The 72,089-nt window shown below is 43.5% G+C and overlaps 5 protein-coding genes across 5 annotated transcripts; all 5 read right to left on the bottom strand.

Moving 5' to 3' along the window:
- Positions 1–30,187: 30,187 nt before the first annotated feature.
- LOC105828857 (vegetative cell wall protein gp1-like) lies at positions 30,188–31,924 on the bottom strand. The gene is made up of 2 exons (XM_036291610.1): positions 31,519–31,924; positions 30,188–31,179 (listed from the first exon to the last, which is right to left on the bottom strand). Exons 1-2 carry the CDS (start codon positions 31,922–31,924, stop codon positions 30,188–30,190), a joined length of 1,398 nt encoding a protein of 465 aa, XP_036147503.1.
- Positions 31,925–33,042: 1,118 nt separating this feature from the next.
- On the bottom strand, positions 33,043–33,711 carry LOC118647200. The gene has a single exon (XM_036291604.1). It carries the CDS (start codon positions 33,709–33,711, stop codon positions 33,043–33,045), a length of 669 nt encoding a protein of 222 aa, XP_036147497.1.
- Positions 33,712–34,130: 419 nt separating this feature from the next.
- Positions 34,131–35,537, bottom strand: LOC118647198. Its single transcript, XM_036291599.1, has one exon. It carries the CDS (start codon positions 35,535–35,537, stop codon positions 34,131–34,133), a length of 1,407 nt encoding a protein of 468 aa, XP_036147492.1.
- Positions 35,538–35,593: 56 nt separating this feature from the next.
- Positions 35,594–38,188, bottom strand: LOC118647197. The gene has a single exon (XM_036291598.1). It carries the CDS (start codon positions 38,186–38,188, stop codon positions 35,594–35,596), a length of 2,595 nt encoding a protein of 864 aa, XP_036147491.1.
- A 25,976-nt stretch (positions 38,189–64,164) lies between these two features.
- On the bottom strand, positions 64,165–67,775 carry LOC118647373 (zinc finger BED domain-containing protein 4-like). Its single transcript, XM_036292172.1, has 3 exons — positions 66,921–67,775; positions 66,500–66,858; positions 64,165–66,416 (listed from the first exon to the last, which is right to left on the bottom strand). Exons 2-3 carry the CDS (start codon positions 66,510–66,512, stop codon positions 64,870–64,872), a joined length of 1,560 nt encoding a protein of 519 aa, XP_036148065.1. The 5' UTR covers positions 66,513–66,858; positions 66,921–67,775; the 3' UTR covers positions 64,165–64,869.
- Positions 67,776–72,089: the final 4,314 nt, after the last annotated feature.

Raw genomic sequence — 72,089 nt, 5'->3', positions numbered from 1 at the left:
CGAGGGAGATAGCGCGAGTGTTGTGTACATAGTGAGAAAAGCGAAAATAAAGGTGTCGAAGAATTTCCGAGCCTACGCAGAGTTGTTCAGTTATTTCGAGCGCGACATACCCGCCCCTGCCACGCGAGACGCGTAGCGACCTGCACACGCGTCAGACGCAGCCGAGCGGCCCGGACGAGGCCAAGCGACCTTGACGGTTGGAGGTTAAACCGATCTGGCGACCGTGAGCAGCGCCGAACTTGAGAGGCGCGACTACGAGAGCAAAGAGAAGGAGAGGAAGGACGGACGAGGCGAGCCGGGGGGGGGGGGGCGTGTGAAGACACCAAACGGTAAGTCGTTGTTAATAACGGTGCGACGCGTCGGTCCCCGAGCTGACCCGCGAGTGACCGTAATTTCCCGGCATTTCGCGACCAGGCGAGAACCGTCCGGCTACAAAGGAAACCCCAGTCGGAGCGATCGCCACGGCCTCACGGAATAAGCCGGACGGGGCCTGATCAACCCCAAGCCGGCCCAGCAGTCGCCGATACGGCGAGGAAGGACATCGAGGCGTGCAATCCGCATTTTTCAAATGGCGCGGCGTCACGACCGGAGGCGCCCTCGGACGCTGAGATCCTGCAGGACTGGCGAAAGATCCCTCATCGACTAGCGATCGGTGTGCGCGAATCGAAGCGCGATCGATGCGCGGGCCATTGCCGGCGTCCGCGGCGCCCCCGACCGCTCACGGTTCGTCACTGTTCCGCGGTTCCACGGCCCTCGACGACGCCAACTCCTGTGTACCACTTCGACCACGCGGTAAGGGCGGAGACGGCCGGCCCGGCATTTCGTAAGACGTAATTACCCTACCGAGCGTTCGGTGGGCGAAATAATTGTATTCGAGATACCGAGATTCGAGTCACCGCGTAGCAGGGCCGTGTCGTTCTCCGCCTCGTATAGATTACTTATTGCGCCTATTGTCTCCTCCCTCGGGGAATATGTCGAGCCGACAGTCGATCTCTGTATCTGTGTAAGAATTAAAGTCTTGCGACGGGATAGTGCGTAAATTGATATCACCGGGATTCATCTGCCACATACCGAGAGTGCGAGCCAGGTGCTTCCGTAGATGAGAATATCTGCACGGAATGCGCACGTTACGTCGCAGCCTATCCCGTCCATCGTCTATTGTCAACGTCGCGTGTCGTATTGTTGAATGTAGAGTGTAGCCTATACAGTTTAATTTTCGAGCTATTGTAAATACCAAGTTAAGTACGGTACAGCCGTACCAGAGAGTCATGTCAAACGAGTAAATTGTATTCGATGACAACGTTGTTGCCATCCTAATTTCAATACACGCTTATTATATTTATTAATTCGATCTAGTTATTCACGCGAGACCTCTCCTCTCCTATTCCGCGTACCGAGAAAGAACCTCGCCCCTCTGCCACTTCGTGTAGAGGCGGGCTAGCCGGCATTTGGCCGTTGTGCGAAGTACCGGGAGTTTTGCAATTTTTGTGCGGCGCGGATTCCGCGCCTGGCGCCCAACTTATAGTAAAGGAAGTGACGAGCACGACGAAGTTGTAGACGCGAAAAAAAAGTAACGTCGCAATATATACACATAGGTTATTTTAAGGACAAAATCTTATATACTCAAAATAATATAAAAATACAAAAATACAAAATAATACAAATAATACAAAAATAAGAAATTAAGTTATACAGACTATCTATACATATTTTTTCTTTACTTTTTATTATAAATATTTTTTACCATATATATAAAACAAAATAAATAATACAAGTTCTATTAATATCGGCCAATGAAAGGTCTTTTGACGGTGTTTCAACGACGATTCTGCGGAGTTACGGAATTTGTGTATCAAATTAAATCTACATTAAACGTATCGTAGATTGTAAACCATAAGAAATTAACTAATTATGATTTAAATGAATAATTGATGTCAAAAAAAATAATCAAATATGATTAAATATAATATAAAATATAATAATTTCAATATTATATACATTATTATATTAACTATATTACCTATATTATTATATTATATGTATAAATTATATAATTTTGTTTACAATGTAAACATTTCATTTTAATTAATAAGGAAGCAGTTATTTTTAAATGTAAACAATAATCGTTTTTTTATAGCATTTTCAAAAAATCTGTATCTTCGAACGAATTAATTTTATAAAATTAATCGACGTTAATAAAATACGTAAAGTTCTGTATCGATACGGATAAAGTAAAAACTTGGGGAATGAACGTAACAAAAATCGAATTAATTATGAGCGTTCCGCCAATTTCGCAATATTCCGTTTACATTATTTTTTTTTAAATAAATAGATACATAATTATCTGATAGGTAAGTTATTCAAAAAGTCGGAACAATTCCTTAATCACGCGCCCGGTATCGCCGTTATAGCATGTTAGTAAATTTATTAGTAAGTTGTAACGGTGAATTTTTAATTGTAATGTGCTGCGGATAGCCACGGTTAATTCAGGGTTCGGGCGGCGGGCTGGTTGAATGAATGATGAAGGCAAGCGGTATACGTTTAACAATTAATATTTATTCTAAAATATCCTAGCTAATATATACAAAGTCCCTACTCTAACAACTTACGACTAAGATCTCGCTATGCGAGTCGCGGGCGATTGGTTCTGGCGACGTGTGTCGCGGAGCGCATGTGCGCGTTGGTTATTCGGTGCCGGATTGGCTGCGGCGGGCGTACGGCCCGTGTATCGGTCGGTGCGTCGATCGGCGTTAGCGGTCGGTCTTACGGATTACAATACTCGTGGCGGTGTAATGCGTGGCGGCGTTCGTGTCGGTCGCGGTGGTAGCCGGATTGGCTGCGGCGTTACGGTCGCGGCTGCGCGGTACGGTGCGGCGTTCGCATTCGCCGAGTCGGTCGGTGCGGCGTCACGATTGGCCGCGGCGGTGCGCGACTGCGCGGTACGGCGCGGAGCTCGGCTCGACAGCCACGGTGATCAGCTGTTCGACGATCAGCTGTTATTATCGTCGAGGATCATCCCGCGTGGATGATCCTCCGCGTCGGCGGTTTCCCCTCAATACGGGGTCCCCGTGTGCGGTCGGGATCGGTAGCTCAATACGCGTACCGGGATCCGGGTGACGAGCGGGGCGGTGTTCTGCCACTCACTGCGTGGCGCGAGGAAGCGCTCAATGCGCGCTAGTGCAGGAGGCCGGGTTTGCGGTTATGTTTGGCACTCAGTGCGTGCTCTGGATGCTCAGCTCAATTCGCTGAGTGGATCGGTCGGCTCAGTACGCTAGACCGGGGAGATCTGATTCCTTATCACCAGCGGAGGGCTTTTATAGCCCCCGTTTGGTGACAAGAGGAGCGGAGATGTGCGGGGAGACCGAGATAAGCGGAGGGGACTACACGAGGTAGGAGGGTAACGGCCTCGTATCTATATGCCTTAACGTGGCGGAGGAACGACTCGTTACAAAGTTAAGTATATGTTTTGCTCGTGCAGCTAATTTATTGAATAAATATTCACACATCCCCCTTCCCCCTCCACACACATTAAGATTTATTAAATATAAATATTATTTTTAGAAAAAGGAAAAAACTATTTTACTTCTTAATAAAGAGAAATTATAATTGTGTGAGCATAAAAAAAAAACAAGTAAGACCGATATTAGCTAAACGTGGTACTTTACTTTAAATGCAATAATTTTTATATAATTTTTATGTTTTTGTAAGTCAGAAAATACATATATTACCATATTTCCACTTTTTTAGAACACCGAATTATACTTTTGAAAATATTGCAAGAAACTTAAATATGAGAGTACTTTACGTAAATGTAAAAAGCTTAACAAGGAAACAGGTAAAAAAAAGAATGTATATATGTACATATATATATTCAAAATATGATTTAAAAAATAATAATTTGTTATAATAGATGCAGATTATTGTGTACAATTATGTACAATTAATTATATACACATATTTATCATTTATATTTATTTTCATGCATAAAAAAGGTCAATAACTTTAATACTGCGAATTAATGATTAATGTAGGAAACACACTTTTAAATAATTAATTAAATTGTTTTTGTTGAAACAAATAATTATTAAGAATATTTTTAGTTTTTTGAAAATTATGTCAAATGAATGTTATCAAATATTTTTAATTATTATGTAATTCTGATTGTTTAGATAAAATGCATTTTAAAAAGCGGCAGTGTTTAATGATAATAGAAGAAAAAGTATTAAGCAAAAATTTTAAGATAAAAAGTATTCTTTAAAATAATTTTAATGTAAAATTCTCACATTACGTGAAGTATCATACCTTATGTATAGTATCGTATTTTACGTAAGGTATCATTAAGTACCATATTTTCCGTTATATAAAAAATTACACAGAAATGAATAAGAAACAAAAGAACGTGTAAGAAAGAGTTAATAAAATATATTAGAAATATAATGATTATTTGATTTATCAAATGTAGCTTAAAGATCTTTTTTATGTTGATCCCTGTAATGAATTTGACACAAAAATCAATGACTAATGTTACAAATTACAGTTTAAAGTTTTTTGGAAGTTTCTAAGAATTATAAATTTTATACTTTTATTTTATTTCCAATATACACGTATATATATACAGGGTCATTCAGAATAACATTAGGTCCGTAAAATGACGTATTCCTGACGCAATTCTAAAACGATTTTTCCTTTACCAAAATTTTATTTGAAGCGTAGTTTTAGAGTTATAAGTCAAAATAGTTAACGAATTACACGTCGAGTACAGAAGGTAGGCAGGGGCGGCGCGTCACGAGCGTAACGCGGGCGCGGCTGACTATCCGCGGCAGCTGACGGGTGATTACCACCGCGTAAGTCGCTATTCTATCTTATAACATAAAATTATGCTTTAAATAAAATTTTGGTAAAGAAAAGATTGCCTCGGAATTATGTTAGGAATACGTGTTTCTTAAAATCATTGTAATAATTCAAAGTTGTTCCGGATCGCCGGCCGTTGAACGCTGCAACCAGCTGATTGCTACGCGATGTGTGTGTATGCCGTGTTTCTGTAAGAGAGAGCGTGAGAGAGTGAGAGAGAGAGAAAGAGAGAGAGAGAGAGAGAGAGAGAGAAAGAGGAGAGGGGGGAGAAAAGACGTTTATACACACGCTCGCACACACTTTCTCTCTCTCTCTCTTTCTCTCTTTTTTACACAAACACGGCATACATACACACATCGCGTGTAGCAATCAGCTGGTTGCAGCGTCTGACGCACAAACACTCATACACTCTCTCATTTAATTACTCACACACCTGTTCACTCACCTTGTAGCAGCGTAGCCAATCTTCATGCTTATAAACAATCATCAGAGATGATTGTTAAAGATGCGCGACACATCCAAACTTTCTCGCTTTTACTAATTACACTCAATTGATAATTACACAATAAAAATTACGAGTTTCCTGTTTATTCACTCACTACAATTTCCAAAAATTAATTTACTCACCGTTTTCAAAAATTACTTTAAAAGAAACGCGAATGCAAATAGCGCAGGACTCGACGCGAAGCGACGGACCGCAGAGACTGCACGACGACGACCACGAGGGTTAAGGCCATCACACAATGCCAGGCAACAGGCAATAGGAACAGGAAATAAGGAAAGAGAGAAAGAGAGAAGATGATCCTTTCTCTCTTTCAATATTTCTGTTCCTATTGCCTGTTGCCTGGCATTGTGTTTAGGCCCTTATGTTTACAACGTGCTGCGACTGGGACCAAGAATGCCGGCGCGGCGCCGTAAACAGAGGGAGCGAGCGCGTCATTGCGACGGCGTGGTAGGAGTCGCTGTCGCGACTGTTGCCGTCTGCGGCACCGCATCCTTGGCTGCGTGGCGCGTGATTGACGCGAGCGGCGAGATAAAACAAACGATCGGCTAAAACCTTTGCATTGCGAATGCGGTAGAAAACATGAAACGTACTTAAAAAAATTCATTATTTATTATAATTAATAATTTATATATTTCTAATTGTAATAAATAATTATTATTTTAAAAAGCATGTGTTATACGTTACTACGTTTTCAAAACTATTGCAGTTACGATACAAAAGTGTCAGTCATCGCAAGAATAATGTAATTAATAAATTACATTTGAGAAAATTTATTTTTATTCTGCTCGTGAGAGATGTTCCACTGTCGAAATGTATTGGTCGCTATGAAAAGAGCGGATTGTTAAAAAATTTTTTTAAAGTAAATGCTCGAAATGCCCGCCGTCCATCCTAACGCAAGCTCTCATGCGTTTTAATAAATTTCTTTCGACGTTCTCCATTACTTCTTCGTCGATATCCCAAACGGCAAATCGTAATCTTGTCTCTAGGTCTTCGATATCTTCGGGAAGCGTTTTATAAATTACTTCTTTACAATATCTCCATAAGAAGAAATCTAGAGGATTAAGATCCGGAGATCTTGCGGGCCAACGTATCGGGCCGTACCAGCCCATCCAGCGTCCGGGAAAATGTTCGTTTAAGTAATTTGTAACAATTCTGGCGTTGTGTGGCCCAGCACCGTCTTATTGAAAGATAATCTTGTTTCTTTCAAATAATGGTACATTTTCTAGGAAATCTAGTAAATTTTCTGTTAGAAAATCAACGTAGGTTCTTCCAGTTAAAATGTCTGGGAGAATAACTGGACCAAGTATCTCAGTGCCTCTTATTCCAGCCACACATTAAGTTTCCAACAAATTTCGGAGTCGCGTGACTCTGGGATTTTCTTCACTCCAAAAATGCATATTATGCACATTAAAAATTCCTTTTTGCGTGAATAGCGATTCATCGCTGAATATTACACGAGAGGAATATCGAGGATCTCGATCGATATTTCGCAGAAAATTTTCGCAAAATATTCGTCGTGCAGAATAATCTGCTGGTCATAAATGTTGCACGCGTGTATAATGAAACGCGTGCAACTTTTCTTCTTTTAATATCCTTTGTACGGTTGACCAAGATAAGTGTTGTTCTCGAGCAACTACCCGAATACTCGTTTTAGGATTATTCTCGAAAGCACGTAACACTTTCTCCGTGTTCCGTACATTTCGAACATTGCGATCTCTCCCAGCGTCATGTTTGTTCGGCAGGAGACTGCTAGTATCGTGAAGTCTTTGAGCTGCTGTATGTATGACTTGACCCGATAGATGTCTTCGGTGTGGAAACAATTCGGCGTATCTTCTTGCAGCAGGGTACGGCTGCTCGTGACACTCGCCAAGTGCCATCATTATGTCATACTCTTGACTTGTGTACGCTGCCATATCTTCTTCGCTCTTATTGATAATCGCAGGATTATTGATTGCGGCATCGATCGTGCGTCTAATTTATATGATCTTCGCGGGTGGTCGATGCCCCCCCCTCGCCCCCTCGTTGTTCGCGATTCGTCGTAGCGTGCGCGACGTTCGCGATTCGTATCGGGGGCGAAGAGGGGGCATCGTCGCACACTCTACAACGAATCGCGAACGTCGCGCACGCTACGACGAATCGCGAACAAATCGCGAACAAAGTAAACAACTCAGGTAAAAAAATTAAAGTTTTAAATTGTTACAAAATGAGTTTGCCAAACGCCCAGCGTTTACCAAAAAAAGGATTTTTTTAAGTATATTTTAAGAAAATTGTTAAGAAATTTACTTATAAAAATTTTGAAATAGTAATTATGTTATTTATGTATAATTTGTACATATGTATATATTGTCACGACTTTTCCTGACCGGGAAAGCCGCGAGCAAAAAGCAGCGAGACCGATAGGGTAACCGGTACCCCCGATGCCGTGTTTGTCGCGCTCGAATCTCGGCCACGCGTTATCACGAAAATTGTTGGGCGCCAGACGCGCTCGACGACGCGTCAACTCGCGAAACTCGTCACGCCAAGGTGTCCTCGATCCTCGCGCGACAATCTCGACCAGCTCTGCCTAACGGTAGAGGGGCGGGGTGAATCGTAAGGGAGCAGGCGAATGCGGTAACACAAAGCGGCGGACGACACACCAGAAAATTAGGCTCTGAATTTAACAGATAACGATCTTTATTAAAAATTAATAATCAGACGAAAACAATAATATCGCGGGACGCGGCATGCGGCGCTCCGACAAGGCGGCGCCCCGGCGCGAATCAAACCAAACAGAGACGCTAACGATACGCGGGAAGCTCCCGCGGTAGGCACGCGGCCGACAAGGACAGACGATGGAATCTTCCGCGCACATGAATTCCGGACGTTCGAACGTGCCGACACTCCCGGCAACTAGAGAACGCGACCACGTGTTTCGCGGGGGTCACACAATAATCGCCGGCCGCTACCGCACTACACACCGTCGCGAAACCGGAAGTCCCGTCCACCCGCTACTCGCGACGCGATACTCGCTCGCGCGAGGGCTTTGCGGCGCGCACGGTCGAGGGGAATCTCCGACGGAACCCACGCGTCCTCACGATCGTCCTCCCCGTGGCTCGGCGCTTCGGCGTCCCGCCCGCTTGCATCCGATATATCCCCAATTAATGACACGAACGTATGACCGCCCTGCGGTCCACGCGAGTCACGCACCAACACAAAAGCGGATGCAGAACGGGCCCGGGAACACCTCGCCGGCCGGCAACCGCTCACAGTAACTTATCTGGACAGGCCACCTCACCGATAATGTCCTGGCGACGTCCTCCCTCGTCTCCAGGCTCGTCCCTTTTCCCGGATTGAGGCCTCGCACCAACCACACCGATAATTTGGTTAAGGGACACGACACGCGACTTTACGGTAGGGCCGCTCGCACGCAAAAGCGGGGTGGATCGCGGTCGATCCCGGATCGACGCCGCGACCCCCCCCCCCAGTCATGCGCATTGTTTCCGCGCCGCGACCCAATTGCTGCAAGGCACGCAGTCCTGCGTACGCAGGGACGTGCGCGCCGTAATCCTTCCGGGGGCCTCGCAGGCCCCCGCGAAATTCTCTTTCTCCCGCTGGGCCATTTCCCGAGCCGGGGCAGCGCACGCGGGGACCTCCGTTCCTCGTGAGAGGGCTCGACGCCTTCCTCGATGCGTTTTATCCCATCCGGGCTCCTCCACAGCCCTTCGGGACGTTCCGTCGTGGTGCTGGCGGGCACCGCCGCTTTAGGCTCCGGCCGTGGCCCTCCCAGGGCCACGCCGAATCCCCGTGCGGGCCGCGTGCTCGTCTCTCCCGGGCACCGGTGGCGTCCTTCCTCCTTCCCCGCATCGTCGTTGCTCTCTCTCCTCCTCTCTCGCTCTCTCGCCGCATTCCATCGGAAGACGGCCGCCGCGCAAAAAAAAAATCAAAATTATAAGAAATTAATGCTACGCTCGCTAGGTCTGTCGCGGTTCCCCATGGAGATCCCCTCTCGCCTCTCGCCTATTTTCCCGTACGGCGCGAATTCGCAGCCTGTGACGGGGGAGGAACGCTGCTACTCGTGGCAGCTGAGCTACCACGTCACAATATATATATATATATATATATATATATATATATACATGTATATAAAATACATGCTATTTTAATATTATTTGTACTCATCTTACAACAATTATTACGAAACTTAAATTTTCTTATCTGAACATGTAAATTACTGTTAATGTTCAAATCTGCGCGCGATCCCTCATCTCGATACCCGAAACTACCACCGGGGCGCGGCGTTCAATGTCTAACTTCCGGTATCTTCTTCTCTTAGTCAGTCGTCGTCGTATACGCGCCGCGATACTTACTTCTAACCTCTTATGTAAAGTTCCGTATAATCGAATAAAGATACATAGATATTCCAATTCAACCTCGTCATTAGAACATTCCCGGCCTCATACTCTAACAGGTTATGGGCCCAGAGTCACGCGTATAGGTAAAACTGCATGACGAAATCGCATACGTGGTGAAGTGTCGCCGAAACGTGATCGAGTGCATCGTCGAGAGTACCCCGAAAGTGATCGAAACTACGAGAACAATGGCGTCGTCAAATGTGGTGAGAATCGAGCCATTGAGTAAAGATAATTTCGATACTTGGCGGATCCAAATGCAGGCCCTGCTGTTCAAAAACGATGGGTGGAAATACGCAAACGGCACAGCATTGAAACCAACGCTCATCGCGGGAAATGCGGAATCTATCGAGAAGGTACAAAGATGGGAAACAGAGGACGGCAAGGCGCGCGCCGATATCATATTAGCAATCAAACCGTCAGAATTACGCCAAGTCAAGGATTGCGGTACGGCTCATGAACTCTGGCAAAAGCTACATACGATATTCCAGTCATCGGGACCGGCGAGGAAGGCAACGCTGATAAAGCAGTTAACATATTACCATATGGATGAAGGCTCGGACGTTCGAGATCATCTATCGAAATTCTTTGAAACCGTCGATAAATTAGCCGAAATGGAGGTAAACATAAATCACGATTTACTGTCGGTAATGCTACTACACAGCCTTCCGCCATCTTTCGGAAATTTCCGATGCGCGATTGAATCGCGGGACACGCTACCCTCACCCGAAGCGTTGAGACTGAAAATAATCGAGGAAAGCGAATCTCGAAAGCATCAAAATCGAGACGGCACAGACAGCGCCATGCTCGTGAACAAGAGAAAGTTCGGAAAGGGAAGAAACGCTGCAAAAAGGACAAACAATGAAGAGAGGAAAAATCCAAAAGGCCCGTCGAAGGAAGAACCATTTAAGTACAAGTGCTTTAAGTGAAAGAAGGCAGGTCACAAAGCCGCCGACTGTCCGGATAACACGCGAGAAACGGACAAAGCCAGTGCTGCAGAAAATGTTATGCTGTGTGCAACAGTGATTTCGAGTTCGGTAAATGACAAACATAGTGCAGAAGCGCTTCGCGCCGGAAGCATAAAATCCAACGTATGGTGCGTCGATAGCGGCTGCACTGCTCACATGTGTGGGAATGAGGACAGCTTCGATGAATTAGCGGAGTCGACGGCGAAGAAAGTAAACCTCGCGAATGATGCTTCCGCGGACGTTGAAGGCGAAGGTTCGGTGACAATCTCGACGCGCATAAACAGTAAGAAGTTGAACGTAAAATTGAAAGACACGCTGCACATTCCAAAACTAAGAACGAACCTACTATCGGTCGGAAAAATTTGTGATCGCGGGTTTCGAGTAACTTTCGACAGCAAAAGCGCGACGATCGCGGACGCGGCGGGGAAGCCCATACTGAGAGCGGAAAGGAACCATGGTGGACTCTATCTTCTCAAAGCCTCGGAAGGAAACAGTGACGCTTGTGTAGCCAACGTTTCAGAAAAGACGCGGGAATCAACTCTGACAAAAATGTGGCATCGAAGGATGGGCCATTTGAATTTCCAAGACTTACGAAAGAGCATTCGAGACAAAGCCGTAACCGGAATAAATATTGAAGCGGGATCAGAGAAAATATTTTGTGAGGCCTGCGTTCAAGGAAAAATGGCGCGAACCCCTTTCCCCAAGAAATCCGAGCGAGTAACAGACGTGCTCGAAATTATCCACACAGACATCTGCGGACCGATGCGCACTGAGTCGCTTGGTAAATCAAGATACTTCATTACCTTCACGGATGACGCCTCTCGATGGTGTGAAGTAAAGTTCCTACGCGACAAGAGCGAGGCTCTGAGTGCATTTCAAGATTTTAAGGCATTCGTAGAAAATCACACTGGACGGCGTGTAAAATTCCTCCAATCAGACAATGGGAAGGAATATTGCAACGAAAGGTTCGACGAGTTCTTGCGAAAATGCGGCGTGGGTCGAAGACTCACAGTAACACATACGCCCGAACAAAATGGCGTCGCTGAGCGCAAGAATCGCACGCTGCTGGATGTGGCTCGCTGCCTGATGATTCAATCATCGTTACCACAATCACTTTGGGCCGAGGCAATCAACACGGCCAACTACATCAGAAATAGGTGCCCAACAAGCAGCTTGAATGGACGAACGCCATATGAAATGTGGAGAGGAGAGGTGCCCGATGTGACTCATATGCAGGAATTCGGACAGGAAGTTCTGACACTCAAACGAGAACCCGGACGGAACAAGCTTGAGACCAAATGCAGAAAAGGTCGATTCGTCGGATATTCAGATACGACAAAAGGATACAGGATATGGCTGCCGGAGGAAAGACGTGTGGAAGTGGCACGCGACGTAAAATTCTCAAATCCCGAGCTGACTCCAACCAAGACCAATGAATATGAAGATCTGATGAGAGATACGGATCTACAGACCGAGGATTTCGAAATACAAGCCAATATGGACAGCCCCACAGCCCCAATCGAGTATATCGAAGATTTATCATTGCTGCCGAACAAAGAGGACAGCTGCCCGAGGGACGAGCAGGCTGCTATTCCAGAAGCTGAGGATCTTGACGACGAATCGGGACCAGAGAATGTCGAGCGAGGAGTCGCTACACGAGGCCGAGGACGACCACGTCTTCTAAGGACCGCACAAAGGGGGAGACCCCGAAAAATTTATAATGTTTCAGGTCAGGCGCATAATTCAGTGGACATCGCGAGGCTCACCGAGATCCCAGTCATGGATGCAATTCAAGGTCATGAGGCGGATGAGTGGCATGAGGCAATAGCGAATGAGCTGGAATCCATCATCAAAAACGAGACTTGGACACTAATCGAGCGGCCAACCGAGGAATCTGTCATCGGGAGTCGTGTTGTCCTACGAAACAAGAGGCGTGAAGACGGGACTCTCGAGCGTAGGAAGGCTCGAATCGTAGCCAAGGGATTCTCACAGCGGCCAGGCATTGACTACGAGGATACCTTCGCTCCCGTCGCCCGTGTGGAATCGATAAGGACTCTGATGGCAATCGCAGCTGAGAAGGGCATGATCGTCGAGCAATTGGACGTCACCACCGCCTACCTAAATGGAAGATTGAATGAACGTATACTGATGGAAGTTCCAAAACATATTTACAAGGGCCTAGAGTTACTGAGTGCAGACAAATCTAGAGATCCAAGTATTCGTGAAAAGGCGAAGAAGATGTTGTGCGAGCTACAACGAGGAGACAAGGTTTGTCTATTAAAAGGAGCGTTGTACGGACTCAAACAAGCTGCCAGATGTTGGAACGACCGTCTTAATCTTCTCCTGAACAAGTTCGGAGCGAGAAAGTCAAGCTCCGACCCATGTGTATTCTTTAAGGGTCATGGAAAGAATATACTGATTATAGTCACGTATGTGGACGACATACTCATGATATCAGCAAGCGTCAATGAGATCATCGTTTTCAAGAAATTTCTATCAAACAAGTTCGAGGTTAAGGATCTTGGAAGAGTAAGTCTCTGCCTGGGAATAGAATTTCATCAAGAGGATAATTGCATTCGAATGTCACAGAAGCGCTACATTCGTGATATTCTTGAAAGATTCGGAATGCTGGAAGCAAATACCGTATCTACTCCATTGGACCCAAATCAAAAATTGAAGCCTTGCCCAGAAGACGAATGGGATCCGGACGCATTCCCATACAGGGAGCTAATAGGCTCGCTGATGTATGTTGCAACCTGCACTAGACCTGACATTTCTTTTGCGACCAGTTACTTGAGTCAATTTAATACTTGTTACGACTCATCTCATTGGACGGCTGCAAAAAGAGTTTTGCGTTATTTAAAAGGATCTTTGAACACTGGTCTAGTCTACCATAAAGCTGGCATCCCTCTGAAAGGATACGTGGATTCAGATTGGGCTAACTGCCCCATCGACCGAAAGTCTTATACCGGATTCATATTCATTCTGGCCAATAATCCTATATGCTGGGAGTCAAGAAAACAACAGACCGTGGCGCTATCGTCCACGGAGGCCGAATACATGGCCTTGACCGAAGCCGCCAAACAATCCATTTATTTGAAACGATTCCTCAGTGAGCTGGAGTTCTGTAAGGAGCAAGAAACTCACTGTGTCATATACTGTGACAACATTGGAGCAATGCGGATCGCAGAAAACCCTGTATTCCACAACCGAACGAAGCACATTGACGTGAGACACCACTTCGTTCGCGAAGCGTTAATTCAAGAGAAACTGAGGCTTGAGCATATTTCCACCAACGAGATGGCATCCGATCTTCTCACCAAGAGTCTTCCTGCACCGAAGATGAAGAATTGCTTAAAATTACTCGGGCTATCGATCGAATAGATGTTGAAATCGAGCTATCGGATCGAGGGGGGGTGTTAATGTTCAAATCTGCGCGCGATCCCTCATCTCGATACCCGAAACTACCACCGGGGCGCGGCGTTCAATGTCTAACTTCCGGTATCTTCTTCTCTTAGTCAGTCGTCGTCGTATACGCGCCGCGATACTTACTTCTAACCTCTTATGTAAAGTTCCGTATAATCGAATAAAGATACATAGATATTCCAATTCAACCTCGTCATTAGAACATTCCCGGCCTCATACTCTAACAATTACAATAAGTATTTATTTTACAAAATTATCAGTAAAACAAGAAAATATGGTATTGTATTGTATGGTATAATTAATAGTACACAAAGCAATTTTAATTTAAAAATAAATGTCTGATAAATCTGATTATTCGATCTTTGTTACATTCATTCCGTAAGTTTTTACTTTATCCGCATTGATTTATCCGCATCGATACAGAATTGACTTTACGTATTTTATTAACGTCGATTAATTTTATGAAATCAATTCTTTCAAAGACAGATTTTTTAAAAATATTATTATAAAAAAACGAATATTGTTTACATTTAAAAATAACTGCTTTCCCATTAATTAAAAAAGCTCATAGAAAAAATTAAATATAATGATAAATGCTTTAAGACATGGTGAGACAACAGATTCACACGATTTACTTTGTTCTAAATTATTTTTTTCTTTAACCCTCGCTTGACCGAGCTCTTTTTTGTGAAGCCGCGACCGAACCGGGCCTCAGAGGCCCCCTATACAAAAAAGTGAATTTTTATACAAAAATTGCAGTTCTTTTTATTTAAAACTTAATTATTTATTAGGAATATTTATTCCACAATAAAAATATATAAAAAATTATTGAGAATCAGACGAATTAGTGTTTCTGTGGCAAGCAACGCAGAGAAGAACGGTTACACCATGCTCGTTGCATACGCATGTTTTTATCGCATCTTTCACAACACTGCTTTACTTTACGATCAATCTTCGATGGACAAAGATAACAACGACGTCTGGCAGACTTTTTTCTTGGTTCATTTGACGGGCCAGCTTCATCAGATGCACTTGGACTAATCACTTGTTCGATTATTGATTGATCAAAACGCTTCAAGCCTATGTGGCTTCGTTTTCTAATATGGTTATACGTCAGCTCATCCGCCAAATCGTTCAAAAACTTCTTCCGAATGCTTTGCTTTCTTTTTTCTCGAACTTCAAACGATGTTTGATAGATGATGAAAGCAGCAATGGCACCAACATTTATCAAATTCATGAAGAAGGCATTAGGCCATCGATTGGTTCTTCTTTGTACTGTGTAGGCGTGACAAAGCTGATCTAATGTGTCAACGCCACCTTTTGTTTCATTATAAAATAAATTAATTGCTGCTTTACACAATCATGCCAGACGCGAAGATAGACAGTCGATTAGAATCGCATTATTCTAAACCAATTTTGTGAACCCGCCCCAAACTGAGGCTTCAATAAATCTCTTTTTTTTACTAAAAAGCTGTATTAATTATTGTGCCGCGTGGATACCCACAACATAGTCCGATTGTCGATAAAAAGACGTGTGAACGGATAGCGGTGAAGAGTTTATTTTTTTTACCGTGGTCAGCACAACATCCAACAATTCAAATCACTGAAAATTTGCAAAAAATCACTGAATTTATTTTAAAAATAGAGATATCACTATATATAATCACTATATATAATGTAAATATAATTTTCATACAATCGAAATGACGCCGCAATAAAAATAGTAATAGAAATATCAAAAAACGAACAAATGGGCCTCTGAGGCCCGGGTCAGTCAATTGTGTAAGGTAAACTTATACAAAGTCCTATAAGCGCAATTTATTGATGAAAATTCAAACTAAATATTCCATTCTATTAATTTTGTATTTGACTTCACTAATTCACTTTCCGTTTGTTGAAATTTAAGTAAAAAAAAAAAATATTTCAATAAAAACGAACAAAAGGGCCTCTGAGGCCCGGGTCGGTCAAGCGAAGGTTAATGACAACACAGGATTATGCAATTTATTTTTTTATTTACAAAATCCAGAAAAGGTCCTCTATATAGATTTCGAGGTGCTGAATTCGAATCTGTTGCTCGTTTTACTCCTACATGTCAGATTTATCGTAAATTTCGAAAATATGTAATTTATACATTAACCCATGGCTAGACCAACAGGAGGTTAAAAAGTAACTCTTGGAAGCTTTACTTTAGATCAAAACAACATTTTAGGCGTAAAAAAATTTTTTTACATTTGTTTGTAACAAAATTTGTTTAAACAAATTACGAAAATCGACTTTTCGAGAAAAACTAAACGCCATTCGATTGTACGGGAAAAATTACATAGAAATCATGTATTACATTGCCAAAAATGTTTTTTTATTTTGCTGTAGTAATGTTATAAATAATTTATCTTCGTCTGTATTTATTACTACCCATACGACCAGCGAGGGATCAAAAATGTAACTATTGGAAACTTCACTTTAGGTCAAAAGAACATTTTAGGCATAAAAAAATTTTTGGAATTTGTTTAAACATAACAATTTGTTTAAACAAATTACGAAAATCGACTTTTTCAGAGAAACGAATAGCGCCATTTAATTGTACGGGAAAAATTACATAGAAATCAATAGTTACTTTTCAAATTTCCTTCCCCGCTAGTCTAGCCATCGACAGTAACGGGTACAAAAAAATTGTTTATAATATTATTATAACAAAATAAAAACATTTTTGGCAATATAATACATGTAATTTTTCCCATACAATCAAGTAGTGCTATTAGTTTTTTTTTTCAAAAAGTCGATTTTCGTAATTTGTTTAAACAAATTTTGTTATAAACAAATTCCCAAAAATTTTTTCACGTCTAAAATGTTCTCTTGACCTAAAATAAAGCTTCCAATAGTCACCCTTCCAATCCCTCCGCTAGTCAAGCCGACCACTAATGGGCCAATGCCCATCAATCACACACTTTCGAAATTGACAAAAATAATCCGACATAGGAGCAAACCGGGCAACAGACTCGAACTCAGCATCTCGAAATTCACACAAAGTACCTCCACAGGCTCTTGCAAATGAAGAAAAAACCCTGCAGTCCTGTGTAATAAGCAAAATTATTTGTTTAATCATCACAAATAATAGAATTAGAGCGCTAAAAAAAATGTAATATATTCAATAAGATATGTTATTGCGGACTGCCAATTACAGATATACTCAATACAATGATATATGCTATTGCAGTATCAACATTGTACTTGCATTAATAGCAAATATTACTGTACTGAGTATTTTATGTAATTGGCAGTCCGCAATCACATATGTCACATATATTACTTTTTTTTTCTGTGTGTAAATAAAGCCAGAACTTCCCAGCTTCATAAACACTCAACAAATTCTAAAGATGGAAAGTGAGGTTAATGTAAGTGTATGTTACAGTAACTATTGATTTCTATGTAATTTTTCCCGTACAATTAAATGGCGCTATTCGTTTCTCTGAAAAAGTCGATTTTCGTAATTTGTTTAAACAAATTGTTATGTTTAAACAAATTCAAAAAATCATTGTGCACACTAAAAAAGTATAAACATATAATAAACTAATATTTTCTTGAATACCTTGATAATAAGATTCCTTGTTGAAGACTTCCTGAAAACCTTATCTTCTAAAGTCAATCGGAAATCGAAAACAGAAATCAAATCACTAAACTTTTCTGTCGTGCATAAGACGAAAAAATAGCTACGTTCAGCTGAGAAAACTAGTATCATTAAAGGGGAGAGTCCAGACAATCTTCTAGTTTTAAAGCCAAAATGGCGTCGAAAACTAGACTAAAGGTGCCTTTTCATGCTGACGCTTGACGCTCATTTTCAGCGTCAAAAGACATTACGTGACTAAAAATGACGAATGGGTATCTTTATTTTTAGTCACGTAATGTCTTTTGACGTTGAAAATGAGCGTCAAGAGTCAGCATGAGAAGGCACCTTTAAAGCCCCGCATAGACTTTTGCATAACGCATATTGCGTATGTACATAAGCAAATTAATTTGTCCGTAAGTAAAGTGTCAACCAATCGAATTTCTTATGCATTTATGTTATGCGTTATGCAAGTTGTGCGGGAGCTCTTAAATTTTAGTTTAATAAAAATAATTCATTTACATTGAAGGGATTTTAAAGAAGATTAGAAAATTTATAAAGAATTTTAATATGGATTGAAAAAAATAGTTAACATTGACAAAAAAATAAAAAAATGGGAAATATTTATAAAATTAATAAATTAAATTGAATAATTTTTTAAATGAATAAATTAAAATAAAAATATAATTATATAAAATAATTTTAATGAAGATAAAATCATTCAAAATAAATAAAAATAGAAACATTAAATTTTCTTTTAAATATTTTAAAAATAAATATGCATAGGAAATTATGAAAATTTAATTATTTTATTTTCTATAAAGTAATTTCATAAGAGTAATATATGGTACTTATTTGTTATGATATTTAATTATGAATAAAATAATTTATTTAATAAAATAGAATAATTAATTTAAAAAATTTTAATTCTTAATAAACCTCAAATTACAGTGTCATTATCTCACTATTCATGCAATAATAATTACGATAGAACGTATTCACGCAACTCATTGCACATTGGGTGCGTTTGCTATTAGCGCTATCAGCATCAGTCTATCCTTGTTCTACTTTTAGGCCGGTATTTATAGTCGAATCTTATTTTAAGATAGTCTCGAGTAATGTCTTAAGATGCTAATACAGCTCTGTGATTGGTTGATAGCATCTTAAGACCGTACTTAAGACGATCTTAAATATAAGACTTGACTATGAATACCAGCCTTAATGAATAATGAAGATAGACTGATGCTGATAGCGCTAAGGGCCTAAACACAATGCCAGGCAACAGGTAATAAGAACAGAAATAATGAAAGAGAGAAAGAAAAAAAAAGATCATCTTCTCTCTTTCTCTCTTTCTTTATTTCCTATTCCTATTGCCTGTTGCCTGGCATTGTGTGATGGCCTTAATAGCGTCTTCCCGAACGCACCCAGAGATCCGTGAGGCTCGCACGTTCGGCTGCGTTCGGCATGAGCTATTGCGTGCTCGGCAACATTCGGCCGGTTCGGTGTGTTAAGCGACAGAGAGTCATTCCATCCTTTTTTCGCTGTCTCTTTCCGTTTTGAGTTGTCACTAGGAGAGGGAAAGAGAGAGTAGATCTCCCACCGCACATGCAGCCTGCTAGCGTGAGCATCTGAACTGCGCAAGCGCTGGGAGATCTCCCTCTTTCCTTCTCCTAGTGACGACTCGAAAGTTCAAACGAAAAGAGATCTTCCACCGCAGGCGTAAATATTTCGTTGTTGATCTGGCCTACACTATACGTCGAAAAATGAGTACACATGAACAAAGGAGGAAGAAAAGTAGAGAAAACGAAGATAGGCATAAAAAGAAAGAAGAGAGAGACAAAGAGAAAGAAGGAAGAAAGAGAGAATGAGAGAATGAGACAAAAAGAAGAAGAAATAAGAAGAGCGAGAAAGGAAAGGTTTGTACAATGTTACTTTATTTTTTAGATTACTATAAATGTAGATGTCTAAATTAAACTCGATCGCGCTAAACATGGGATTTAGACTTTTGCATCGCAGTTGCAAAGTTTTAGGTTATACCGATATAGTAGTATAGGATTGCTTTCCGTTTCACGCATGATGCGCACAATGCATCATTTATCCTCCTTTAACGTCAGACAAACAACAAAGATGAACGATGCACCATGCGCGTATCATGCGTGATACGGAACGTAGCTTGGGTCAGTGCGGAATTGCACATTTCGGGCCGATTTCTGAGGCACGTGCTATATCCTCACTACCGTTCTAGGCTCGACGACCGAGCCGCCGATCCACAGTGGTCCGGAAGACCCGAAAAAGTGGCCAAGAGTCAATTACAGAATTGAGAAAAAATGTCATCATTATCTAGACATGTTAATGAACATATGAAACAATTTTTACGCATAATAATTAATTATTGTTCTGTTGATGTATGTCCGAATATGAAAATAGGAATTAATTATTCGTTAGGAAGCTTACGTTGTTGCAATTAGTTATTAGTTTTATATATTATTTTTATAAGCATTTTTTATTTTGTTTTACACATTCATGTAGAAACTTCATCAGAAGACAGAAAAAGTTAAAAAATATGCACACTAATTTAATAAATAAAGTGTTTTACTTATGAATTGCGTAATTTTTACTAATGTTGCTGCTACCGTTTGATTATCCAGAAAACTCCACTTCAAAAAAAATTTTTTTAAACATTAATGTGAAGTGTATTAAATATACTACAATCCTAGCTTGCTCAAATTTGCTCGTTTTTAGATTTGATGAAAAAATTTCATGAAAACTAAGTTCCTGCGCCGTGGTCGGCGCTTGTAGTTCGTGCAATTTCCTATGTCGCGCGCAAAGCACCGCTGCGTCGATTCACTATGTACTCATTATATATTATCTTTGCATCAATTGATTCCTCTCATTATTCTGAACATAAAAATATTAAGGTACAATTGTCGAAAAATTAATAGTTTACGAGATATTTTATACTTTATGTCGAAAAATGTCAGAATGAAGTATAAAATATCTCGTAAACTATTGATTTTCCGGCAATTATACCTTAATACTTTTATATGCAGAATAATCCAAGGAATCATATTATATATAAAAAATTATATAATTCTATGTAAAAAAAATGACGATGACCGTCATATGATCTTAAAAAGTTGAGCTTTTCAAAAATTAATTTTATTATTATTTATCCCTCTCCAAACCCTACAACTTTTGTCTGAAACACTTCCGCATCTTCCATATTTTTCGAGATTTTTTAGGGTTTCCAGACTTTGTTCCTCCTTCTTTCCTACCCTGCTGTAGTACGTGGCTCCGCCATTAGGCGGCGTGCGGCTTTCAATATTTCGTAAGGAAAGAAACGCACACAATAGAATAAAAGGCGCAGCATTTTAAAATTTTTCACCGATTTTTCATCTGGGGATTCTGCTTATGTATGTTATATCATTCGACGTTGCATTTATGCACCTTCTATACACAATATACACAGTATTATAATAGATTACTACAGTATAATACAGTACTATAATAGATTACTTTAATAATATTTTATTGGATAACATTGTTAATGTATATTTATTTTTGAATATTTATATTGATTTTCATTATTCTAAATATTTTATTGGAGACAATGACAGAATTTACAAAAAGGGAGATTTTCGAGCAATATTCAAAAAAGAAGAATATAAATTCTGTTATTAATTATATTCTTCTTAAGTTCCTTACACGCATGGATCAGATTTTTAGAATGCTGTCTGCATATTGCGTATAGATTGGACATACAAAAATGGCAAGTGAGACTTAATGACGATAAAATTAAATTTGCAGAGCGAAAGGCCTATATTCAAAAAGTAATTTGGGAAAAGTTAGGTTTAAAAGTTGATGTGCCTAAACAAGGGGGTAGTGGTACCAGTAATGACGGTAACACGGCTCGTAGAACATTTCAAGATCCTGCTCTGTTTGCTACTTGTCTTGGTTTAAACCAAACACTGATTGAAAACTTTCGAATTATTTTAATTGCTCTTTCTTGTAAGTTTCCTCTCAATGCTAATCTATTTGAAAAATATTGTAGATCTACTGCTGAGATTTACATTTCTGAGTACAAATGGTATCCTATGCCACCGACAGTACACAAAATCTTAATGCATTCCAGCCAGATTATTAGAAATAGTGCATTTCTTTAGGGATGCTTGGAGAAAAAGCTTCCGAAGCTAGGAATAAAAATTATAAGAACTTTTGTGAATTTTATTCCAGAAAGCATAGCCGTACAGCAAACCTCACTGATGTATTCAACAGAGCATTGGATTCATCAGATCCCATTTTATCAACGATGTGTCTTGATTCTCGAATTCGAAAAAGGAAACGATTATCTTTACCTGAAGCAGTCAGAAACTTGCTTCTAACTCCTAATGTACAAGGCACTACCTTTGAAGCACGTACTGAGGAAGTGGAAGCAACAGAATTAAACTGGACTGGATTATCAGAGACTGATGAGCAGCAGTTAGATAAACTTGAGCTATCGGATGGAGAATGCAAATGCTAAGAGTACAAAACTCAGATAGTACTGGCTCTATGATAAGTGTGATATATATACAAACACAAAATATTATAAAAGAAATTTATAAAAACTTATATAAAAAAAGTTTCTAATTTAAAAACATGTTTAATATTTAAAAACCTCCCAAAATACAACATAATAAAAACATAAAAAAGTAAAAAATAAAAAAAAATAAAAAAATAAAAAGTAAAAAAGATAAAAAAGTGGAGTCTTAAGTCGCGCTGCAACCTCCTCGTGGTGGACTCTGGAAACTATATTTAGGCTAATCGCAGACGCATTTACAAAATAATTTTTATTATAACAAAAATATCATATAAATTGATACATCACATTATATCAACATCATATAGTACATCAAGCAAATTTTTTAGAAAGTAATAAGCCATTTTGAGCAAATTAAATTCATTTTTCCATTGTTGATCGCCATTGTGAATCCGCCATTTTGATTTTTATGATTTCAATATCATATTCGTAATCAGCGATCTCGAAAACATTATATTAGTACGTAATTGTGCAATTCAAATAGAAATTATCTTTGTAACGGACCGTATTTCCCACGCGGGCTTAGTCTGCTAGGATCGGGTGTGAGAAGGTCCCTGAGACAATAGACGCAGTTTTCTTCCGAAATAAAGAGTAGATATGTATTTTAATACTTCGTAATTATGTACAGGTTATTTACAGTCGTTGATGTGTCGGTGAGTCGTGTGACGGAAGGTGCTATTTACAAGTGTGGTGTGTGTGTGTGTGTGTGTGTGTGTGTGTATGTAAGTTCTCGCGTCGCGGGCAAAACAGCTGTTTTGCTGTCGCGTGCGTAGTTCGCTTGATGATCGCGGTGCGCGGTGACGGGCCGGCGGGCAAGGCCCTGGCGCGCGAAACGGCGCTTCGTGGCGCGGTGAGGCGAGCGGTATGGCGGGCGGTAACTGCCGATGCCTCGAGACCGGTGGTGCGCGGTGTGCGGCGTGAAGCGCGGGGTGTTTACGCCGCGCGATGATTTCTCTGAGATTTTGAGAGAACGCCGGTCGATCTCGAGATCTCTCGAGGGAGACGGAGAACTCTCCACCCCCGTGGTGTTCGAGCCGGGTGATCGGGCGACTAAGGAAAGTCCGTAGCCGAGAACTTTCGGCGAAGGCGGAGTACGCTCTACCCTCTGCTACGGAGACGACTAGGATCTGGAGTGCGAGCGGTACCGAGAGCTCTCGGTTAAGGCGGAGAACACTCTACCCTATTTGCCGGTCGCAGGAAGCTTCTCAGGATCGTACTCTGGTCGGGATCGGAATCCAGTGTACGGTCGGAGCGAGAAGTGTCGCAGCCTCCACCGGAGCGGCTTTTTATACCCGCTCGGGTGGAGGATCGGGGATCCTCGCGGATCTTCGGGTTTCCCCGCACTTGCTCCCCCCCCCCCGTGGAGGTTGGGAGCGTGCGGGGAAATACGCGGAGCGGAGACGATGTCTCGTTTCGACGCTTTTTAATGCGGACGATTAGGACGGGCCGGTGCCCGTTTGTGCGGTCCGGCGGATGTTCGGCCGGACCGCGCGCGGTCGGTGATGCCGGCGGACGGGAGGTTCGTTACATCTTAAGTCGGATTCTTGGCCACTTTTTTGGGTCTCCTGGACCACTGTGCACTGGCGAGTACGTCAAGTTGGCTCTGGCCAAGGAACGCCTGGTGGAGGCCAGCAGAAAAGAGCTGGCCCTTGAGGAGGAGAGGGCAATATTGGACTCCATGACCGGGCTTTCCGAGAAGCTCCGGAAACAGGGGTCTAATATTATGGAGAGATATGCCGAGAAATACCGGAGGGCACCGGTAAACGACCTGGCGGCTGCCATCGCGACGAGTGCCGAGGCGGTCCTGAAGTGCGCAGGAATATCCAGGGGCCTCAAGGGCACCGTCGCAAAACAAATTCGGGAGGAGACTTGCAGGGCGGCAGCGTGCGCCACGCTGCTGTCGCTGCGAGCGCAAAAACCACCTGAGGAAAGGGCGGCCGACGAGATGGCCGCCCTCAGAGGGGAGCTGGAGGCTGCCAGGAAAGAGAGCAGCCAGCTCAGAGACGAGAACCGGGCCCTCCGGGATAGGGCGGCCGAGCTACCGGCGTCGGAGCGACGACAGGCGGCCGCGAGAATCAGGTCGCCGTTCCGGCACGGGGGAACCCGAGAGACCAGGCTCTCCTTGCCGAGCGCCGAAGCTCGGGGAGACATGGACGTGGACCCGCCCCCCTCCCCGCCGCGATTGGTGGGAAGGGGTGGTGGCGGGCCTGTCCCGGACGGAGAAGTCCGCGGGCTGGGGGGGAGACCGACCGGTATGGGGGGCGGCGACAGGTTGGTCGCGCTCGTTCCTTTCACGTTGGGGGGAAGGAGGAGGGACATCCCGGACGAGGGAGCCGTGGACGCCCGGATCGGGCGCAGGCTGGCCGGGGTGGACGAGGAGGCGGCCATCATGGCCAGGTTGGACGCCATCTTCGTGAGATGGTTGGCGGGGAGGCCCGAGATGGCGGCCGCCGTCGCGGGTCGGGGGGCCCGGGCTCCCTCTCCTGCGGGCGGGAGCGGCAAAAGGAAGAGGAGCGGCGGGCGTTATTTAGATTCGCCTGGACAATCCTGAGGCGCATTGTTGGTGCCCGATACTCGGGCGTCCTCCGCGCCCTTTGGATTCCTTCGTGGAGCCCTCTGTGGGAGGGGATCCCCCACCTCCCTCCGGCAGAGGTTCCGTCTCCATTTTTTCGACCGCGGACGCGGCCTCACCGACAGCCCCGACGGCAGCCGCGGCCGCGGCGGAGCCGTTCAGGAGGTGGGCCGTGGGGAGGCTGGACCCGGATCGGCTCCACGGCTTCCTCACGGCCGGGACGTGGACGGGCGCCGGAGATCCCTCCCTTGGGGGGGACCGCGCGGAGGATGAGGCGCGCGTACTGTCGGGGCTCCTCACCTGGGCGTGCAACTTCGCCATGCCCAGGGTGGGGCGGCTGGCTCGGCGGTCGGTGTATTGGTGGTCCGACGAACTGGCCGAACTACGGCGGGCCTCGGTCGGGGCCAGGAGGGGCTGGACGAGGGCCAAGAGGAGGAGGGGTTCCTCCTCCTCGCCCGGGCTCCTCGCTGCCGTCGAGAAAACGTGGGAGAACTACAGGGCCGCTAGGAGGCTCCTCGGTCGCGCGATAGCCGCGGCCAAGGAAAGGGCTTGGGAGGAGCTCCTCCGCGCCATAGATGACGATCCGTGGGGGAGACCCTATAGGATCGTCATGGGCAAGTTGGCGCGGGGGAACGGGGCTCCCCCCCGTTGGAGGGGGGAGGAGACCCGATGAAGAGGATCGTGGGGGCCCTCTTTCCGGCGGACCCGGCGGAGGCCGGACGGTCGCCGACCGGGCGGGGCCGACGGGGGGCCCCCGGTCGAGGAGGGGTGGAGGGTCACCGCGGGCGAGATCCGCGAGGCCATCGGGCGGCTCCGGGGTAAGGGGGTGAAAGCCCCCGATTGGACTTCCCCGGTGTGTGGAAGGAGGCACGATTGGTGCTGCTTCCGAAAGAGGGCAGGTCGCCCAAGGACCCCTCGGCCTATCGACCGATCTGCCTTTTGGGCGAGCTCGGGAAGATGCTCGAGGGGGTGTTGGCCTCGCGGATCGCGTGATGCCTGGAGGCCGACGGGACTCGTGGATTGCACGAGTCCCAGTTCGGATTCAGGCGGGGCAGGTCCACCATCGACGCCATCGGAGGGAGAGGTGGAGTCGATGGTGACTCGTGGTAAGGAGGAGGGGGGAGGGTTGATCGCGGTGTCACTGGACATTAAGAACGCGTTCAACTCCCTCCCGTGGGGGGGGGGCCACATCAGGGGGGCCCTGAGGAAGGGAGGGGTGGACTCTAAGCACCTCCGTAGGATGGTGCGGAGCTATCTCTCGAACAGGTGGCTGCTGGTCGAGAGGGGACCCGGGGAGCCGGTTCTCCGGGTGACGCACGGGGTTCCGCAGGGGTCGGTGTTGGGGCCGCTCCTGTGGACCCTGGCGTTCGACAGCGTGCTCAGGGTCCCCCTGCCCCCCGGTTGCCGGATGTTACGCGGATGACACACTGATACTGGCGACCGGGTGGGAGAGGTGGGAGGCGGAGGCGCGGGCGGGCGACGCGGTGGCCGCGGTGGTCGGACGCATCGCGGCCCTCGGCCTTCGGGTGTCGGCTAAAAAGAGGGGGCGACCCGGGTCTATCCAGGTGGGGGGTGGCCGTGTGGAGATAGGCCGCTCCATCCGGTACCTGGGTCTGGTGTTGGACGACCGCGGTCGGTACCGCGAGCATTTCGTCCGCCTCGCGTCACGTCTGGGGAGGGCGGTGACGGCGTTGTCGCGGCTGCTCTCCAATGTGGGAACCCGAGAGGGAAAACGCGGCGACTTTACACGTCGGTAATTCTGTCGATGGCGCTTTATGGGGCGCCAATCTGGGCCAACGAGGGAAGGGGTGTCGACCTGGAGCGGGCGATGGCCTCCCTGCGGGAGCGTCTCAGATGCGCACAGTAATAAACGGACACAGCAGGCTGAGTGAAACGGAAACAGTAACAAACGGACATAGACCAAACGGACACAGTAACAAACGGACACAGACCAAATGCGCACAGAGCGAAACGGACACAGTGCGAAACGGGCACAGTAACAAACAGACACACCAAATGCGCACAAAGCGAAACGGACACAGTGCGAAACGGACATAGACCAAATGCGCACGGACCAAATGCACACAGACAAAATGCGCACACTGCACATGCGCACACTGCACGTGCGCACGGACCAAATGCAATCCATGTACATTGCAAGCAGAGTAAAGTCCACATAGGTTAGCAACTTGGACGGGGTAGGTGCGGGAGGGGGGCCGAAGGCCTCCCTTGCACCCCTCCCGCGTGTGTGTGTGTGTGTGTGTGTGTGTGTGTGTGTGTGTGTGTGTGTGTGTGTGTGTGTGTGCGTGCATTCACTGCATCACTTGGGTTTGCGACTTTCCGTGTATGCATTTGGTCTGTGAGCATGTGAAGTGTGCGCATTTGGTCTGTGTCCGTTTCGCTCTGTGCGCATTTGGTCTGTGTCCATTTCGCACTGTGTCCGTTTCGCTCTGTGCGCATTTGGTCTGTGTCCGTTTGTTACTGTGTCCGTTTCGCACTGTGTCCGTTTGTTACTGTGTCCGTTTCGCACTGTGTCCGTTTATTACTGTGTCCGTTTGGTCTGTGTCCGTTTTTTACTGTGTCCGTTTTACTCAGTTTGCTGTGTCCGTTTATTACTGTGCGCATCTGGGACTCACTACCCCCTGCAACCCGTCGAGCGCAGGGTGGTCGTGCGCCTGTCCAGGTCGTGTCGCACGGTGGCGGCGGTGGCGGGCGCCTGGGGGTTTCTGACCCGGGGGGTTCTGGCGGATCTGAGGGATGCGGGAATCACCCGGAGGGGCAAGGGATGACGACGGGGGAGGCTGCGGGGATGCCGCTGGTCGCGACTAGCGTCGGGTTCTCCCCGCTCGCCCCCCCCCCCCGGGGGGGCGAACGTGACGGGACTTTCGCTCCGATAACAAGGGTCAATAAGGGATGGGTCGGGGGGGGGGGTCGCGCGCCTTTTCTCGGAAAAGGGCGGGCCCTTTGCCTCCCTTTTCCCCCCTCTCCGAAGACGCGCCGCTCCGGGAAAGAGCGGCGTCTGGGGCGGAACGGGCGGGGCGGCGCCGCGTCGACCGCGTCGACGACGGCGGCGCCGCGCCTTTTTTCCGCCGGGGTCGTCGAGTCGGCGCTGGTCGGGGTGTGTAGGCGGGGGACGGGCGAACGCGGCGCCTGGCGCCAGCCGCCCGCTCCCCTCTGCCCGGTTCCCGCTTATGTCGAGACACGGGCGAGAGGCATAGAGTCGCGTGCCCCCCCTTGTTCTCCCTCTCTTGAAGGTGGGGGTGGCGGCGACCGGGGGAAGCGGCCCTCCACGGCCTCGGGGCGGGGACCGGGATCCCTCCCTGCCTGGCCGACCTCCCTCAACGCGAGGTTGATCCCCCCGAAGAAGTAGATGGCCCCCCTCGGGCTAGGGGGAAGTTCTGTCCCCCCTCCCGCCCTCCCACGGGACGAAGGGCTAAATAACCCGTAGGGCGCGGGCTCCGCGGAAGTAATGCTACAGCAGTTCCCGAGGCGTTCGATGAAACGCCCAGTCGGCCATCCGGAGTGGTTTTAGCCGGTAGGTCCGCCCGTCACACTCCGAGGGTGCGAGACCGCAAAGGTCCAATTCGAACCCAAGAGGGCGGGAGTCCGGCATACCCCGGGCTATTCCCGGAGACCCGGGGATCCATGAGGATTTCCACTCCGTTAAAAAAAAAGAGTTAGGTTGTGACCGGAGAATCGATTGACGTGACTCACGAGTTCAGACAGAGAAAGACTCACAATCCTTTTGTTGCAGGTTTTCACAGGTCGCCAGCCTCTTTATGCCCATCAAGAGGCAAGGTATCGCCTTCCGGGATCGTCGCTCTGCTCAGGAACGCCGGAACGCTCGTCGATGTGGTATCCGCCGGAAGGGCTGCTGCCACTGAACGAATCACCCTCACTCGGATTTTCACAACACACGACGTTTAACTAGATTTTATTACTAATCGCTTGTTTCTTTTATTTCAGGTGCTGCCGTCGTCTCAGGATCGTCTCCAGGATCGCCTTGGTCGTCCCACGGGAACTTCGCCAGGTAAGTATGATTTTAATGTTTCGGTTTACCCGCGGTCTCGTATTTTATTAGAATTCTTCTTTTCAGGTTACCAGGATTCCCTCGACCTCAGGAACAGTCACGCAGTTTGGATTTCGGGTAAGTGAGAAACACAACACTATTTCGTTTTTGTATAACAATAACAAGACAGTTGGTTTATTTAACCTTGATGTAATTACATCGCATCCTTGTCACAAATATCCCGAACGCGTCGCTTCTTCACATTCGTGTAAACGCACTATCATTAATTTGTAACCGAGAATCGTGCTTGTGAATCATTAACGCGGATAGCCGCGGGATTCAGGGTCCGGGCGGTGGACTCAGTGAATAAAGAGACGAGTGTGACGTTCGGTTAATTATGATTTATTATAAATGATAATATCCTACGCTACTATATACATTGCCCTATTCTAATATGTACAGGTAGTGCCCCGGGTTGCGGGGAGCGAATGTCGCGAGGCGCGGGCGCGTACGGCGCTCTGATTGGTCGCTCTGACAGTCGGTGTTTGATTGGCGGTTGCGGTCGGTCTCGTAGATCGCGGTGTTCGTGGCGGTACAGCTTCTGCCGTGCGGCGCGTGACGGTGCCTGTGTCGGCGTTGGCGGTGCCGGGATTGGCCCTTCGCTTCGGTCGCGCCGGCGCCGTACGGGGCGTCGCTAGGATTGGCCTCGTCGATCGGCTCGGCACCGTGATTGGCTACGGCGGTGCGCGACTGCGCGGTACTCGCGATGCGGTAGACGGCGGAGCGCGTGCTTCGGCGGAGTCAGCTGTTCGTCGATATCAGCTGTTCGCGCGGCCGGTGATCATCCCGCGAGGATGATCTTCGCGGTGCCGGTTATCCCCTCACTCCGGGGTCCCCGGCGGTGGTGTGGGACTACTCACCTCGTGGTCGGGACGAGGATCGTGTCGGTGTGTCGTCGCTCACTTCGCGACTCGGGAGACACTCACTTTGTGTCGACGGGATTTCAGGTTAGGTTCGCACTCACTCCGTGCTCTGGGAGGCCAGGCTCAATTCACCTGGAGGAAACGATCTGCTCAGTCCGCTGATCGGGAAGATCTGCCTTCTCTCGATCGGTGGAGGGCTTTTATACCCTCCACACGATGACGAGAGGGGCAGGAAAGTAAGGAGCGGGGTACCTACACGAGGTAGAGGGTAACGGCCTCGTATGTTTTCACCGGCTTATCCCGGTCGCGGATAACGGTTCGTTACACCTCCTCCTCGGCAGATCCCGGCGCGAGTTACTAAGTATTCATTTTATTTTGAAGGTACCGTCGCGGGCGCGTCTTACAATGATCTTGAACCCGTGGGCCTTGTGGCGGTAACGTTGCCCCGGCTTGATACGGTCCCACGGGATGCTCCGTACTGCTTCTCCGTAAGGGGTGTAGTATCCCGTGGAGGGCCCGTCCGTAGGTGGTGTAGGCGGCGGAGTCGGCAATGGTGGCGCCGGCAGTGACGGTGCGAACGGCGGTGGAGGCGTAGGCTCTGGTAGCGGCATCGGCGGTATCGGTCTCGGCGAGGGAGGCGGCGTTGGCCGAACCAAGGCAGGAAGCGGAGGCAGTGGTAGCGGCAGTGGTACCGGTGGCAGCGGTGATACGGTCCGTGGCGGGTCCGCGGGTGGCGGTGGTGCTGTTGTCGGAGTGTCCGGGCGGTCGTGGTCGGAGGCCGCTGGTAGCGCGGCGAGCAGCGGCGTCAGGTCCGGCAGCGGGGCGGATAGTTCCGGTACCGCTGGTGGTGGCGGTATGACGGGGGGCTCGACGGCTGTCGTTTCGGTTGTCCCGGTGGTGCCCCCGTCGTCGTCATCGTCTAGGTCGGACAAAGAAGATCCGAACGTCCGAACTAGGATCTCACGGCGTGTGGCGGCGGCTGTCGGAGCGTCCTGCGCGTACAGTCGGTCCTGGCGGGAGCTGGTGGTTCGCTGCCGGATTGTCGCCGGTCGTCGGGGCCCTTGCAGCGGCGGTGGAGCTGGCGATGGGGCATCCCCGGCTGCGACTGGTGGTCGTACGCTGGCCCGGTCCTCCCGACGGGGACGGTCCTTTCCTGGCGGCCGTGCGAATGCCTCGAACGGGCGGCTGCTGACGGGCATCCTCGGCGGTCCGGTGATTGCTCGGGCGAGACGTTCGCGGAGCGTGCTTCGTTGTCGCACCATCGTGGACCACTGACTGTTCTCCTCCAGTCCGTATTGCCGCGTCTTTAATACTCTCGGTTTTGTTATTGCTCGTTGTCCGGGCACTCTTTTAAATCCTTGATGTGTATATTACCGAGGAGCCTATTGTTTTGATCGCAGAGTTCGACAATGACAGGCGAGATGTATTTGTGTACGGTGTACGGGCCGGAGTGTCGAGGCGCTAGTTTTCCCGCGAAATTTTCGGAGCCTTTCGATAAAGGGTGTTCTCGCCGCATGACGTGTTTGCCGATCGTGGGTTTCCATTCTCGTCTTCGTAGATCGTAGTATCGGCTCTGGCGCGCGGTTGCCTCGTCTTGGCGTCGGGCGGCGATTTTGTAATCTTCCTGCAGTTTTTGAATTTAACGCAGTCGTTTGGCGGGCCTATCGGTCGGTTCGTTCGTTTCTTCTAGTCTTGCCTCGTGTTGGTTCCGTAGAGTCCCTGGTGGCATTAGCTCTCGTCCATACGTCATCCAGGCGGGCGTGTATCCGGTGCTTTCGTGTACTGCTGTGTTTGCTGCGAATACCAGTTGTGGTAAGCGTTGGTCCCAGCGGCGATGATTGGTTCCCGTGAATTGCGCGACCATTGTTTTCAGGGTCCGGTTGGGGCGTTCTACGGGGTTGCACTGTGGTGAATACGGTGATGTTTTGCGGTGCTCGATTCCCGCGCCGCTTAGTAATTCTCGGAATTCGCGGCTCTCGAACTGTCGTCCGTTGTCTGTGATGATACCCTTGGGGCAGCCATGTTGCGTCAGAACCCTCTCCTCGACGATCCGTGTGACGGCGGAAGCGGTGGCTTGCCGGAGCGGTTCGGCGATTAGCCATTTTGTGAAAATGTCTTGCGCCACTAGAATCCATGTATGCCCATTGGAGTGCAGCCGCCAGCAACAGCCGACGCTGCACCGATTCGAGACGTAAGGATCAACGTGGCAAGAATGGACAAGGCGCCGAGACAGACGTTGACGCCGAGGCCGACGCCGACACCGAGGCCGACGACAACGCCGAGGACAACGCCGACGCCGACGACGACGCCGACGCCGAGTCCGACGCCCGACTACGAGACATCGACGCAACCGGCAAGCCAAGCACCGACGGATGAACAGTGGCGTAGAAACACAGTGCGCGTGAAACAATTACCCGTGCAATATAATTATAAGTTAGCTAATAAGTGTGTATATATATACGTATTCATAGTGTGCGTTAGTTTAAGTAAGAGTAATGAGAATACTCGCAGCGGCGAGACCGCGTGTTATAGTTTGTGTAGTTCATATGATATTTCATATTATATTCTATATTTTATATTCATTGTGTTTCACCCGTGTCGATCAAAAGATGACCGACCCGCGGGCTCCACAGAGGAGTGACCGGTCGCGGAGCTAGGAGGGGAATCGGGGGTGGAGCAGGAGGTAGAGACCGTAAGGCGCGCACGACAACTAGGCGAAGTTGGGATTGGAGAGGATCTCAAATAAAGATCTCAGCTTTGCTATTGCACTTTTATTGCACGCACGTTTCCGCTCCCACAATAACACCAGTACTACCGATAACTTTCTAGCGTGGAGGCACTCGAGTGCGCGAGAGGTAGCTCTCGTGTGAGACTCGATGTCTCCTGGCACAAGCCAAAAACGCGAGACAGCTCGTCAGCGTAGTCGTGCACATCTGATCTGCCGCGAGATCATGCTCATCGGCTGCCCTAGCGCTTTCCCGGCTCCCAACCCCCTCGTCTCCAAGCTGCTCGATCCACCTGGGCGCGGGGGAAGGGGCGAGACACGCGTGGGCCGAGTGATAGAGCCGTCGATATGTCGTAAAATATAGGAGGATCACGCAAACCCTCCTGAGGATCCGAACATGCCGCCCGCCTCGTCCGAGCGACGAAATTGAGAGATCGACCCAGTCGGACCGCCCGCCGTGAAGACTCCGGGATTCCGATCGAGATGTAGTGAGAATCAATTCCTAGAGGCGTCCTCGCCCACGGGCAGAGGAACAAGTTTCGTGATCGGTCGCTTCAGAGTAGATGTCGCGGTCTTTATGGTAGCTACTCTGACGAGACCGTCGGGCCCCGGATGGAGCGCGACCACGCGAGCGAGAGCCCACTTCGTCGGGGGCAGCAGCTCGTTTTTGAGAAGGACGAGGTCGTCCACGGACAGATTGGGAGATGGTCGCCTCCAGCGTTTTAGCTGTTGCAGATGGTGGACGTACTCGCCCGACCATCTGCGCCAAAAATGGTCGCGCATGGCCGTAGTCAACGCCCAGCGCGTCGCAAAGCGTCCAGAAAGCTGCCCGGTAGACCCGGGCTCCGGTAAGGCCGTCAAGGGTTCCCCGACCAAAAGATGACCTGGAGTGATGGCCACGAGGTCCGAGGAGTCGTTGCTGGGCGCGTACAACGGCCTGGAGTTGAGGCATGCCTCGATCTGCGCCAACAAGGTCGTCATCTCCTCGAAGGTGAGACAGGCGTCTCCGACGACTCGCCTCAGGTGGTACTTGACCGCCTTGACGCCGGCCTCCCAAAGTCCACCGAAGTGAGGAGCTCCAGGAGGAATGAAGGCCCACTCCGTGCCGTCATTCGCAAGGCGTGATGCGCACTCCTTGTAAAACACAGACGCTGCACGGAACATGCTTTGGAGTTCCTTGTCAGCGCCTCGGAAGTTTGTCCCATTGTCGCTTAGGAGACGCCGGCAGGGGCCTCGGCGGGACACGAATCTTCGAAAGGCTGCTAGAAACGAAGCAGAGGTTAGGTCAGACACTGCCTCTAGGTGGAGCGCTTTGGACGACAGACAGACAAATAAACAGATATAGCCCTTAACGGACTTATGCCCGCGCCCCTTGGAGGTGCGGAGGGGCACAGGACCAGCATAGTCGACACCAGCCACCGAGAAAGGGCGGCTGGGGCGCGTACGCTCGGCCGGCAAGTGGCCCATCTGCTGCTCCGCCGCGACGCCCCGAAACCGGGTGCAGCGCAGGCACGCGTGGATGACCGACCGGACCAGCGAGTTTGCCCGCAGGATCCAGTATTGCCTCAGAAGGAGGCTTCGGGTCAACTGAGGTCCTCCGTGAAGCAAACTCGCATGGGCCTCTCGCACCAGAAGGAGTGAGAGGTAGCTGTCTTTGGCGAGGATGAGCGGGTGCTTCTCAGCGAAAGGGAGGAGCGCTTGCTGAAGGCGTCCACCCGCAGCAGCCCATCCGAGTCCAGGACAGGTCTGAGAGGCAGCAAGGGAGACCCAGCCGGGCACTGCCGCTTGTTCCTGAGGCGGGCTATCTCCTCGGAAAAGTCCTCGGCCTGAGCGATTCGTACCCACTGTCTACGAGCCGAGCTGAGTTCCTCCGCTGTAAGGAATCCCGTCCGCCTATCCTGAGAGTGCCGTGTATTGTCCAGGAATCTAAGACAAAGAGCAGAGACACGGAGCAATCGCGCGAAACTGGAGTATCGATGAAGTACATCATTGCGAGACTCGGGTCTCGCGACGAACATCGCTCGCGGCCTGAGTTCCTCCTCCTCAAGGCCACAATCGACATGACCCGGCTCGGGAGCAGAGTACTCCGAGCGAGAGAGCCAGGGCGGTCCAGTCCACCAAAGATGGAGGTCCGCTAACGTCGCCGGGGATATGCCTCGCGTTGCTGCGTCAGCCGGCACGTATATCCACCGCGCCGGTGGCACGAGGTCCTGCACCTCAGTCACTCGGTGAGCGACGAAGGGCTTCCAGCGTGTCGGATGGGACCGAATCCACGCCAGCGCCACCGTGGTGTCCGTCCAGGCGTAGGTTGGGACCTCCTCCATGTTTAAGGCTCGCGCGGTTGCGCGTACAAGTCGAGCCAGTAAAACCGTCCCGCAGAGCTCCAGACGCGGTATCGAGGGCTGCTTGACCGGAGCCACCTTGGTTTTGGCCACCAATAGGCTGACCGTGAAACCACCGGTCGCGTTTGCATATCGCAAGTAGACTGCCGCCGCGTAGGCACGTCTAGAGGCGTCGGAGAAGCCGTGCAGCTCGACCGCACTTCCCGGCCCAAGGAAGTCCACGTGACGCGGGATGCGCAGCTGGTTCAACTGAGGCAAAGTTTCCGCGAACGTCGTCCACGCCGTCCTTAAGTGGTCCGGCAGGGGATCGTCCCACGAGAGTTCAGCCATCCACAGATCCTGAATAAAGATCTTGCCAAAGACCAGGACCGGAGCGGCCCAACCAAGAGGGTCGAAGAAGCGAGCCACGTCTGACAAAACGGTCCGTTTAGTACAGATGCCCGAGTTTAAGGTGGAAACCACCCTCAGGGCAAAGCAGTCGTCGGGAGGACTCCACAGGATTCCCAGGGTACTGACCCCGTCTCGATCATAGAAGAGCTTGTCGCTGGACTTCTCAACAAGGCACAGCTCGGGCACGTTCGCGGCCCATCTGCTCAAATTGAATTGACCGGCGGCAAGGATCGCCTCCGTCTGACGCCTCGTCTCCATGGCTTCATCGAGGGTGTGACCACCCGCCAGGATGTCGTCGACGTAGGAGTGCGACCTTAGGGGGTCCCGAGGGGAAATATGGATCCCTCATCCTCGGCTAGCTGCAAAAGAGTCCGCAGCGCGAGATACGGCGCCGAAGCGGTGCCGTAGACGACCGTCAAGAGACGGAAATCCTGCACCTCCCGAGAGGGGTCAGCTCGCCACAGGATGCGCTGCAAGTCCGTGTCCTCTGGATGTACCAAGATCTGACGGAACATCTTTACAATGTCCGTCGTAAAAACGAATCTAAAAAGGGGCCAACGCGACAGAATCGCCCAGAGCTCGGATTGCAGCTTCGGCCCTGAAAGGAGCAAGTCGTTAAGCGAGTAACCGGAGATGGTACGGGACGACGCGTTGAAGACCACGCGTATCTTGCTGGACATGTCCGATCCCTTGAAGACAGCGTGGTGCGGTAAATAGTAGACGCCGGGTCGGTGAATCTCCGGAGCCGGAATCACTGCCATGTGACCGAGCAATTGGTATTCCGCCATAAAACTCACGTACTGCTCCCGCAGCGTCGGGTTACGTGTCAGCCGTCGCTCCAGGCTGGTGAGCATACCGAGAGCTTCCCCGCGGTTGTAGCCCAGGCAAACGTCTGGATCGTTGCGTCTAGGCAGCCGCACTAAATACCTGCCCCGCGAGTTGCGGGCATGCGTGGCAGCAAAATGACTCTCGCAATGGAGATTTTCAGGCGAGGCAGCAGGTTCCCTCGGTAGCTCCTCAAGCTGCCAGAACCGCTGCAGAGCATGATCCACCTCAGCCCAAGAGGCGGACAGGTGGAACGAAGAGACGCCCGATCGATCGCGCACTTCTGATGAAGTAGAGGCTTGACCCATAAGAACCCAGCCCAGGGCTGTAGCCTGGGCCGAAGGGGCGCCGCTGGGTCCCAAACGTAGTCCCTCTCGAAGAAGGGCGCTGTACACATCGGCACCGAGAATAGCATCCACCGGGGCGGGCTGGTCATAGTCCGGATCGGCGAGCGTCAACCCAGCTAGGTGTGGCCAAGGGTGCCGCTGCACTCTGCGCGCCGGGAGGAGCGAGGTGAGACGAGGCAGCACCAATGCTGATGGCAGATGCAGTCGCGCGCTACGATCCCGCGACCCGATGGTGAGCGCCACCGATTGGGTGGCCACGCTGGAGGTTTGCCCCTGTATGCCGGACACTGGAATGCGTACGCGCCTTCTCGGCAAACAGAGCTGCTGCGCAACCCGATCGGTGACGAAAGAGGCTTCCGATCCCGAGTCCAGCAGGGCTCGAATTGTGATCTCTCTTCCTTCCGTGTCTGAGCAGATCAGCTGCGCCGTCGAGAGTAAAACCTGACCCCCGGATTGGCTGGTAAGAACCGCTACGCTGGCTGTCACCGCCGAACTAGAAGACGCCACCGCACCGGATCCAGCATCCTTTTCCTTGGCCGCAGAGTCAGCGTTGCCAGCGGAGGAGGCATCTGGAATATGCAACAATGTGTGGTGCTTGTCGCCACAGCGCAAGCACCGGAGGTCAGACGGACAGTCGCTCACTGCGTGCTTCAGCTTAAGGCAGTTAGAGCACGCCCCCTGCTTCTTAGCGTGGTCCCGTCGCTGCGGCACCGAGAGCGCCTTGAAGCGCGGACAGTAATTAAAGAGGTGGTTGCCTTGACAAAGGCTGCAGCGATTTGCTGATTTGCCCGTAGTGGAAGTCGCAAGTGCGCTCACCTTTTTCTTCTCTGGTTTACCTGAAGCAGCCGGTTGCGGGCTGGCCTTGACATTGGCCGCCTCCAGAGATCGGATACGCGTCTGCAGAAATTCCCGCAGTTGCGTGAGAGTGGGGAAGTCCGTAGTGGTCTTCAGTGAGGCCTCCCAGAAGAGGCGCGATGATGGGTCCATTTTCTCAACGATGACGTGAACGAACCAATCGTCCCAGTGAGCTACCGGGCGTCCTAGGGACTCGAACGATCTTCTGACCCGCATCACCGAACTGCTTAATCGCTTGAGCTCCGCCGGGGACGGCCTTGTGACCGCCGGACTGCCGAGGAAAGCGCGCATGTGAGAGGCGAGCAAGACTCGCCGATTATCGTATCGCGACTTCAGCTCGGACCACGCCAGGTCGAATCCAGCGGAGGTCATCTCCATATTTGCGACAGCCTCAGCGGCCTCGCCTGAAAGAGTCGTTTTTAAATACTGCAGCTTCTGCACCGGGGCCAGGTCCGGGACGTCGCCGACCAGAGACAAGAACAGGTCTCGATAACTTTCCCATGCTAGCGGGTCACCGGAAAAGGAAGGCAGGTCTAACTTTGGCAATTGGATTTGCTTGGCGAAGGACACCACAGAGGCGTCGCGCCCTGACGCTGGCGAGTCATCCTTGATCAGAGCGTTAACCCGTGATTTGAATAGTACGTAGTTGTCCTCCGTCGTAGAGTAGGCATCACTATTAAAGTAGGCTTCAACTTCAGCGTCTTTCGATCCTACAAGATCGTAATGCCCTTCTTCGTAGCGCCGCCAGTAGTCCTCCAGAAGCGCCAATCGGGCCTTGAGATACGCCTGGGTGGCCTTATCCTTGCCAACCTTGAGGAGGTTCTCCCAGAAGCGGTCGATGTAACCCTTGGTGACAGCGAGTCTTTTAAGTTTGATGTCCATCGTGACGTGACGAAGGTGCACCAATTTTACTGCGCTAGCACCAAATTGTCAGGGCGCGAAGCAGACGCACGTACGTCCCGCGTGACGCGAGAGAGCGCAGGCGAGGAGAGCGTGATGCGCGGCGCGGAGCTCGTCGGCGCAGGGAGCACGGAGCACGGAGCGACAGCACGAAGACGCAGCGTGCGCGGGGCGCGGAGCCAAAGCTCGAAGGCGCGGGAATCGCGGCACGTGGAGTAATGCACTATCACTGCACCGGAACTCCGCGCGCCGTGAGATGCACCGCGCGCTGAGATGCACCGCGCGGTAGTCCGCCCTCGCGCACCTCTTCGGCACGCGCCGCGTTAGCACACTCGTAAGTTCGCCACTCGGCGTTCACGCCGAGCTCACGTGATTCCAATATCCTCTCAATTCGGCCGCGAATCCGGCTCGAAGGACCAAATTTATGTTTCACCCGTGTCGATCAAAAGATGACCGACCCGCGGGCTCCACAGAGGAGTGACCGGTCGCGGAGCTAGGAGGGGAATCGGGGGTGGAGCAGGAGGTAGAGACCGTAAGGCGCGCACGACAACTAGGCGAAGTTGGGATTGGAGAGGATCTCAAATAAAGATCTCAGCTTTGCTATTGCACTTTTATTGCACGCACGTTTCCGCTCCCACAATAACACCAGTACTACCGATAACTTTCTAGCGTGGAGGCACTCGAGTGCGCGAGAGGTAGCTCTCGTGTGAGACTCGATGTCTCCTGGCACAAGCCAAAAACGCGAGACAGCTCGTCAGCGTAGTCGTGCACATCTGATCTGCCGCGAGATCATGCTCATCGGCTGCCCTAGTGCTTTCCCGGCTCCCAACCCCCTCGTCTCTAAGCTGCTCGATCCACCTGGGCGCGGGGGAAGGGGCGAGACACGCGCGGGCCGAGTGATAGAGCCGTCGATATGTCGTAAAATATAGGAGGATCACGCAAACCCTCCTGAGGATCCGAACACATTGTTAAAGTTAGAGTCACATTATAATTGTGATAACATTTATTGTCGTAGCGGCAAGAGAACCGCATATTCTTTATATAAAGTTAAATTCATTTATATTTCTATTTTATTCGTTATAATTACAACTCTGTTTGTAGCGGCGAGACCGCAGATATATATTATTAAACATTAAAGTCATTTATCTTATATTAATCATAGCTAAATATGCGTTAGCGGCAAGTCCGCATAAGTACTGTAAAATATTACAAGATACACATATAGATTCGTTACTGCGATAGCAAGCGGCATGTTGTAAGCGCAACAGAGCGCATATTATATTTTTGTATTTCGTTATAACGACAAGGAAATGTCGGACTCGCGATAAGATGCGAGAATTATACTTTTTGTTTGTCTGCATGTTTAATAAACGCCGTACCACCCGATTAGGACACTCCGGTCATACGCGCTGAGCCGTGCGAGCGTGCGTGTGTGAAAGAGAGTGTGTGGCATGCGTGCGTGCATGTGGATACCATATTTTATATATTTGTGCGTTAAACGGCATTGCCGTAATAAATTCATACATTGCATGTTATTGTGCATTAATATTTCTTATTCTATTTGTCACGTTCCGTAAATATCGCCATTAAGCACCTGTCTCCTTATCCAGACAGAGATAGAGATAGCCGAGGACCGCGAGCGGCTTAAGGCGCATGGGAATCAGCCAGCCAGATTTTGACAGGTGGAGGTTAGGTTGCCCATGGTCGAACATACGCGACACGATTACCATGTACGCGAGGCGAATTAATCGCGAGATTACGCTCGAGATTCCTCAAACAATAGTCCTATATTTCAACATTCATTGGTGGGATGTAATTTACCACATTTACATAACGATTACTATATCGGAATGACAGGAGGGAATCGCGACCGTTCTCTGGCAAGTCTTTGATGCCACGGCAAGCGAGCCGGAACGTTTTTTATAGCCAACGCATAATTAAGCGTTAATTATTCATATATGTTGTTTATTAAGTGACGCTAAAGGCGCGTTCACTTCATATGTAACGCAGGTCCCCGATTTTTACGTAACGCGCATATCGCTTAACGCGAGCGCATAATTTCACGTTATTTTACATTGTTTAATGCCAATTTAGGCAAATCTTTTCATTTTAACGATAATTAATCGTTTTCGGGCATTAAGCCATTAAGGCAGTCCGTATGGACGGACCTGTGTTACCAATAGCGTTGCAGCATGGCTTGCTCGACGCTGTGGAATTCTTACGCATTGCGCATGCGGTGCCACAGCATCCGAGCGAGAACGAAGCGAGTGTGAATGAGACACCATTCGATGCTCGCCGATTGGCGGAGGATGACGACCTGACAACAACCAGCCAATCGGTGTGCACCGGGTGGTGGGGATGCTTGAGATCAAGCGGCTCAGCGACAGAACGTTAAGAAAAGTCTGCAACGAGACATCGTAGGGTACGTACGTGCGTACGTCGTGCGTTTCCCGCGTAACCTCGTTAACGTGATATACGTATCAAGTGCGTAGGCAGTAACGGGCGCGACTAATTAATTTGGTTTAGCGATACCACCCGCGAGCCTCGCCGGCAGATTATTTCCGCGCTGAAGATAATCGCGAGCGCGTAATAAATTCGCGTAAGTCGAGACGGCGTTATGCGAGAAGCGTCGTTAAGACAAGTGAATCACGACACACGCGTGAGCGATTACGCCGCATTGTGAGTGTGTGCGTAAGTGTTTTGTAAATAAATCGAGTTGTGTGATATCCTGAAAGTCCCGAAATATCGTGCATTCCCGAAATTCCCATCCTGGGCGTTCAACACATCGTGGCGGGAGATTGCGTCATCCGACGTACACCCACGCAGCGAGCGTTCCAGTGGATTCTACGAACGCGGGGGTCCCCAGCCAAGTTTGAGCGGACAGAACAGCGAGGATTTCCGCATACCAAAGCCGAGCTGGCGATATTCGAGATCCGGCCAAGACATCTCAAGGGCTGTGACCACACCCTGGCGGCGGGACGTAAACACCGACCTGGCGACCGTGTAAAGTAAGAATTCTTAAGATTCGGCAGGATTTTCTTAAACCTGTAAGCATGTTCGGTCACAGGAGGACCTCGGTAGCGGGCCAATTAAGTCGACCGCGATGACAGTGCCCGGTGTATCTATTCGCGCGTGGTGCATTAATCCCGCGGTTTGTCGTTGCTGTGGCTTGTATTTTTGGCAATTCTGGCATCGGCGGACATAGTTAGTGGCTTGTCTGAACATGCCTGGCCAGTAGTAGCGTTGCGCGAGTCTGGCGAGCGTCTTCGAAATGCCCAGGTGTCCGGCGGTGGCGGCGTCGTGGCACTCGGCCAGTACCTGGTTCCGGAGCGGTTGCGGGACGCAGAATTTCCAGGCGGAGTCGTCCGTGTCCTCCTCGGTGGAGTGTCTTTCATGGAAGTGCCGGTATAGGTTGTCTCCTTCCATTCGGTAGTCCGAGTTTTTCTGTGGCTCGTCCCGTACCCTTTGTATCATGCATTTGTATCACGCGCAGGTGTCCGCTGGTGTGAGGGCTGCGAGTTCTTGTCCCGGTGTTTCCCAACTCTCCTCCCCTTCGGCAAGAGGCTGGCGTGACAGGAGGTCCGGCACGTGGTTGAGCGCGCCTTTTCGGTATTCCACTGCGAAGTCGTGTTGCTGAAGTGCGACTGACCAACGGGCTAGGCGTCCGGTCGGGTTGTCCAGTGTCCGCAGCCAACGTAGAGAGAAGTGGTCCGTGATTACGCGGAAGCGGTATCCCTCGAGGTCGCATTTTCTCAATTCCCCACACTACTGCGAGACATTCTTTTTCCGTGGCGGAGTAGTGTTTTTCTGCTGGGCGTAATGTCCGGCTGGAATATGCGACCACCCGTTCCTCTTCGTCTATTTCCTGCGTGAGTACTGCGCCGAGTCCCACGTCGCTGGCGTCTGTCTGAAGTATGAATGTGGCCGTAAAGTCCGGGCAGTGCAAAATCGGTGCGGTTGCCAGGTGTCCCTTGATTTTTTGGAATGCGGCTTCCTGGTGTGGTCCCCACTCCCAGCGATTCCCCTTCTTGAGTAGGTTATTCAACGGTGCGGCGGTGGTTGCGACGGCGGGAATGAAGCGGCGGTACCACGAGGTCATTCCGAGGAACCGGCGGAGGGCGGGCAGCCCCGTAGGTGGTGGGATGTCCAGGATGGCCTTCACTTTTTCGGGGTCGGTTCTTAGGCCTCTTCGGTCGACTATGTGTCCCAGATAGCGGAGGCTGGTCCTTGCAAACTGGCATTTGTCCGGGTTGATCTTCAGGTTGGCATTTAACAGTCGTTGTAGCACCTCCCGTAGGTTCTCTAGATGTTCTTTGAAGGTTCGTCCCAGGATCACGATGTCGTCAAGGTATGCGAATGCTCTTGGTTCCATGTCGGGTCCGATGATTCGGTCCAGTAGCCTTTGGAAAGTGGCGGGTGCGGCGTGTAACCCAAACGGCATTACCCTAAACTGATACTGACCCCTCCCGGGGATGGCAAAGGCTGTCATCGGTCGGCTGTCGGTGTGGAGGGGTATTTGCCAATACCCGTTTTTAAGGTCGATCGTGGATAGGTACCTCGCCCCCCGTAGTTGGTCTAATATGTGCTGTACCGGTGGGAGTGGATATGCGTCTCTTTCGGTTACCTCGTTCACTTTCCGGAAATCTATGCAGAATCTGTAGCGGCCGTCTTTCTTTTTGGCTAGTACGATCCCGGAGTTCCATGGGCTGCTTGTTGCCTCTATGCAGCCTTCCTGGATCATGTTGTCGATTTCTTCATCGATGATCTTCTGCATTGCCGGGTTGTAGGTGCGGTATCGTTGGCGAATCGGCTCTTGTCCTGGTTTTAAGCGGATGCGGTGTTCCGTCAATGGAGTCGTTCCGGCATTGTGCGAATTTCGGCAGGTATTCTTGTAACAGGTCTTGTAGCTTTCGTTGTTGGTCCTTCGAGCATTGTGATAGTCCCGTTGTCGCGGTTTCCGGTGTGTGCGGTTCTATGCTTGCTGCTTCCGGCATCGATCAATGAAAGCCTGCCTTGCGTAGGAGTATTATGCCGGCTATCACGTCCAGAGCCATCCCGGGTAGCACGTGGAACGTCTGCCGGCCTTTATACTGTCCCAGACGGATCGGAATGTTAATTTCTTCCATTATCTTATTTGTTCGTCTGTCGGCCAGGAATACGGATGCGGTGATGGGCCGGCTGTGTCCGTGTGGTCTGATTTTGTCTGCCGTCTCTTCCGAGATGTAGGATAGAACGGCTCCGCAGTCCAGGAGCGCGGTGTGAGGCTGTCCTGCCAGGCTGATCATTCCCCGCGGTCGTGGGTCGTTCGGATTGTGGCGGGGGTCTACGCTCGGAAGGTGCGGTATTAGGCGGTTTCTTCTTCCGTGGCGGTTGCCGGCCGTGGTGCCCCCTTTGCTTCCTCGGCCCTGGTAGCGTTTCCCGGCGTCCCATGGCAGTTCCTTGTCAGAACGCCTTCTTTCCCGCACTGGGAGCAGAAAAGTTTTGGTGGTCTCTTGCAGAAACGGCGTGTGTGGCCGCGCTGGCCGCAGCCCCAGCAGCAGTCTTGCGGACTGTACCCTGGCGATATGGTGGCGGTGGGGTTGGCGGTGGCTTTTGGTTTCTCCTTCCCTGGTCGGGCTGGCGGTTGATAGGTTGCCTCATATCGGCGGGCACGCTCGTAGTCGTCAGCGAGTTGTAATAGCCCTGGGAGGTCGGTGAAGTCGACCCTCCGGATGTACAGGTGATATTCCGGCCGTAGATTCTGGTAAGTCCGCTCGAGCCGGTCTTCCGGGGGCATACGTCCGTGCCGGCGCATCAGCGTTTGTAGCGCGGTGACGTATTCCCGTGCTGTCTCGCTCGGGCCCTGGGTGCGGCGGGCGATGTCTGCCTCGAGCTCGAATCGTGTTCTGGAGGGTACAAAGTATCGCCGGAAGTCTCCCTCGAATTCGGCCCATCCTTGCCACTCGTCTCAGTTATTGCGGTACCATAAAAGCGCTTGGTCCTTGAACAGCAGTGGGAGGCATCGTTGTAGCTGCGCGTGTGTCAGTGCGTAACTCAGGCGGAGGTCTTCGAGTCTCTCCAGGAAGGCGAGTCCGTCCTTCCCATCGAATTGACACCCCCATTTGCGGACGGTGTCCAAGAGAGTGGTGGTGTCTGACAGTGTCCGGCTGCGCCGGGGTGTCCGTGGTGTCTGGGCCCCTTCGCGGACGGTTCCGCGGTCCTCCTCATCGCTACTCGTGTTGCTCTCGGCTTCCCCGGATGTCGCTTCGTTAGTCTGCACGTAGTCGATCAGGCGCGCCCGCATCTCGTCGCGGGTGCCCTCGGCGTTTAGTCCGCGGCGTTTTAATTCGCGAACTAACATGCTCTTCCTCAGGTGGTGAATCCACCCGGTCGCGGTCGGTTTCATCTTCGCGGAATACTCGTTTCTTTACTCACAGTCCCTGTTCGGGCGCCATTTGTAACCGAGAATCGTGCTTGTGAATCATTAACGTGGATAGCCGCGGGATTCAGGGTCCGGGCGGTGAACTCAGTGAATAAAGAGACGAGTGTGACGTTCGGTTAATTATGATTTATTATAAATGATAATATCCTACGCTACTATATACATTGCCCTATTCTAATATGTACAGGTAGTGCCCCGGGTTGCGGGGAGCAAATGTCGCGAGGCGCGGGCGCGTACGACGCTCTGATTGGTCGCGATGACAGTCGGTGTTTGATTGGCGGTTGCGGTCGGTCTCGTAGATCGCGGTGTTCGTGGCGGTACAACTTCTGCCGTGCGGCGCGTGACGGTGCCTGTGTCGGTGTTGGCGGTGCCGAGATTGGCCCTTCGCTTCGGTCGCGCCGGCGCCGTACGGGGCGTCGCTAGGATTGGCCGCGTCGATCGGCTCGGCACCGTGATTGGCTACGGCGGTGCGCGACTGCGCGGTACTCGCGATGCGGTAGACGGCGGAGCGCGTGCTTCGGCGGAGTCAGCTGTTCGTCGATATCAGCTGTTCGCGCGGCCGGTGATCATCCCGCGAGGATGATCTTCGCGGTGCCGGTTATCCCCTCACTCCGGGGTCTCCGGCGGTGGTGTGGGACCACTCACCTCGTGGTCGGGACGAGGATCGTGTCGGTGTGTCGTTGCTCACTTCGCGACTCGGGAGACACTCACTTCGTGTCGACGGGATTTCAGGTTAGGTTCGCACTCACTCCGTGCTCTGGGAGGCCAGGCTCAATTCACCTGGAGGAAACGATCAGCTCAGTCCGCTGATCGGGAAGATCTGCCTTCTCTCGATCGGTGGAGTGCTTTTATACCCTCCACAGGATGACGAGAGGGGCAAGAAAGTAAGGAGCGGGGTGCCTACACGAGGTAGAGGGTAACAGCCTCGTATGTTTTCACCGGCTTATCCCGGTCGCGGATAACGGCTCGTTACAAATTCGGGAATGTATCACGCCTACTCGCATTCGGCGGATGAGATCTCTTTGTCTATGTTCGCGGGAGATCTCGAAGCTCGGTGTCAATCGTCTCACAAAGCTCACTTTTAACGTGCACGGCATGGAACGATCGCACGCGCGGCGAATTTCTCTACTCTACTTCGAGAATCGTCACAAGGAACGCGCGAAAGCTCGTACTTCGGTCTTCCGAGATGTTAACGTGGTAATATCTAGCGCGCGAAAGCTCACGAGAGCTCCCAGCGCACGCTTGTATACTCAGGAGAGAGACGCTACCCCCTCCCGTCGGGATCCGCCAATCGGACGCATGGCCGCTCACGCTGCTGCCGGGAGCGCTGGGGTTTCCCTCTCCCGTTGGGCTGCGCCAACCGCGCGTGGCGTCGGTTCCTCCCGGGTGCGGGACTTGTTGCGGCCCCCACTCCTTGCTGTTTGGCGGCTTCTCCGCGCGGTGGTGTTGCGCTGTGGGCATCTCATCGGTTTGCCCCACTCCCGTCGTTGCACCCAATGGCCGACGTATTCCTGGGGTGTAGCATGTGTCCAGAGATTGCCCCCTCCTGCTTGGCGTGTTCCCCCGCTAGTTTTGAGAGATTGCACTTAAAAGTGCAGATTTCGATGTTGATTGCACTTAAAGTGCAATCTACACTTATTACAGACTTACATGTTAGAAGGCTTATTAAAGCCATGATACAATGAAATGCATACAATAGGCATATGAAACTAAGAATGTCGCGTTCAGCCTCAGAATAATAATATTTAATAGAAAATAATTGTAGCACGAGTTGTGCTTCTAACTTTAACATGACTGTATCGCATGTAACGAAAACTAAAACGAACTAGATTAATGAACGCAGCTACGCGAATACAGGTAAGCATATGACTATGATTATAATAACTATAAGGAATATGATGACTAAGGTAAGTATAACTATCATAGGTAAGTATAACATTTTTATAATATTTATTTAAAGTATTTTAACATAACGTGCATGCAAATGCAAAAGAAACTTTAGAAATGTTTGAATGTATTAAAAACCTAAAATAACAAACTCGCGCCTTTCATGGAAATAAACTTAAAAATTATTATCGAACGAAACAAAAGCTTTTTTGGTTATTATATCTCGCGGGGTAAGGCGCGTTGCTCTGGTCGGGTTGGCTGCTGCTGTTGACCCTCCAGGCTGGCGTGGTCATGGGTACGCTGTAGGACGACGCTGACCACACTTTTCCTCTCTATGATACGCTTTTCCGTTCTGGTAGCTGTGTATTTCTGGGTCGCCTCTCCGGTGTGTTCGTCCGCCTCTGTGGAAGGTTCGGGTTGCTGGGCGCCCTGGGTGGACGGTCTCAAGGTTAGGTTATTCGGAATATATTCGAGATTTCACTAAACGGACTGATGCGGAACGATTTTCCGGCAGTTCCATCAGTTAAGCAGTACCAACCTAACTACCAAAAACTGACGGAGCTTCATCGGAACACACCCAATGTTATATATACGATTTATAAGAATATTTTATTCCATCGTGAAAAAACAGTACGAATTAGAGAATCGTAGTACCGGGGAAGATGCGACGAGAATTAATAGAAGCAATACATACGAAGTTAGACCACCCGGGGGTTTATAAAACAAACGTATATTTAAAACAATTTTATTTCTGGAAGGGTATGGCAGCCCAGGTTAAGAAATTCATGTTGCATTGTGACTTATGTCAACGTGTTAAATATCTCACAATTCCGATGGAGGGAGAGTATAGATTAGTCGAGTCAAGGGAGTCTAACGATTTAATAACGGTGGACTTTTATGGTCCTCTTCCAACAGGACGCGGGGGTACACAATATATATTTGTGGTATTGGACGCCTTTACAAAATATGTGAGCCTCTATCCGATGAAAAAAGCAACGGTTCGTAAGTCTCTTAAAAAGATATTTGAATTTTTTATTCCTAAATTTGGAAAGCCGAAGCGTATACTGTCCGATCACGGAAGTCAATTCACAGCTATTGCATGGAAAACACGACTCGAAGGGGAGGGTATAAAGGTTTTATAGCTCAATTAAATATCCGCAGTCGAATTCTACAGAACGCGTTATGCGCGAATTGAGCCGATTATTTAGAACTTTATGTGCAGATCGACACAATGGGGAGAATTTATACCAAAAATCGAGGAAATGTTGAATATAACCGTTTATCGCAGTACGGGGATAGCATCGTGTGAATTACAGTTCGGAAGACCGGTTCAAGATCCACAAACTTGTCCAATTCCCAGAAAACACAAGGCCACTCCATGAGTACCTAATAACGCTGGCTAAAGAAAATATAAAAAGAAATTTTCACTATCGTAAAAAGGAACAAAAGGGTACTTCGAGGGTCGTGCTATCGGTCGGGAATTTGGTGTTATTGAGAGTGAAACATTTGTCGAATGCATGGGATAAAGTGATTGGAAAATTTTTCCACCTCTTCGAAGGTCCGTATCGGATAGGCCAATGTAGGGGAAAAAATGTGTACACATTGGTGGACCCGAAAAATGACAAAATTAACATAGGCACTTATAATCGTCTCAATCTTAGAAAGTATTACCAGAAAAAAAAAACAGAAAAAGGGCTATATAAAGGTAATCGCGCTCTCTAGCGAACGTTCTTCTCTCAATTAAGTAAGACCATAAGGTATAAAGCGTAGTTATGGTTATGGAAGCTATGTTTCGCTATTTGACGCGGATTGTCGTTTGCTGGCGCCTAATTATATGTAATCGTAAAGCCGTAAATAATCAACAATTTGTATATATTGAATGTATTATGTAATATGTATAGTAACAAAGGGAGGTTTGTCCGGCGTGACGCAAGGTTGACAAAACACTTGGACAATGATTTTATGCTCCCCCGTCCAAAGGTGTCGCATAAAAAAAGGAGAAATGTAAGAATGTATCGATTCCTGTTCGATCCTTCATTCCAGAAGCACGTGCCATAGTTTTAGAAGGAGGGGGTGGCCTTACTACCGGGTTCCACGTGTTAGGATCGTGAAAAGCGCGCATGCTTAGTGCTCCGAAAATCGCACGTTCGGAATTACTGACGTGGCAAGAGGCCCTTCGCATTTGGCGTTCTATCGAAGTGGGAGCAGCGATAGCTATCATAATTATAGTCGAATCCTTCAAAATCTTTTGTATAAAGCGAGACGTTTATGTTTTGTAACAAAGATCGGACGATCGGAAGTATATCTGGTATCAAACGTTAGTGATTATTATCTTGGACCGCGAGTCTCTCATCAAGAGGCACGGTAGTGCCTCGCGCCAAGTGTATGCGCAGCGAGGCACCACCGTGCTTCTTTTACGCGAGACGTCGTTTGCGAGAAGACCGTAGTTATCGGATCTCAATAACGACTTAATTGATTGATTTCTAAATAGGCTTAATAGATAGCTTACATCCAATTTATATCATAAAAGTGTTTTTATTTTTCCGCTATATGACTTACAAGCGAAGATATCGCGATTAGAATTTTTCGCTCAAGAGTAAATTTGGTTTAAGAAACATCGTCGTCGCCCGGCGCCTAGGACAAATGGTGGGGATTTGTACTGTTGTATCCTCCTTTATCTTTTGTGCTCACACATTTAACAACAAGGATTAACGATGCACCATGCGCACAGCGATGCCAGTTCAGATGCTTTCGCCAGCAAATCTGCCTGCACCGCCTGCACGCAGCGCCCGTGGAGGGGTCCCCCACTCCTCGGACAGCGTCGAGCGGCGGGAGCATCTGCCGTCTCTTTTGCTCCTCGCTCCGTTTCTTTCTCACTCGAATCGTCTTTTTTTATCTCGAGCTGTTCTCGACTTTCCTTTTCTCTCATAGCTATAGCCGTATGATTTTGGATCTTAGGATTGCTTGGTGATACGATGCGCCACGTAATAATAAATGGAATATTTTCCGACAAGCTTTTTATAAATTTGTACAATTATTATATACACGATGATTTTTTCAAAATACGAAGTAAATATAAAAATTAAAATTTGTAAATGTATGGATCCACTCTTGGCCAACATGTACGTTTCTTATTTAAAGAATATGTCATATTAAATATGTCGTATTAAATAAATTATTATTAACATTTTAAATAATATGTAAATGTTATTAGACATGATAAAATTACAGTTTATTTTTTATCACATTAAATTTATTTCACGTTACGTACATATTGTTGCTCAACGGAAACCGCGAGAAGGTGGTGGTTTCTTCCGTCAGGAGGGAAATGTAAAAAATTCTTATTAATGTTAAAAAAGTAATAATTATACAAAATTATACAAATAAAATTTAATACTTTAAAATTAAACTTTTTTTGTAATATTAAAAAGATATATTTTTAATTTTTAATTAACAATAATTTTTTACATTTCCCTGTGTGTGTGTGTGTGTGTGTGTGTGTGTGTGTAAGTGCGCGCGCGCGCGCGCGTACATACATTTCAACATTTTTTACACGCTTATTTTATGTAAGCGTGATGCCCTTACGAACAAGATTTCTTACACGCTTATTTTATGTAAGCGTGATGCCCTTACGGACAAGATTTCTTACACGCTTATTTTATATAAGCGTGATGTCCTTACGAACAAGATTTCTTACACGCTTATTTTATGTAAGCGTGATGCCCTTACGGACAAGATTTCTTACACGCTTATCCTTTGTAAGCGTGATGTCCTTATGGACATTGTAATAATGTTATACTTTAATTAATTTAACCTACCCATAAAGAATCAACAATATCATTAACATCAAGAGCATGTAATCTCAACGTACCCGAGTCCTTTTTAACTGATTGAACATATAAGTTCTTTGTTGACATAAGAGAGAAGTGTTTTTCATCAACTCTCATATTTATACATGTTTCTTTTCTAGCTCTCAATGCTGATCTAACAACGCAACTAGCATTAACAGTAGCCGATGAAAGTCTGTTGCGATTATTTGTTTTTAAATTACTTAAGAGAGAAAACATTCTCTCCGAATCGGCATTTGAATTAGGAAGTGATCGTATAGCATTTAAAAGATTTTTTAAGTTTGGATATTTAGTAATATTATTTGAGTCCTGGCATAACAAAATTTTTTTCCACATTTCATCGAATGATTCTCGCGAAAGTTTTTGTTTTTCGTCTAATGTAAAATCTAATGGCAGTGCAATCCATTTTTTCTTTAAAGCATTTTCATCAAAATCGCCAATAGTTTTCGCTACAAAAGAAACATCATTAAATAAATTTTCTCTATCAGTATTGAATAAACTTGAAAAAGGTCTAAAAATCGTTAATTTTGATAAAAATACATTATCTACAGGTAGTCTTTTACGAATTTCTGTTGCAGCAGTTATATAAAATGACAAACAGTTTTCTCGAATAGTGATAACTACGTTTTCATGCCCTTGCATCATTAATTCGTTAAGGTAATCGTTACACTTTGATCCTAAAGTAATTTCATTAAGTTCTTTCTGATTCTCTTTTAAAGAGAATACTATATTAATATTGAACGATTTTAAGTGTTCATTTTTTACAAAATTTTGGCAGATTTTAAAAAGAAAATTACGCGCTTTTGGTTGCAATAAATGAATTAATGTTTCGACTCCTTGAAAATAAGCATTAAATGCGTTAAAATCATTTAAAATATTAAAAAAAAAAAGAAAGTATGCCTTTGTATCTACTCTGTCCATTATAAGCAAAAGCTCTTCTGCTGGCTTACTTTTTTCACTAACAACTTGTTCATTAAGAAATAGTTGTATTGTATTCCAATGTTGCAGAAGTCTGTCTACACATTGAAAGTGAGAAAGCCAGCGTGTATTACATAGTTTTTTTAATTTTAGATTTTTTTGGTCGAAACTAATACAAAAATCTCGAAAAATAGCCGTACGTTTTGGACTGCTGTTAACGAATTTAGCAATCTTTTTAAGAAAATCAGTGCAAAAATCAGGTATTGTTTGACATGCTGCGTGCGCTGCTAATGCGGCGGAATGGCAAGGGCATGAAAATGTTAATACATTTGGACATACCTCTTCCAATTTTTTTTTAAATGATTTATATTTTTTTGTCATGACAGATGCGTTGTCACATGACAAGGAAATAATGTTTGCAAATGGTATTAATAATTTTTGCATTTCAAATTTAAATGCATCAAATAACTTTTCTGCGCTGGAATCTTTGGCATCTATATCAATTAATTTGACTAACTGTATGCAAAGATCTAATGTTTCTGCGTCTACATATCGGACGAGAAAAGTCATCCATTTCTCATTCGTTATGTCAGACGTCTCATCTATAAATATGGAAAATGTAGTTTGAATATTCTCAACAACACGTTTCTGCTCAACTGGATACAAAACATTTTTAATCATATTTGTGCATTTTGTACCCATAGTCATATTTTTCAATACTTTAGGATCATCTGCTAGATGTTAAAAAAAATTTAAAATATCTTGTGCAACTTGATGAGAAATATTTTTCATTGCTATTAATGCGGCATATCTTATCTCCGCTTCTTTTTTACGCTCATCAAATGGCGCAAGCAATTCTTCAACTTCCATATTTAATTCTTCATTTGATTTGTTTAATTCAATATTTTTATACAATTTTAAGTGTCCTTCGGATTCTGCATGACGTTCTATTTGTGATAAACCACATCCAATACCTATAGTTTTATCACAAATTGAACAAAAAAAAAACTAGAATCTTGTGGCACCTTGCGCAACCAACATTTATATTTTTCAATCTCTAACCATTTTGATAGAAATACTTTTGATGAATTTTCATCACCATTTTTACATATTGAATTTTTTCTTTCATTTTTTTGGTGTTTTTTTGACATTACATGTCTCGAAACATGTGTTGAAGTCATAGAAATATTTTTTTGGCATATAGTGCAATAATAAAAATTATCATCCGATGCTCTACGTAACCATGATTTATATCGATCATCTGTAAGCCAAGCTTCTAAAAAGCTTCGCTTACATCTTTTTGGTAATTTGTCCGACATTTTCGTATCTTTTGCAAAGAAATGGATGACGTGTATCACAAAAAGATTAAGGTCTCGTTCGTCACTCCAATATTTAAAAAATCTCTCTTTTTGTATGTACGTGCGCGCGTGTATCTCTCTCTTTGTGTGTGTGTGTGTGTGTGTGTGTAAAAAGTCCACTCTACCTTTTTCGTGATTGCAAACTTGAGGAATCAAGGTTATCAAGGAGAAGACCACAAAGGTAACAGTAGACATAATAATTTATTAGGGAAACAATTGAAAAACAAACTTTAGTGCATTTCAGAACGGTGCTGCCTTATTCGTGACGCGGCTCTCCGTCAGATGGCTTAAAATATATGTGCGTCTTATTATCCGGTGAGCCGCGTCTTAGCGCTTATTTGTTTCTTAACAACAACGGAGCAAGAAGCATTATGACAGGTTAGAAAAAATTTATTATTTAAAAAAAGGATTAAGTAATATTTATTTAAAGTAATCATATTATTTAAACAATATTTTAATATTATATATGTATTTTTTAGAAAGAAGAGTTGTTCTCAAAAGAGATAGCGACATGAAGCTGCTGCAAGAGCAGATGTTGCAACAGCAACATCAAATTAATCAGCTTTTGCAGCAGCAACAGCAAATGTTGCAGCTGTTTTTACAACAACAGCCGCAACAACAGCCTTAACAACAGCCGCAGCAACAACTGCAACCATTGCAGCAGCAAGAGCAGCAGCAAGAGCAGCAGCAGGAGCAGCAACAGCAAGAACAGCAGCAGCAGGAAGAGATTAACGGTATAATTTACTGGTATATATAAATATTATATATTACACGGAAAAAAAATTTGAAAATCTTGAATTTCAAGATATTATAGCCTTTTATTTCAATACTATAAGTATTATTTTAAAAATATGATATAATTGTTTTGATAATTTTATTCTAAGAAAATTATAATCTTTGATTTAAAAATGTAGTATTTTCTATCCAATATTTTTCTTTTCCATTCAAGAAAATTATTGTTAACAAGAATATTATTTTCTTGGTTAAACTATAATATACAATTTTGAAATAAATCTTCATTTAAGTAAATCTTTTTCATTTAACGCGATATAATCTCATTTCAAGATTTTCATTTTGAAACTGGAGATATTATCAAAACAAGAATATTCTTTTTTTCTGTGTAGTATTTCTCAAAATAGTATTGATCCTATTTTATTATGACAGATAAATTATTATCCCTCACATACACATACATATTCTCCAAATTTTGTGTGTGTGTGTGTGTGTGTGTGTGTGTGTGTGTGTGTGTGTGTGTAATATACAAAAATTTTGTAAATAATTTTTTACATTATTTTATTAATTTTGTTTTTAGAACGTCGAATACACGGAAAATCTCGTGCACGGTGGTATCGCCAACGGGCGGGTTTGACCCGCTATAGTTGGAGAGGAAAAATGAAAAGAGGAAAAAGAAATGAGAGAGGCAGAGGACAAGAGAGAGGAAGAGGACGAAGGGGACGAGGAAAAGACCTTAAATTTATAAATATTAATATGTAACATTAAGTGTTATATTAATATTATATATTTAATAATAAATAAAAAATGTTATTATTTAACATGTTAGAGATCATTTATTTAATATTCCAGGAAAACATTTTGTATATGTATAAAAATATGTATAAAAATATATGGACATATATAAAATATGTCCATATAAGTTTATACTAATTTCTTTTTTTTGTAAAATTTTTGTTTGGTATAAAAAAATAAGTTATACTGAAAAAACAAAAACTATTTTAAAAAATCATTTTTGCATTGCTTTTTTTACAAAAAATTATATATAAAAAGTGAAAAAGATTATCCATATATAATTATATATATTGTATAAATGAGAAATATACGATTATACAGGGTGTCCCAACGCATGTGGACCATTACTCGTAAAAAGGTAGAAGGGATCGAGATGAACATACAGGTCCAATATTTTCTTGGGTTAGGTCTACAAATAATCGAGATATCAATTTTTTAAATTGTGCGAATGAGAGCGCGCCGCGGCGCGCCGTAGGAAGAGCCGAGCCGCTCGAGCCGTAGCGCGGCCCACTGTGTGAAGCATTGGCTGCCGGCGGCGGGGAGAAGGAGGAGAAGCGGCGCCGCTACCTGTGCTTCGCCTCCCACCGCACCGCGCCTAGACTTGCGTCGTTACGCACATTCGCAATTACTTGACAAAATTATTTAGCAAAGATAGGGACAAATTAAAACCGTAATAAACTTCTGTGATTGAGAAAGTCGAAAGAGAGAAAGCGATGGAAACTTATGGAATCTTAAAATAATCTAATTTCTATCGTAATTGTGAATATAGTAAATTAATGATAGTTTTCGGTACATTGACGATATATTCTTTCTTTTTCTTAAATATCTTATTTACAGTATCATACAACTCGAACTTTGTTTCTTATCGAATTGTATCGTACTGTTAAATCCTTGATGAAAACATTGATAAAAATTCGTAAATTCATTCGTAAAATTATTATCGTAAATTCACGATTGATTCTCAAATTGATAGTTTTTTTTTCGTCTATTATAATATTTGCTACATCGAGTTCTCTCATCGTTATCTTTTTTCTCTTACACGATATATTCATAAATATTTCTTCATATTTAATCAAAATGATGCAACAATGGAACAAACTTTTCTAACAGAAAATGCGAGAACGATAGAAAATAATATCATTTCTTTAAATTTGTTCCTTTTGATTCAGAGATGGATTATAAAATAGAAATCAATTAGATTCTCGTGTTTCTATTTTAAATAAATCACTGAAAATTTATCGTAATTAATAATGCAATTAAAGATAGAAGAAACTCTCGCATTTTCTGTTAGAAAAGTTTGTTCCATTGTTGCATCATTTTGATTAAATATGAAGAAATATTTATGAATATATCGTGTAAGAGAAAAAAGATAACGATAAGAGAACTCGATGTAGCAAATATTATAATAGACGAAAAAAAAACTATCAATTTGAGAATCAATCGTGAATTTACGATAATGATTTTACGAATGAATTTACGAATTTTTATCAATGTTTTCATCAAGGATTTAACAGTACGATACAATTCGATAAGAAACAAAGTTCGAGTTGTATGATACTGTAAATAAGATATTTAAGAAAAAGAAAGAATATATCGTCAATGTACCGAAAACTATCATTAATTTACTATATTCACAATTACGACAGAAATTAGATTATTTTAAGATTCCATAAGTTTCCATCGCTTTCTCTCTTTCGACTTTCTCAATCACAGAAGTTTATTACAGTTTTAATTTGTCCCTATCTTTGCTAAATAATTTTGTCAAGTAATTGCGAATGTGTGTAACGACGCGAGTCTAGGTGCGGTGCGGTGGGAGGCGAGAGCGGCCATTGATGCGAGTCTAGACGCGGTGCTGCGGGACGTGAGGGCGGCGAAGCACAGGCAGCGGCGCCGCTTCTCCTCCTTCTCCCCGCCGCCGGCAGCCAATGCTTCACACAGTGGGCCGCGCTACGGTTCGAGCGGCTCGGCTCTTCCTACGACGCGCCGCGGCGCGCTCTCATTCGCACAATTTAAAAAATTGATATCTCGATTATTTGTAGACCTAACCCAAGAAAATATTAGACCTGTATGTTCATCTCGATCCCTTCTATCTTTTTACGAGTGGTGGTCCACATGCGTTGGGACACCCTGTATGTATATCAGCAATTTTTCTTATTTTTTCAAACTTAACTTTTTGTAAAAGAAATAATGCACAAATTTTTTAAAATTAGTTTCTGTCTTTTCGGTATAACTATTATTTATTTTATATCAAACAGAAATTTTGCAAAAAAAAAAGAAATTACTATAAACTTAAATTAATATTTTATATACACTCACTCGAAAAAAAAGCGGTACACCTAAAATTTGTCAAAAAATCACTAAACTTCTAATGACGATAACTACGCGAGTAATAAAGATAGAAAGGTTTCTAAAAAAAGAAATTAAAGCTTCAAATGTCTACTTTAAGAATTTATTTAGTAAAATTTTGCGTAATAATTTTTTTCAAAATGGCGTATGACAAAGCGAGAGCATGCGAAATTGAAAAATATTGGTCCGAGTTTGCGACGATCCATGGCGTGAAACAAGTATCGCAACTTAATGGGATAAAAAGCATGCGATAGTACAGAGTTTTCCCTTCAAAATGCTTTTTTACTCGTCTCGATACGATGATTTTTCGCTGAGATATGCGCATTTAAAGTAAAAAACTGCCTTTTTATTTAAATGCGCATATCTCAGCGAAAAATCATCGTATCGAGACGAGTAAAAAAGCATTTTGAAGGGAAAACTCTGTACTATCGCATGCTTTTTATCCCATTAAGTTGCGATACTTGCCTCACGCCATGGATCGTCGCAAACTCGGACCAATATTTTTCAATTTCGCATGCTCTCGCTTTGTCATACGCCATTTTGAAAAAAATTATTACGCAAAATTTTACTAAATAAATTCTTAAAGTAGACATTTGAAGCTTTAATTTCTTTTTTTAGAAACCTTTCTATCTTTATTACTCGCGTAGTTATCGTCATTGGAAGTTTAGTGATTTTTTGACAAATTTTAGGTGTACCGCTTTTTTTTCGAGTGAGTGTATATTTATGTTTTTATATAAAAAAATTTTGCCCGGAATGACATATTCTTTAAATAAAAGACATGTTGGCCAAGAGTGGATCCATACATTTACAAATTTTAATTTTTATATTTACTTCGTACTTTGAAAAAATCATCGTGTATATAATAATTGTACAAATTTATAAAAAGCTTGTCGGAAAATATTCCATTTATTATTACGTGGCGCATCGTATCGCCAAGACAATTCTAAGATCCAAAATCATACGGCTATAACTACCCTAATAGCAAAATGCTAGCAGATTGCGAGCAGATTGGCAGCAAATTCAATCAGATACCCATTGCAGATCCATAGCATTCTGTGTCCGCATTAAGCTCAGGATTTGTCGACAAAGCCTGCTGGCATGGCATGCCAGCAGATTGATTGCAGAAACCGAGCAGGATTTGCTGACATAACCTGACAGCAGATTGGCAGCAGAAATCAAGCAGATATCTAAAAGATTTCTTAAATCGGATATCTTTTAAGTGCAACTAGAAATAAAAAAATAAAATAAAAATTTCATTTTTTTAAAATTATTTTTATTAATAGTACATACTAAATTTAGGACAAATTTTTATTAATTAATTAAATTTAAATTATTTTATTTTATTCTTACTTGCGCTGGTTTTGAATCCGGGACCTTAGGATGACGAACCTTGTACTCTATCTGCTACACCAATTTGGCTCATCGACATGGGTACTTGTTATTGTCTACATATACCAATATGTTATAAACTGACACAATTATATTATTTTTTATAAAAGCAATTAAATTTTGCAAAACATATTAAAAATAAATAGCATTAATTTATTTACTTATTAATTTCATTGTTAAATTTATCTTTTTCCATAATAATTTTATGGAAATTGCGATCTATTTAGCATTAATACTTTGAAGCGTTCAAATAGTTAATTAGATGATTAACTATATAGATCATATATTCTAAGAAAAATTAATTGTACATCTATTATCCTGTTTTTGTTCAGTACATGATGAATTTAGATTTTGTGCATTTTTTTGTTCGCAGTTGTAGACAAACCGTAATTTTTGAAAACATTATCTTTATGATAATTTTTTTAAATATCAAATGGATTTCTCATTCAGGATGTTATAATGTTGTCTGATTTCTGCTACAACGCGCATGGACGGCTCAAAAATCGGACAGCATTGTGTGATATCTTTTATGAGACATTAAGCTGATATCATTTAGCTGATGTCATAAGGATAACATTTTTAAGAACCTTAAATGAAACTCTTCAATAATATATCTCAAAGATCTCTCTTAGATATCTCTGATAAATGTTACCATTTTGACATCATTTCCAAGATATCTAAATGTTTTCTTTAAAAAGTTCTCTTAAAGTTTTCTGACAAGCGTATTGTCTGGGCTTTTTTAATTTATCTGAAATTCTTTTATCTGTATTATTTTCTATTGGTTGCCGGTATTATACATATACTTTAAACTTATGTATAATACAAGTAACCAATAGGAAATAATATAGATAAAAGAACTTCAGATAAATTAAAAAAATATAGCTGCCTAATACTTTTGGCCAAGCCTGTATACATATATATATTTTTATATAATTAGGGATCGTAAGGAAATAAAATTATTATAATTGTCAATACATTTTTAATAAGAGTTTAGGCATCATTTCTGTTATTTCAAATTTACCGTTATCGCGCGGTAGCCCAATACAATAAAGTACTTAATCTTTCAATACAATGAATATCGGCGAGAGAACAATTAAACTCTTATTAAAAATGTATTGACAATTAATAATAATTTTATTTCCTTACGATCCCTAATATATTAGAAATATATGTATGTATACAGGATTGGCCAAAAGTATTAGACAATGATATAATTTAATTTCTCAATAATTTCTACTGCCGCAACCTTTTTTCTTACGTTTTTCTCTATAGAAACATATTAATGCAAGTTTTAAATTGACATTTAAATGGCAATTAAGATTATAAAGTAATTAACGGACATACTGTTCGATTTCTGCTGCCGATCTGCCTACAGGTTATGTCAACAGGCTCTGCTCGATTTCTGCTGCCAATCTGCTGTTAGTTATATCAGCAGGTTTTGCTTGATTTCTGCTGCCAATATGTTGTCAGATTATGTTAGCAAGTTCTGCTTGATTTCTGACAGCAGTTTGCCGACATCGTTGGATATTACAGACTCTGTATAAAATTTGTTGCCATTCTGTCGTGAAAAATTGATAGCATGCTCTGCTCAAAATCTGTTCCTGCAGGCTTGGCTATTTGGGTATGAGAGAAAAGGAAAGTCGAGAACAGCTCGAGATAAAAAAAGACGTTTCGAGTGAGAAAGAAACGGAGCGAGGAGCAAAAGAGACGGCAGATGCTCCCGCCAGTGTTGTTCCTGAGGCCGCTTTTTCTCGCGCATGCGCGACGTAGTAACGGCTAGTTCAGGAACGTACATGCTCTGACGCTCATGGCGGGTAACGATATTTGGCGGAATCTCATCAGTGACAGAGGCAGAGGCAGAGGCAGAAGTAGGTAAGTAGATATGTTGAAATGAGTAAAATGATATATTATTTAAAACAATTAGGAGACTATTCATTACAGATAAATTTAAGATTAAAATTTTTAATGTATGGAATATTCGTTAGCTTTGTTTTTTGGTATTTCTTTGGTCAGTGTTTACTTGTACTTTTGAAAATGTAATTTTTTTGCTCTTCTTTTGAAGAAATAAATTGTTCTCCTAATTGTTTTCAATAGTGTGTTAATTTACTTATGTTTTTGAGATATTTTATTAAATAATTTTTTTTATATATTATTTATTATTATTATAAAATTTAAATTTCTTATTAAATTTCATATTAATTATTAAAATATATATACATTTTTTAAATTAATATCAATCAATTAAAATATTTCTTTTATAATGGATTTAAAGAATTCAAAAGGAGCCACTAGAAAAATTAGAAATTTTAAAGATTCTTGGCTAGATGAAGATTGTTTCAAAGGATGGTTGGCTCCTCATCTTACAGAGGATAAAGCTTTTTGTACATTATTTAACACTGCCATCAGATGTTGTAAAACAGATTTAGTGCGACACTCACAAAGGTCCAAACATATATCACGATCAACATGTCAAAATCAAAGCCTCGATAATAACGAAAGTTCTCTTTCGCATACAATCAAATCAAATTAAACGCGCGGAAATAAAGTTAGCTGCATTTTATGCAGAACACAATGTCGCATTTAATACTGCAGATCATTTGATTCCTCTATTAAAAAAAATTTTTATTGATTCAAAAATTGCGCAGACTCTTTCAATGGCTCGACGTAAGTGCACTAGTATAGTTAAAAACGTAATTGCTGAACGTGAAACGGGAAAAATTGTTAATATTTTACAAAAACAAAAATTTTCAATTTTAATTGATGAGCGTACAGATATATGTGATAAAAAAGTTTTGTGTGTTCTTGTACAATTTGTTTCGCCTTTAAATAAGAAAGTTCAAACAAAGTTATTAGCATTAGTGTCTTTAGATGCCACAGACTGTTCAGCAAATAAAATTTTCGAATCTTTTACAAAACTTTTAGAAAATAAACAAATTCCAATAACAAATATTGTTGCAATGGCAAGCGACAATGCATCAGTAATGACTGGATGCAATAATTCTTTTTTTTCTCGCTTACAATTACAAGTATCGAACGTAGTTTTATTAAATTGCATTTGCCATTCATCCGCGATAATTGCAAGTAAATCTTGCGAAAAATTACCACAGTCCTGTGAACATTTAATTCGAGGAGTTGCTACTTACGTTTCAGATAGTGCAAAGAGAGCCGAAATTTTAGCTGAATTTCAAGAGTTTTTTAATGTAGTGAAAAATAAAATGCTTAAATTATCAAATACGCGATGGCTTGCTTTACACAAATGTGTTGTTAGGTTACTTGATAATTGGAAAGTTTTGCAAAATTATTTTAATGTAGCAATATTTGAAGATAATTTAAAATCTGCAGAAATTATTTTAACACAATTAAACGATGATTCCATTAAAGCTTATTTATTGTTTTTGAAATATTCCTTACATTTTTTAAACAATTTTAATATTATTTTTCAATCGCGCAAAATTCTAATTCATAAATTATATCAAAATAGTCAGCAAATAATTCGGCAAATTGCGACGAATTTTATGATCCCCGAGGTTTTGGAACACATCGTTACTATAAATGTAGACGATGAAAATAATATCCGACATTTAGATCAAATACATGTAGGATCTGAATGTGAAAAACATTTGGCTACGTTATCTTTGGAATGCGCGCGGGAAATTAGGTTAAAATGCTTAGAGTTTTATAAAACAGCAATTCGTGAAATGACAAAACATTTGCCTTACAATAATTATTTTTTTGAACAATTATCTTTAAGTAGATCAAAGGTAGATTAAAAATTAGAGATTTAAGTAGTATTGTTGAGCACCTAAAAATAATAGAAATAAATATAACAAAATTAGCAGTCGAATGGATAACTTTACCATCAGTTTTTACCGATTTAGAGAAAAAAGAATTGGCTTTTTTAGAAATCGATGAAATGTGGAAAAAAATACTAGAATGTAAAGACTGTAATGATAAAAAAATATTTTTAAATTTAGAATTATTAGTTGATATAGTTTTAACATTTCCACATTCAAATGCCGAAGCGGAACGGATTTTTTCTATAGTTACAGATGTTAAAAATAAAAAGAGAAATAAATTATCCAATGAAACAATTTCCGCAATTTCCATTGTTCGCTCGAGTTTTCAAACAGAAAATATTAATTGTGTAAATTTTGAACCCGATTGTAAATATTTCGAACTACATGATCCGGAAAATTTATATGCACAACAATCTACTTCGTCTGATGGCACTTAATATTTCTTTTCTAATTTTTATATAATATTATTGCTTAACGTAGAGTCACACTTATTAATTATTTAATTTAACGTACATTTATATTTATTAGTGTTTTCCTTAACGTCAAGTTGCAGTAATCTAGCCAATTTTTTCCTTTTACGTTTATTATAGTATATATAATAATTGTTTTTTTTAGGTATTTATTTTTATAGATGTGCAGTACCTTTGTGCAATATTTCCTTTTACTTAAATTTTTATATTGCGTTATTAAATATATATAATTTATGATATTTGCTGAGATTTGTTAACAAAAGAGTATTTACTGTTTCAGTATTAAATATTAATATATATGCATATTTAAGATATTTTGTCACATGTAAATTTAGTTAAGTTTATAGAGATTAACTATGAAAATATTTGTGATATTAACATTTTTTTTATTGTGATATTGGTTATTCATTTAATTATTCATTGATATTCATTTGGTTTATAATAAATATAATCATTTAATTACATATAAATATTGTTTGCTTTTGTGAATAATAATGTACTTTTTTATTGAATACTGGTAAGGTTTTTGGCAGTTTTCCTTACCCTTGCAACAAATGTTGGTATTCCTTTTTAATTCTGCCAAATAAATGTCTCTTGTTTTAAATATACATGATGTAATTAATTATTTTAATACCTTTTTCTGCTTTAGTTACTTTTTTCTATTATAACTGAATTTTTGTGTGCGCGCGCGCGCACGCGTGTATTTATATTTTCCTTTTTTTTGCTTGGAAAATTTAATAATATTTTAGATAATTTTTTAAAATTTACAATATGTACATATATACGTGTTACTACTGCTTTCTTTTCAATTTCTTAAGTAATTTAGATAATTTTTAAGAATATCTAAATCGAGGGTCTAACGGGACCGTTATTTTCATGAACTTCTACTTCACTGAAGCCCCCACTACCAACGCGCCAACGCGCGTGCGCTAGAAAAAGCGGCCCCAGGAACAACACTGGGGCCCGATTCTTGAAGTCATTCGCAAGAGAAACGTATACGCAAATACTCGCTCTAACAGAAAGTTGTAAGTTTATTGGTTAATAGCCATACGATAGCCAATAAATTTCTAACTTTTCTGTAAGAACAGAATTTGCGAATAAGTTTCTCTTGCGAATAAATTCAAGAATCGAGCCCCTGACTCCCGCCGCTCGACGTTGTCCGAGGAGTGGGGGACCCCTCCACGGGCGCTGCGTGCAGGCGGTGCAGGCAGATTTGCTAGCGAAAGCATCTGAACTGGGCTGCGTTCCGTTTCAATGCATGATGCGCATAATGCATTGTTCATCCTTGTTTAACGTTTGACAAACAACAAGGATGAACGATGCATCATGCGTATCATGCGTGAAACGGAACGCACCCCTGGCATCGCTGCATGCGCCATGAAACGGAACGCACCAGGGGCTCAATTCTTGAATTTATTCGCAAGAGAAACGTATGCGCAAATACCCATTCCAACAGAAAAGTGCAAGTTTATTGGTTAAAGGTCATACCAATGAGGTATGAGGATGATAGCCAATAAGGTTCCAACTTTTCTGCAAGAACAGAATTTGCGAATACGTTTCTCTTGCGAATGAATTCAAGAATCGAGCCCCAGGGGTACGTTCCGTTTCACGCATGATACGCATGATGCATCCGTTCATTTTTGTTTGACGTTTGACAAACAACAAGGATGAACGATGCATCATGCGTATTATGCGTGAAACGGAACGTACCCCATGTGTATCGTGATTGGTAAAGATAACCGAATCCGCGCCGCCGCGTGTCGATTAGGGATGGGCGATGTTAAAAAATACATCGATGTTTAAAACATCGATTAAAGAAAAAAACATTGAAACGACATCGATTATATACGAAAAAAAAAATCGATTTATCGATTAATCGTTAAAATTTTTAAGAAAAACACATAAATTAGTTAACATTAATAATGATTATGTATTAAAAAAATAAAATAACAAAAATAACATAAATAATGTAGCAAAAATAAACAAAGGTTAGCAAATTTATTATATTTTGTAATTTTATTAATCAAAACCTTATAATTGTCTATTTTTATCATTTTCTTTTCATAGTCAGTTAACAAGCTTGAAAAATGTATTGTGTGACAAATGTGTATTAATTAGTCTTATGAGAGATTCACACTTACATTTAATATTTTACAAATGATATCCAATATTTAATAAAATATTTAATGTAATCTTACGATGTTTTTAGATTATTTGAAATAAATATGGAATTAATAAAAATTTAAGAATTAAAGAACAGATGCAATGTTTTAACAAGACATGTATTTTATACAGTATTTAATTAATGAAACAACAAATACATTAGAAATAATATATTTAAAATTATTTAATAGAACTATGTCATCGACAAAATATATTACTGAGATTAAAAAATTAAGATTATGTTTATTTTAATATTCAGTCTTTGATAATAAGCGACCTAAGAAATAATAACGGTATTAATATTTACGAGCTAATCTATATTTTGCTCAGTGTTTAAACAAACTTATGTATTATTTTAATCTTAAAACAATATAACACATATAATACGTTTAGCATAAATTGCACACAAGTTAAAAACTTATATTCTTAATATTAATTGCAAATGAGTTAAAAACTTATTCTTAAATCTTATGAATAACAAATTTTTACTCAATTAATGGAATTAGTTTTCCCCTCCAGTGGAAAATTTTATTATACTTTTATTCCAACGCCCAATCTTCGTCAGTAAGCGAACTGAGAAATAATAACATATTTAAATGTTCGCCGGTTAATCTACTTCGGTCATCATTTTTTATATCACCAGCTTGAGAGAAGATTCTTTCTGATGGAACTGAAGTACCCAATGTACTAATGTATCTCACTGCTTCATGATATAAAGATGGAAAAATATGATTCATGGATTTCCAATATTCAAATGGATCTTCTTTTCGATCAATAATGGGTTGCTTTAAATATTGTTTCACTTCATTTAATTCTTCTGTACAGTTATTATTTTTGGCTACTAAATTGTCGTGAAAATCCCATAAATTACTGTATTGCCTAACAGTCATTTCAGTATTTAACTCTCTATCTATTTGTGGATCCTTCAATGTTCTATATTTTTTTAAATCCGATTCAATATGCTGTACTGCAGTTGCAGCGGCTAAAGATTTTTCAAAGTGTAATTTTTTAAAACGAGGATCCAGTATGGTTGCAATGCTCATTATTTTATTATTTTCAAAATTTTTACATCGATTGTTGATTGCCGATTGTAATTTTTCTTTAAATGTAATTCCAATTTGTGTATCAGGTTTGTTAAAATAAATTGTAACATTCATACAACGCACTAGAGGGATAATAATACTACACGTTGGATATGCTTCTCCACTAATTTCTGTGATAGCACGTTCAATTGGTCTCATAATAGATATCATTTCTTTTAATGTTTTGATTTCGTCATGTCTTAACATATCCAAAGGTTTCTCACATTTTAGTATCACAGGGTAAACGTACTTTTCTAACTCAAGAAATCTGTCTAACATATATAGTGTAGAATTCCAACGCGTTGGAACGTCTCGTATGAATCTTAATACAGTTCCTTCTGTTTTTCCATCACGAAGCTGTAAGTTTTTTAGTTCATCTGATGCAACAATGCTTTTTCTTACAGTGGTGACAATCTTTTTTACTTTATGAATAATTTCTTGAGCATCAGACATGCTGGTTAATGCGTCCGGTACAAGATGCGACAAAATATGCGCAAAACAAGCTAAATGTTTATACTTTCCCACTGTTTTTTCTATCGCCAGTTTTATGTTTGCTGCACTGTCTGTGATAATCGCTGTAATTTTTGAACAATTTAATTTAAATTCTTTGATAATTGTATTTAAAGATTTTGCGAGATATTCAGCAGTATGATTTTTGTATAAAGGGAAAACACCAATACAGCCACTCTTCATTTTTAATTCATCTGTTAGATAGTGAATAGTCACACCAAGGTAACTTTGATTAGTAATGTCAGTCCAATTATCACAAGTAAGACTGTAACAAATAGCTCCGTCGATTTTAGCTATAAAATTATTTTTTAATGTCTTATATCGATCTTCAAGCAGTCTAGTTACTGTCCTCCTGCTTGGAACTTTATACAGAGGCACAATTGTTTTCATTAATTTTTTAAAACCTTTATTTTCGACTGCTGATAGTGGCATTTTATCAACTGCAAGCATGTATAAAATAGTATTTGTGATTCTATCAGATTTACAACCACTATCTAGAACAATAAAACAGAATTTTTAATTCTGAAATTTACAATAAAATGTGTAAATATATTTTAAGTAATAATTTAAGACATACCCATGAAAGACATTTCTCGGTCAAATGCATCTTTAATTTTTGTTTCTTTTGTCTACAAAATGTTTTAATTATGATGAAATTGATTATTTATTCTTTAATTGCCGTTTTAATTTATTACCTTATTATAGATTTTCTTTTCTTTAGTTTTGTCAAGTATATTAGTATCTGATTGAACACTATTAGTGTCATTTTTTCTATGATTAGCAGACCATAATATTTCATGTTTTCTAGTTAAATGTTGCTTCATGTTTGAGGTATTCCCACAATGTTTAATACTTTTATTGCACAAGATACAACGAGCAGTTAAATTCTTTAAATCTTTTTCAAAATATTTCCAAACAAGACTTACTTGTTTTAATCTGTAAATTAACAAAAAAATAAAAAAAAACAATTTTTATATAAAAAATAATTGAAGACATACCGTTTCGTTTCTTCTTTATTAAGTATTTTTGATTGATTATTAGTTGTTTTCTTAGATTGAATATCCACAGTGTGAAGCATGTTGTTTTCTGCATCTTTTGAGTGATGTGATAATATATCCTTAATTTGTTTACAATTTGAAATGTCTACAGTAGCATTTGAGACCATATATTCTGAACAAGACTCTAAAGACAGTTCTTCTATTTCACATGGATCACTGGAAACAATATTGATAAATAATTTTCATGAATAAAACTTAAGCCTGGTTACACAAAATAAACTTCATTTTAATTTAAAGTAAGACTTAAATATGTCTGTCATATCTTAGTTATTTATTAAAGAAAAAGATAAAGATAGACATATGTTTAAATCTTGCTTAAAACCAAACAACTAGTTCTCAGAGAAATAAAAGTTTATGATAAAATTTTGTTTTGCAATATACATACTCAATGTCATCAGAATTATGATCATTACAATTAATGTCATAATTCTTATTTATTAATTCAATTTCCATTTTTGTATTTCTGAACTTATTAATTTCTTTAAAATCTACCATATCCTGCATGTGTAAATATATCTCTTTATTATTATCTGGAAAAATAAGTAATTAAAAATAATTGCCAGATTTTGTAAATTTTCAAGCATAATATATTATGTGTATCTTTTAAAATGGTTTATAGGTGTAACGTAACTAAGTTTCATAAATTACGCATGTTAACTTATAAACACGGGCCAATTTCACCAACCACACGGTTAGACGAACCGACGCGCGACGGTCAGAGTTAAGGTGCCTTTTCACGCTGACGCTTGACGCTCATTTTTAGCGTCAAAAGACATCACGTGACTATTGGTCTGTTCTTTCTAGCTGCACTGTTGCACTGGTGCAATAAATTAAAGTAAGACAAGTATATTTTTTCTCATTCTAACTTATTGCACCAGTGCAACAGTGCAGCTAGAAAGAACAGACCATATAATTGACGAATGGGTGTCTTTATTTTTAGTCACGTGATGTCTTTTGACGCTGAAAATGAGCGTCAAGCGTCAGCGTGAAAAGGCATCATTTTAAGGCCATCACACAATGCCAGGCAATAGGCAATAAAAATAGGAAATAAAGAAAGAGAGAAAGAGAGAAGATCATTTCTCTCTTTCTTTTCTCTCTTTCATTATTTCTTATTGCTTGTTGCCTGGCATTGTGTTTAGGCCCTAAGGCCGGATCTATAATAGGTGTAGTAAGCCTTATGCCATAAGAAATTGACCAATTATAACCGAATATGAGAAGAATAAACGAATATAATTGGTTAATTCCTTAGGGCTTAAGACTTATTACACCTATTGTAGATCCGGCCTTATTATAGACCAGGGGCTCGATTCTTGAATTCATTTGCAAGAAAACATATGCTGTTACGTGCCTAGACACGATAAAAATTCTCTTCTTTAAAATATTTCTATCTAATCACTCTGTACAAACTATGTCTTAAAACTATCCCGATGTGTCATACCAGATCCTTACTTATTGATAACCTTTTCTATCTACGGTCTTTTTAAACTTAATATTTGTCTGTTTCCTCGTCCTGTAAACATCCTGCATCCCACCTAAACTATTCTTTATGACATAGATATCAATTATCAAATTCTCTCCTTTTTAAGAAATCAACCAATAGCTATTTCCGCCTTACGAGCACTTCCTATGATTGGACGATGCTAACTTATTCCGACTTTAATATAAGGATCCCTCTCGATGATTAGAGTCAGTCTCTGTACTAAACCACTAGAAGTTAGACGAAAGTCTGTAAAACGTTAGAATAAAATACTTTAAAATACCAGTGCGATCTATCTCTCACATTACGTGCATCTCACACGTAACAATTGGTGGCAGCGGTTAACCAGTTGTCCTGAAGAAAGACCTCCATCAGCATTTTGTTTTATTGCTTATGCAAGCATAAAAGTTCGAGGAAGGCGCAAAGTAAGGACACACGAAAACACAAAGGATTAAGTCGAGAAAACCTCACAAATACTGTGGTAGAAGACGATCCTTAACAATTGGCTATAATCTGCATAATTCGACAATTTGGTCTCACCGATAAAACCTCCTGGCGGACTACGGCCCAGCATCCGAGGAAAAAGGCAGAGGAGCTAAAACGTCGGAGCAGCACAAAAGCCGAAAAGTGGGAGGAAAAGCACGAGGTATCCAGCATCTTCTTCTTGAGACGACGGCGACGAGACTCCGTGGACAGCTAGCACGTAAAAAGGCTCATCAAATCATCGGACAACATCCTGGACCAACATCAAAACACCATGCGAACAATGTTTATTGTACTACTACTGTAAGTCTTTATGAATTACCGAAGTCCTAGCGTACACTATAATTCAGATAGTTCGAGCGAAAGTAGTTTAGTAGACAATTTCGAATCCGATCACACATCTTTAACATTAACCATGAATAACGAAGCGTCGGCACCAATAAATCTTCATGGCGAAAGTCACTTAGATAGGGACCAACAAAGTCGAAGATCCTCGATTTCGACAGGTAATAGTTATTTTTCTGTTCGCCATAGTTTAAATCTCTTGCCAATCTTTAATGGTAAAAATATTCCGGTTCACCAATTTACATCCGACTGTAGAGGAGTTCTAGAATTAGTAGAGCCAGAAGAAAGATTATTTTTTTTTAGGGCGATCCTTCAAACAAAATTAACGGGCGATGCCGCATTAGTTAGATCCGTATATACTATAACAAATCTTGAAGAATTATGTGAGGCATTAATAAAAGAATTTGGAAATTACTTAACGTTTGAACATTGGGAATTAGAAATAAATAATCTTAGACAAAACAGAGATGAATCTATTGAAAAATACGTCACTAAAGTTAGGAAATTAAATTCAGATATGATTATCGCAATATCTAATTACCCTGACCAGGCAGCAAGAGCGGGATTAAGAGTTTTCGCAACCAATAAATTAATAGACCACTTTTTAGGCGGGTTACATAGAAGCGTCGGACAACATCTTCTAGCACAAAAATTTAACACTTTAGAAGACGCAATAGAAGGGACTATAAGATTTATTAAAAAATCACAATATCATGCAGAGAGATTTAGAGTGAATAATTTTAATAAACCAGGCTATGTAACTTGTAATTATTGCAAAAAAATAGGCCATTCCGAAAGTGAATGTAGAAAAAAGACTTTTTATACACAAAATAAAAACACAGGTCAAAATTTTCAATACAATAATCATCATAATGGACGTGATTCTGTGCAAAATTTCGATAGTTCGAAAAATAAATTTAATGATAATACTCAAGCTAATAGATATCAAGCAAATAACGGACAAAATTATAATTATCGTTATAATTCAAATAATTCATCAAACAACTATCGTCAAAACAATAGCCAACCTAATTTAAACTATCAAGGCCAAGCGAAGAGCGCGCAACGCCAAGGCCAATCATCCAGTCGCGCAAATCCGATTCACCTGATAGAACCAGCGTCCGAACATACACAATCCGAACAAGTTCTCGAAATGTCATTTCCATCCCCTTCAACGAACTTAGAAATCCAACAGACAGATTCTTGTTAGACACGGGAGCTGATATAAATATCATAAAAGCAAACGCTTTACTCCGTGATACTTTAGTATATCAAGACAGAAAGGTAGAAATACAGGGCATTACGGAAGAAAAACAACAAACGCTTGGAACCGCGTATTTAAATTCAGAAAATGGCACTCACGAATTTCATGTAGTATCAAGTAATTTTCCACTAAAGGAACAAGGCATAATAGGCTCAACCTTCTTACGCCTCGAAAACGCGAAAATAGATTTCGAAAAACAAAAAGTTACAATCCGGAATAATAAAGTATACTCGTTGGAATATAGTAATTTAATAACTGTGCCAGCTAGAAGCATGTATCCGTGTGTAATTAAAACTAAGCAAAGTAATATCGATAACGGACTGATAAATCGACAGGAAATAACACAGGGCGTCTTTCTTTTAGATAGCGTTGTGAAAGTAAACAACGGTAACGTACATACATATTTAGTCAATACGACAGAAAACGAAATAAATATCGAGACACCTTTAATTGATGTGGAGCCAGTGTTAATCGACACGAGCCCGAGGGACAGCTCTACATACATAATAAATTCGGTGATCTCAAGTAATTTAACGGATAGATTAAAAATATTAAAAGAAAACCTACGATTAAATCATTTGAATAAGGAAGAAGAATCTTCTATATTACCTATTATTGAAAATTATAATGATGTATTCCATTTGCCGGGAGATAAATTAAAAGGAACAAATAGAATTACGCATTCTATCCCTACTACAGACAATGTTCCTATAATTGTTAAACAATACAGATACCCCCCTGTTCACAAGGAGGAAATTAAACAACAAATTAACAAACTACTCGAACAAGATATAATTCAACCTTCTATTTCACCGTTTAATTCGCCATTATGGGTAGTACCAAAAAAGCCTGATGCAGACGGTAATAAACGATGGAGATTAGTAATAGACTTTAGGAAATTAAATGATAAAACAGTGGGAGATGCATACCCATTGCCTAACATAACAGACATTTTGGATCAATTAGGAAAAGCTAGATATTTTTCATGCTTCGATTTAGCTTCAGGTTTTCACCAAATTCCGATGAATCCACGGGATGCAATAAAAACGGCTTTTAGTACACCTAACGGTCATTATGAATATAAAAAAATGCTTTTTGGACTAAAAAATGCCCCCGCGACGTTTCAACGTTTGATGGATAATGTTTTAACGGGCTTACAAGGAAATGTTTGTTTTGTTTATCTAGACGATATTGTCATATATGCACAGTCTTTAGAAGAACATAAATTAAAACTCAATCAACTTTTTCAACGCTTAAGAGAAGCAGGCCTTAGTCTTCAACCGGATAAGTGTGAATTTTTCAAAAAAGAATTGATTTACCTAGGCCATGTAATTTCGGACAAAGGAGTAAAACCTAACCCAGAAAAGATGAGAGCAGTAAAAGAATATCCTGTCCCAAAGAACCATAAAGAACTTAAGCAATTTCTCGGACTTGTAGGGTATTATCGACGTTTTATTAAGGATTTTAGTTCAATCACTCAACCATTTACGTCACTTCTGAGGAAAAACATTCCATTTAAATGGGAAATGCGACAACAAAT

Source organism: Monomorium pharaonis, chromosome 1, assembly GCF_013373865.1.
Source record: "Monomorium pharaonis isolate MP-MQ-018 chromosome 1, ASM1337386v2, whole genome shotgun sequence".
NCBI classification, from domain to species: domain Eukaryota; kingdom Metazoa; phylum Arthropoda; class Insecta; order Hymenoptera; family Formicidae; genus Monomorium; species Monomorium pharaonis.
This window is presented reverse-complemented; position numbering and strand designations above follow the sequence as displayed.

Bases quoted from the DNA above. Each gene is read 5' to 3' on its own strand.
- LOC118647198 (XM_036291599.1), bottom strand. From the start codon at position 35,537: ATGGAGACGAGGCGTCAGACGGAGGCGATCCTTGCCGCCGGTCAATTC.
- LOC118647197 (XM_036291598.1), bottom strand. From the start codon at position 38,188: ATGGACATCAAACTTAAAAGACTCGCTGTCACCAAGGGTTACATCGAC.
- LOC118647200 (XM_036291604.1), bottom strand. From the start codon at position 33,711: ATGTTCCGTGCAGCGTCTGTGTTTTACAAGGAGTGCGCATCACGCCTT.
- LOC105828857 (XM_036291610.1), bottom strand. From the start codon at position 31,924: ATGGCTAATCGCCGAACCGCTCCGGCAAGCCACCGCTTCCGCCGTCAC. The intron at 31,180-31,518 runs GCAAGACTAGAA...ATACACATCAAG, and splicing joins CTCTACGGAACCAACACGAG to GATTTAAAAGAGTGCCCGGA.